This window comes from Talpa europaea (assembly GCF_964194135.1).
Source record: "Talpa europaea genome assembly, chromosome: 6".
Classification (NCBI taxonomy): Eukaryota; Metazoa; Chordata; class Mammalia; order Eulipotyphla; family Talpidae; genus Talpa; species Talpa europaea.
This window is the reverse complement of record NC_140072.1, coordinates 26277560-26349648: the sequence shown is the minus strand read 5'-3', so window position 1 is coordinate 26349648 and position 72089 is coordinate 26277560. Positions and strand designations below refer to the sequence as shown.

Here is a 72089-nt window from a genome sequence, read left to right as displayed (position 1 = left end):
AACATGTATCTATTTTAAGACTTACTTACTCATGTGTAGAAGAACCGGGGTACAGGCCAGATGTGTGGGAGGGTGAGAGGATTCACCAGAGACAGAGCAGGGAACAGAACAGGCAGATGGACCGAAGTACACTGCTGAGGGGAGCAATGGGTGAGACAGGAGAGGTCTGCCGTGCCATGTGGGTATCTCTACAGCCGCTAGGGATCGAATGGCAGTGGCACAGTTCACAGTGCTGTGCTCAAGCACCTGTGCCACCTGGGAGGCCTGGAATATTATTCAATCTTGAAAAGTAAAGAAATTCTGGTACATGCAAAAATGTGTATGAACCATGCAATCATTGCTAGGCGAAATAATTCAGACTCAAAAGGACAAATATTATATGATCGCAGTTACATGAGGTACCAAGACTAATTCATACAGAATGAGATGATGAAAAAGTTCTGGAGTGCATAGTGATGATGGTGCCCAACAATTTAAGTGTGTTTAATATTGCTGTATTGTATACTTAAAAATGGTTCGAGGCAAAATTTATATTATATATATATTAGCACAATTTTTAAATTTTTAAACATTTTTTTTCTTTTTACCTAGGTATGAGAAAAAGAAACAAATACTGAGTTTTGCAAGAGGGACAGGCTTTTTTTGTGTGTTTTGTTTTGAAGTTCTCTTCTCTTCCTACAAATTCAGGAGGAAAAGGATCTGGAGACTGAAACTCATTTTATTTTACTTCAGTTCAAGTCAACCCTATAAAGAGCCATTTGTATGCTCAGTTGCACCCCAGGTGACTTTAGTCATGTTTCCTAAATTGAGAAAAGGAAATGACTGCTCACTCTTGGAAGTATTTTCCAAAGAGGCCTTGGTGGGTGGGTAGGATCCTACTTATAGAAAAGTTCAAGCGCTTTACTAGATCTAAACTGTTTATAACATGAACACTAAAGTGTTGTTTAATCATTGGCTAATATAAACTACATTGCAACCCTGAAGAAACTGCATTTAAGTTAGGTGTGTTTTTCTAGAAGACTCTGCAAGCTTTAAAACAATATGGTGATTCATCATTTCCATTCAGTCACTGGCCCTTAAAGAGCCCTCTTAATCTTTTGATTAGATAATAAGATTTTTTCTTTTAAATAAGTGGTTATCTGAATTCCTAATATTACTCAATTCCTAATATTACTTACCAGCAGTATGTGGTACAGAAGAATGAATTTGGCATAGTTAATTCTTTAAATGAGTAAATCCCAATACCTGACTTGTTCAATGTATTTAATAAGTGTGTGGAGAAAAAGGAACCCTCCTATACTGTTGGTGGGAATGTAGATGGTCTAGTCCCTCTAGAAAAGAGGATGAAGTTTCCTCAAAATATTAAAAATAGATCTACCATATGATCCGGCAATTCCATTCCCAGGACTCTATGCGAAGGATGCAAAACATTAATTTAAAGTGCTAGAAGCACGTGTATGTATTGTAGCACTTTTTACAATAGCCAAGTTATAGACATAACCTAAGTATATAATGACTGAGGAGTGGATTAAGATGTGATATAGTTACACAATGGAGTATTACTCAGCTATAAAAGGAGATGCAATCGTACCATTTGCAACTATGTGTATGGAACTGAAGGGGATTTTGCTAAACAAAGTAAGTCAGAAGAAGAAAGACAAGTATCAGATGATTTCACTCATATGTAGAATGTAAAACAATGAAATGAACTGACAAAACTGCATCAAAATAAACTCCATATAAACTTTAGTGGACATTTGTTATTTTAAAAAGAAAACAAAGCTATATGGTTTACCTCATTCTTTATGCCAAATAAGTTCCAGGTGAATCAGATTTAAAAGTTTAAAAGTACAACTGTAAGAATTCTGGACAGAAATTTGTGTATTTAAAATAATAATCTTAGAGTTATCATATGAATTACCACACCTATTATATATTATATGAAATTATATGAAATACTATATGAAATATTATATGAAATACCACACCTAGTCCCATAAAGGAAAAAATTGGTAAATTTTATTCCAGAATTTAAAAACAAGCAGAAAAAGCCAAAAGGATAAATGACAAACTAAAGGAAAATATTTGTAACACATTTGACAAGATAATTTTCATACTATAAAAATCGATTTTGTAAATTCTCACCAAAAAATCAGTAAAGGAAGAATGGATATAGACAGTTGGCAGAAAAAACATACAAGTGGTTAATATACATAAAATGTAAATTTCGAGCCTCCCCTGGTGGCGCAGCGGTTGAGCGCCTCTGCAGCGCCAGCGAGGGGCCCACACACACACACAAAAAAAAAGTAAATTTCACTCAAAATGAAATGGGAGCAAAAATAAAAGGATATACTAATTTACATATTATAATTTTGGTAAAAATGAGAAAGTTTAATATCAATTTTATCAAAAACTATATAAGGAACAATCACAAATTTGTGGCAGGAACATAAATTAGTGCAATCTTTGTATAGAAAAACTTGGGTGTATTTATCAAAATTACAAGTTGCATAACAACTGTGTATCAGAAATTACATGCAAAATTTTATTTTGATTATGTAACCAACAAGTTATATATGTACAATGATGAAAACTCCAACAAAATTAGAAGCAATCTAAATATCCATCATACAGAAACATTTCAATAAATTATGACATATTCAGACAAAGGAATACCACATAGCTCCTACAAAGAATGAGTTTATCTGGACTGATAAATGTCCAGAATGTTAATGAAATAGAAAAATTTCAGAACAGTATATATAATATAATCAGAATTGTGCTTGGGAAAAAAATGGTATATGCACAGTAAATTTTCAGCTAGTGGTTGACCAGGAACTGAGAAACAGAGAATGACGGTGATAGCCTTGGACTCTTAGTTTTCATCTTATCCTGATTGAGTAATTTGCCCTCAGCTTACATGATTTTTGCAATAAATAGAGGGGAGAAAATGTTTATATCCTTGAACTCAGTACTTCCACCTCTAAAGGAAATTATCCAAGACAAGAACAAAAAGTAGTGTATAACAGATTTATTAATTACATTATTACTTATACTACCAAACATTGGGAATAACTTAAATGTTCAATGACATAAGACTAGCTAAATAATTATATGCATATGATAGAATATCCATCATTGAGCATATTTGCAAAGGTTTTAATAACAAGAAAAAAATCTCACATCATTTTGATTGTGAAAATATAGGATATAAATAAATTGTCCCAATGATGTGAAAAAGAATGCCATGCATATTAAGTCTCATTAGGAAAGGTTTAGTGTTTATTTCTGGGTTCTAAGGTTATGACTGACATTCATTTCATGCTCTAAACTTTTTTAAAGACTTGTTCTAATTTATCTACAGTTAATACGTATTACTCTTTCACTGGAAAAAATTCAGTTAAGGATCCCTAAGTTGGGAATCTATCTAAAACTTCCAGGCAGGTGGCAGAGTTCAGATTAAAGGGATTCTTTCTAGCAAATCCATCCCAAATTCATAAACACCCTCTATTGACATCTAAATGAAAGAGAAAAATGCAAACTTTCAAAGGCAAAAAGAAAACATGGGTTCAATGAACAAATACTGAACCACTGGAGAGATGAGTAAGTTGGTAGTAATCTGGAAAAGATATCCACAGAGCCAAGAATTTCAAACAAGTATTAACTTTCTTTAAAGAGATTTTAAAGGAAATATGAGTTGCAGAAAGTCGAACACACTGCTGTTAAAAGTTATAAGCATGAATAACAAAGAAGAACACTAAGGAAGCTTTAAGAACTATCCTGGAAAATCAGAACTAAGACTGAGAGATAATAAAGATAAACTAGTTCAGTAAATTCAAATCCAAAGTAAGTCACACAATCATAATAAAGCAAAGATGAACTATCTAGAAAACAGATGTCAGAACAATGGGGAATACCACAGAAACCAAAAACACCCTACAATTGAAGAAACAGACATATAGAAAGCAGTAATCAATGAATATATTAATATATGTGTATGTATACACACACATAAACATATATATGTATATATATATATGTATACTGCATTTCAAAGCCATAGTGTCAAGACTTCCACTCAGCAGCAAGCCCCTTGCAGTAACACAAGGTGTATAATCTGTCATATCTGTAAATATTCAAAAAAGAAGGATTATCTCTATCACATTTACCTGTTCACAGCCTCCGTGAGATAGGGTAGGATCTGCTACATAGTCATCTTTAAATTTCCAGCATCTACCTCAGTGCCTGGTATGTTATTCACATACCTCACTGCCTGGCATATGAATAAAATAGTAAATACAGCTAGAACGAACCCTAAGATGAAGGAAAGGGAAGGGGAGAAAGAAGGAAGTAGAAGGGAAAGAAAAGAGGAAAGAGAAATACAAAAGTGAAAAGCACATTTTGCACAGAAACATAGATTCCTATCACTTAGCCAGTGTTCTTGCCTTGGCACAGTTTAATGAGTGAAATTTTGAGTCAAAGGAAGGCAGATTCAAGCCCTGTCTCTACCATTTGCTGTGTTTGATTGTAAACAAATTTGCCAATTTCTCTAAGCCTCTACCTCAGCTGTAAAATTTAATTTTACTCCAGGATTAACATTATAAATATAGTTCAGACTAAGATGTTTTTGGAAATAGTTCTAATTAGAAGGAAACAGAAAAATAGATTTATCTCAGCTAGAAAGGGAAATTAAACTCATATAGCCATTGAAATCAAAGGAAATATTTCAAAATATTTTTGCTGGATGTTTAAGTAGTTTAAAATATTTTATAACCAAATATAACAAAAAAGTAGCAAAAGAAGTGTTAACAGAGCATGAAAATATAATAAACATCACAACAAAACTTTACTGTCCCTCAGATATAAACAACTAAGATGAACATATAAATCAACAGCTAAATTACCTCCCTGAGAATAAAGGAAATTAGAAAATTTATATAGGAAATTAACATGGCATAAAAGTCATTACATGCAGGGGCCTCCCTGGTGGCGCAGCGGTTGAGCGCTGGGTTGCGAAGCTGCCCGCGGCTTCTGCGGCGCTGGTTCAATCCCTGGCTGCTCCCCGGCCACCAGAGGAGGGTCCCACATGGCGCGCAGACCTCTCCTGCCGCCCGCTGCTCCCCTCAGCAGTGTCCTTCGGTCCTTCTGCCTGCTCTGCTCCCCGCTCTGGCTCTGGTGAATTCTCTCACCCTCCCGCGCTTCTGACTGTGCCCAGTGCATGTATAAACAAAAACAAACAAACAAATAAATAAACATGCCTCTATTAAAAAAAAATCATTAAAAAAAAGTCATTACATGTAAGTACCTTCTTGATAGTTAAGAAATCAAATCAAATAATTGTTAAGGTACTTGACAGATTAATTGCATTAAAAGTTGAATTAATGTTATCTATGCTTTTGCCCCATAACTTTTTAGAGCCTATATAGACTGAACCTGGGTGTGGCCATGTGATTTGCTTTGGCAAATGGAACATTATCAAACTTGGTACAGTAAGAGACTTTAAAAAATGTTTGTGCATTTCTGTTCCTCTCTTGGACTGGTGTCATCACAATGAGATTCTGCCCCAGGCAGCCTGCTACAGGATTTGGAATACATTTTATGTTTCCTGGATGAACCATTATAGATTCATTATTAACTAAATTCCACAGTTTACATTGTTTCACTCTTTGTGTTGTATAGTTCTGTGGGTTTTAACAAATGCAAAATGTCATGTATCCTGGATAACGTGTTTACATGTATCCACATACACAGCATCTTATGAAACAGTTTCACTTCCCCCCAAATTTCCTATACTTCCCCTATTTACATCTCCCTCCCTAAACTTTGCAACCCCTGTCCCTATAGTTTTACCTTTTCTAGAATATTATATAGTTGGAATAATACAGCATTACCCTTCTTTCACTTAGTAATATGCATTTAAGTTTCCTCCATGCTGTGGCTTCATGCTTTTTATTGTTAAATAATATTCCACTGTCTGGATGTACCACAGCTTGCCACATACTGAAGGATGTCTTAGTTGTTTGCTTCCAAGTTTTGGTGATTATGTATAAGGCTACTATAAATAATTGTGTGCAGGTTTTTGTGTGAACAGAACTCACTTTGGTATATACCAAAGTAGGCAGTTGTTGGATAATGTATTAAGAATATATATTTAGCTTTATAAGAAACTGTCAGACTGTATTCCAAAGGAGCTTTACTGTTTTTCATTCTTTTTAAATTTAATTTTGGTTTTTATTTAGTTATTTATTTGGTTTTTATTTAGTTCATCTGTTTGTTTTCTCTACAGGCCACATTTGAGAGAAACCAGCTTGTTTTCTCTGTATCCATTTTTCATTCTTACTAGCAGTGAATGAGAGTTCTTGTTGCTCTACATCTCGCTAGCATATAAAATTGTCAGTGTTTTGGACATTAACCATTCCATTAGGAGTATAGTAGTATCTCACTTAGTTCATTCCTTTTTATTGCTGAGTAATACTCAATTGTACAGCTATACCCCTGTTCACAACTTCACATTAGGGTCTCCCCCCCGCTCCAGTTATTTACTATTGTAAATAAAACTGCTATGAACAGTTAAGCACAAGTTTTTGTGAGGATATAGTTTTCTCTTGGGGTAAAATGGCTGTGTCATATGGTGGTGGACATGTTTAACATTTTAAGAAATTGCCAAAGTATTTTAGAAAGTGGTAGTACCATTTTAATTTCCTTCAGCAGATTGAGAGTTCTAGTTCTTCTGCATTCTTGTCAGCACTTTCTATAGTCAGTCTAATTTTGGTAATTCTAGTAAGTACTATGTAGTGGTATCTCTTTGTGGTTTTAGTTTGTATATCCATAATGACTAATGGTGTTGAGTATCTTTTCAGTACTTATTGGTCATCCGTATTTCTTCTTTGGTGAGGCTGATGCTAGGCAAGCTCACTCTCTCCCCACAGCCTCTCCACACTGGGTACTTCTGGCTTCTTCATAGCTTTTGGCCTAGCCCCAAATGTAAATGTTCCCATTGAGAAATAAAGCAGAAATTGTACCCTTGAGGGACCTAGCCTCAGAAGTGATATACAGCTTTGTGACTGCACTTTATGTACCAAGTTCATAGTCAAATTAAGTATATTCACACTGTTGTAAAGTCAACCTACAGAACTTTTTCTTCCTGCAAATCTAAAACCCTATACCTAATAAGCAACATTTCCCCCATTTTTCACTCCCACCAGACCTTGGTAACTACCATTCTGCTTTCATCCATGAGTTTGAACTACTTAGACACCTTATATATGTAGAATCACACAATATTTGTCTTTTTGTGGTTGACTTATTTCACTTAGCCTAATCTCTTTAAGATTTATCCATACCATAGAGGATGACCAAATTTCCTTCAAGTTTCCATCATATGTATATACCACATTTTATCCACCCACTCAACTGTCAGACACGTGGGTTGCTTCCATTGTGAATAATTCTGCTATGAACAAGGTTGTGCAAACATCTCTTCTAGACTCAGGTTTTGATGCTTGTGGATAACCAGAGTGGGATAGCAGATCATACGGCAGTGTTATTCTTAATTTTTTGAAAAAGGCCCATGGTTTTTTTCCTCAGTGGTTGCACAAAAGTTCCAATTTCTCCAGATGCTTTCTTCTGTGTTGTTCCTGGTGTATCTACCCAAATGTGTAGGAAGTGATATCTTATTGTGGTTTTGATTTGTATTTTTCTGTTGATTAGTAATATTGAGCAGCTTTCATATGTTGTGGCCATTTGCATATCAATTCTGGAGGAATGTCTGTTCAAGTCCTTAAAATTTTAATTGGGTTATTTGATTTTTTTGCTGTTGAGCTCTAACAATTTTTTGTTTGTTTATTTAACACTTAACTTACAGCACTAGGTGCAACCCTAAGTTGGGTTCTTCAGCCTGATAAGAGGCAAATGTTTCTATGTATCTCAGTACCAAGTTTGTGACAACCAGAGCTAGGGGATTTCTGTGGCTGTTGCCAATGCAAAGCAATTGCTATTAATAGTAACATTTCACCACTGTGCCTTCCATGAGATGGTTGATCTCCCAGACATTACACACACACACACACACACACACACATGCACATGCATGCATGCAGACACACACACAGACAAGAAAAAGCATAATTAGATCTTTATGTGACATCATTGGCAAACAATATAAATGAATCCAAAGTATAATGGACTTATTTATAAGGGGCTTTAACCTTAGGGTGTTTCAATTTAGTTAGTTTAGAAGACTTCATTTTTAAAAACTCCAGAATCACAAAAGAAATAGTGATACATAATATCTGACCTTCTACAAAGTCTATTGAAAAAGCTCATCCAGGGCCTCCCCGGTGGCGCAGCGGTTGAGCGCTGGGTTGCAAAGCTGCCCGCGGCCTCTGCGGCGCCGGTTCGATCCCTGGCTGCTCCCCGGCCACCAGAGGAGGGTCCCACATGGCGCGCAGACCTCTCCTGCCGCCCGCTGCTCCCCTCAGCAGTGTACTTCGGTCCTTCTGCCTGCTCTGCTCCCTGCTCTGGATCTGGTGAATTCTCTCACCCTCCCGCGCTTCTGAATGTACCCAGTGCATGTATGAACAAAACAAACAAACAAATAAATAAATAAATAAAACATGCCTCTATTAAAAAAAAAAAAATAAAAAAAAAAATAAAAAGAAAAAGCTCATCCAATAGCTAAATGCTAAGTTACCTCCCTTATGACAAGTATTTCAAATTCAGAGATACCGATCATTTGCCTTGTTTCTTTATATACCACATATTAGTGAAAGCATTTGGTATTTGTCTTTCTACTTCTGACTTAATTCATTTAGCATAAACCCCTCAACTTTCATCCATTTTGTCACAAATGGCAAGATTTTGTCTTTTTTTATAACTGAGTAGTACTCCATTGTGTATATACAGTAAACTAATGTTGCTGCAATAGAAAACCAAATGCAGACACAATGAATTGTTCAGAAAACTTGTAATTATTAGCAACAATAGACATTGGACACCATGAATAGTCTTGCTGCAAATTAAAAGAACATGAATTACATAGTCACATGCTATTGTCAAAATCTACAGTCATCTATGAACACTCATTGGGACACAAAAAACATCATTGTCTCCCATCTACAACTGAGGAAATCAGGTTCTTGGACGTTGAGTGAATTCTTCAGTTCCCGCGTCAGACTCAGTATTCTGGGGAGGCTGTGTGACTCTCCCAGGAGTTTAGCAGACATTCTCTTTAAGTCACTATCTTGGGGCCTCCCCGGTGGCGCAGAGGTTGAGTGCTGGGTTGCGAAGCTGCCTGCAGCCTCGCGGCGCAGGTTCGATCCCCGGCTGCTCCCTGGCCACCGGAGGAGGGTCCCACATGGCGCGCAGACCTCCCCTGCCGCCCGCTGCTCCCCTCAGCAGTGTACTTCTGTCCTTCTGCCTCTTCTGCTCCCCGCTCTGGCTCTGGTGAATTCTCTCACCCTCCTGTGCTTCTGACTGTACCCAGTGCATTGTATAAACAAAGCAAACAAACAAACAAATAAAAACATGCCTCTATTAAAAAAAAATTAAAAAAAAAAGTCACTATCTTGGCAAAGCCCAAATGAAAGCCAGGAAATATTCAGCATGGAATTTAGGTTAAGGCCTCTGAGGACATATATTAGAGGAATCGAAGCAACCATAAGTAGAAAAGACAAAAACATGTCCTACTTTAAGAAATTATTTTACTACATCTAGTCATGTACATAAAATGATTATGAAGGTTTTTTTACTTTTTCAAAATAAAGCCCACTTATCATGGGTCTTCTCAAAACATTCATATTACAACTATTGATATAAAGCTGTCAAGGACTTCTCATTATAAAGAGACCAAAGCCCAAACATTTTGCCTAGAAGACTATTATAATCTATGTCTATACTAGATCTTCAATCTTATTTCTCTCTTCATATCTCCAAATCAAGCCATTTGCTCCAGCAAAGCAGTGATGCTCGATGTTCCTTCATTGCAGAGGATAAACACCTTGTTCTGGACATTTACTCTTCAAGGCCCTGCTTCATCTGCCTCCCCACACTACCAATACCAATCTAATGGGCATTGATATAGCCCTCCCAGACCGATCTCCTGCCACTCACGCCTGTTATTCATTTGTCTAGTCATCCACTAATGGGGAATAGAAAAGAGAGGAAGGTAGGAGCAATCATAATAGCTGTAGTTAAATGTCTGGCACCAGGAGTTAATATAAATGAAAGGAAGAAACAGAGAACTAAGCAGAACAGGTGACTCTGCCCAAAGGCACAAGCAGAATCTGATCAGAGGAAAGTCAGATCAGAGGCTGCCAGAGGACCATTTGGCATTCAGGTTTTTTCCAATTTTGAGATTCTATAATATATATTTTAACATCTGCCCAGCTATAAAACATATTACTCTACCTTTAAAGAATACACAAATGACAATTCTTTAGAATTGTTGTCAAAACTTTTGAGGATGTCAAACTACAATAAATTCAGTTTGATCTATTCACCACTCTTATCTCTCAAATGGATAGATATTTGTGTGTGTGATAAAAAAAATCAATCTAGAAAATGTAGGTTGATTTTTTCTCCTGTAAAAGCAATCAGAAGTGACATGTACATTTTTGATAGTGAAAGACATTTCACTAGAGAAACACAAGCATACTGTTAAACTCTAAGTGAACATTCTGTCCTAGCTCCCAGATTCATGCTATCCCACCCTGAAAAAGCCTCATGCTAAAAAAAGTATATAAAGAAAATACAAATAAATAAATAAATACACACACACACAAATACAAATATGGGCAATTAGAAAGGAATTCCTTCATTTTCAAAGATAATTTTACAGGTACATTTTTATTTATATAATTTAGATATCCCTAACTTTGGAAATGTGTGGCATGAAACGGATTCTAACCAACTTCAATTGTGTTTTAAAAGAATGCTTTAGTATACCACAAGCAAGCTCTATATATAATTACTATGTAGCTAAATCCTGCTACATACATTTCAACATTCACCCTCAGAGATTAAACAGAACACAGAAAAAAAAAATCCATGCAACACCCTAGGCAAATACAGTATTTCATGTAACTACACCATAGCATTATAGAGACATCAAAACATGAAAGACAATTTTCCAGTTTTTCCTCTAAAAGGTATTACCTGCTGTCTGCCCAAAGTTTTACTATATAACCTCGTAGAATAGTTATACCATTTTTCTTTGGCAAAGCAAGCTTTAACCTTGACATTCTTGCTTTGTGCTCAAGGACCAAACATGTTTCCTTTATTACCATACTTTCTTGCACCTTTCTACCTCAGCGTGGAAATATTACATAATTTCTCAGAAAGGGTACATAGTTACTGTATAGTTGCAGTCATTCACTACCCCAAGAATATAAAAGTAAATTAACAAAAGGAATAAAAGGTACAAGAGAGGAGCTTATTTAGATAATGTATTGCCCAAAAGTACTATTTTCTTGGTCACTGGAAGAAATCCTGTGAAAAAATATTTGAGCCAATTCCTTGCCTAACCAAGAAATTTACTATCTATATTCCTAAACAGGTTTTTGAAGTCATTTGTATTCAACCAAAAAGCATCTAATTTAAAGGGGTATTAAGATTTTTATTCATGTGGAACAGGCAGTTACAAACCTACTCCCCTTATATTACCTAGATGTCAGAAGAGATATGGGCATCATAGAAATCAGAACCTAAGATTCTCTTACACAAACATTTAGAAATCCAGTAATTTCTGATTTAAATGGGGCTTTTGGGAGAAGGGAAACAATAATGACATATTAATAAAACATGCCTTCAGTCAGAGAGTCCCTGGGATACAACCAAAAAGTACGGACAGGAAGCCAAGGTGTTTATCACAAGTGTTCATAATAAGGACAGAAAAAAAATAGTTTGAAGAGCACAGTGACCGTTCTTGTGTCCACTAATGGGTTATATGATTACAGGTTAATAGCAGTATAAATACTATAGTGACAGAAATTTAGATTCACATTACTGTTAGATTGACACAAAAACCTTTTGTCCTTGTACTTTTAGGGCCTTGGAAGGTCTGCCAGCCACTGCCTTCTTTTCAACAGAGCGCTCTGCGGGTCTACAAATGGACGTGCCCAATACTGCCATCTGGTGGAAATGATAGAAATTGAAATTTTTTTTTTTTTTTTTTTTTTTTTTTTGGTAAGTGAATAAGCCTGTTGTCCACAAAATAGGTATGAAATATATTTGGGGAAGGGGGAATAGTTCATTCATAACAGGAATAATAAAGAGAAAATAACAAAAATTTAAGAAATGAGTACATCATATGGAAAAAATAACAAAAATACTACAAAACTTTACTGGGGAGGGCATTAAAAAAACACTTATAAACTGAGAGATGCAGTATTTTCCTGAAATGAAACTAAATCTCTGCTAAAAAAATCAGTGACCCCCAAATTAAACTACACACGTAACAACTCAACAGTAACAGGATTTTTATTTGGCAGGAAAATCTTTGCAGTATTATTCAAATTTCAACTGAAATAACCAGTATTTGCTGAAATAGAATAAGGGAACACATTCTTTATCAGATAATAAAATGTATAAAATTGACAATTAAGATGATAAACTTACACACAATACAAATGAAATAATGTTCATAATTATACAAAAATATACAAGAATATATACTACAAGGCATTTTCAAGTAAATGAGAAAAGATTGGCTTATGTATTTGCAGGTATGAGGAGTTAATGGAAAACCAAGGGAAAATATTTCATTAGACTTTTGCCCTGTAGCAATAGTTGAATTACGTTCCACTTGTATTAAGTATTTATAATAAAAAGGCTAAAGTTGTAGAAGAAAATATATGTACTTACTCATAATGTGAAAAGATTGTCTATATCTATAACTTGAGGTTGAAACTGTTAAAGAAAATGATAAAATTCTAAAACTTGAAAGTAAAAGTCTCAAAATGCATCAAATTGAACACTTAAGAGCATCTCAATTTGCTGTATATAAATTTTATTTCACTTTTTTTTAAACTAATACAAAAACCACCATCATGTTTAATTTAAAAGGGTATAAGGAATGAAAATATTGTGGTTTTAACCAAGGAGAGCTATGCAGTACTGTTCACATCAGAGGATCATAGCTTTCTCTAGTGACTCTTTCAAGCATAGTGAGCAAGAACCCTTAAGCTGCCTACAGGTAAGCTAGCATAGCAATAAAAAGCTGCTAAGTAAACAGTCTAAGTTTTTGGAGGAAAATATGATGCTGATTTTGTGGTTTTCCAAGAATTAGTTCATTTCAATAGGTTAGATGTACTTTGTTTTTAGCCCTATTCCACAATACCCTCATTTAAAATAAAACCTCATAAAGAGTATTAAAAAGAAAGAGGTAAACTTAGGAAAATAATTCATGATGTATGTAACAGAATGGTAAATTTCCTAAATATATAAATAGCTCTCACAGATCAGTAAGAAAAATTATAAATGTTACTAAAAACATAAACAGCATATGTGAACAGGTTTTAGTGAGACATACAATTAGCCAAACTGAGAAAAAATGTTTAATAACATTAATAATCAAATAATTTGGAAATAAAGAAAATATCATGTTAGAATATTTACACCAGATTGGTAATGTGTAATTCTGGTGAGAAAGTCAGGCATTTTGTATATAGGAATCATAAATTGGTATCCTCTTCCTGAAAGGCAATTCAGGATTACTGAAGTTTTTCTGTGCTTAATTTTTTAATTCACAACTTAATTCAAAAATTCAAACATACCAAAAAAAAAAAAAAAAAACCCAGAAAGGAATGAAAGACCCTCAACTATATTTGACATTTTGATACCCTTTTTTTAAAAAAGATTTTATTTATTTATTTATACAAGCACTGGGTACAGTCAGAAGTGTGGGAAGGTGAGAGAATTCACCAGAGCCAGAGCGGGGACCAGAACAGGCAGACTAACGAAGTATACTGCTGAGGGGAGCAGCAGGCGTGGCAGGAGAGGTCTGCATGCCATGTGGGACCCTTGCCCAGTGGCCGGGGATAGAACCGCTGCTGCGGAGGCTGCGGACAGCTTCGCAGCCCAGCGCTCAACCGTTGCGCCACCGGGGAGGCCCCATTTTGATATCTTTATCAAAATGTCTGGGAGAAATTAAAATCTCATACTACCCAGGGCTTCTGAAAAAGTAACTGCTGTCCTAATTAACATGCTTATTCTCATGCATTTTTTATACCTAGCTCTACACATTATATATATTTCAACTCGTTTGGTTGATATTTTTTAACATTTTGAAATTTATTTCAAAGATTCCACCACCTTACATACCTTTTTATGTATTTTAAGAAAAAACTCTGCCGAACTATGAAATGTTTTATTTTGTACTTACTATAGTAAGTTTTTAAAACTTAGACCTCTTAAAAAAATCTCATATATTGCTATTTCTATTGTTTGTACAATAACTTTGTTTCTATATTAAATCTTTATGTAATCATTTTGAAGACAATTTAAACAGCATTTAAAATTAACACAGACATTTCCAACAAGGTACAAACCTCAATCACAGAACTGAATATGAACAGCTATGGTCAGCTTGGGCATCTCTGCCTGGCCACTGCCTTGTCAATGGCAATGTTAAGAAGCAGTTGTCCTAAGGTGCTTCTCAATTTCAAAGATGATAAAAGCATATAAAAGAGGGCATTTTGAAGGCCTAAATTTTTAAATGAATACTATTGCTTTGGATGTGCCTTGTTTTAGTTGTTTTCAGAGTATTAAAAGATGGCTCATTGCCTAACGAAGCAAAGCTAATAGCAACTAGCAGCTGCAGGATTCCCTTCTTGGATCTAACTTTCCCTCCTTTTCACTAAGCGCCCCCATAAAAACTTTTATACTGAAGGGTGCTAGTATGTTGTGTTGTTCCTCCTTGGCAACATCTGTCTTAAATCAGGAAACTGGTCTAGTGACAGTCACTTCAACAGCCCTGAAAGTCACATATTTCTCAGCTGGGGGCTGGGGTGATAAAAGGTGAGGCACCAGCCTTGTGGACATTTGAATGATTAAAAAAATATTTCAGTCATCAAAATAAATATTTCAGTGCAACAGTTCAAAGAATTAAACTGAATGCAAAAACAAAACCATCCATATTTTAGATAAAGACAATTATTATTACTCATCTTTCCTTTTGCCTCAGACTCCAATGCCACTCGAATAGGATAATAGGGCTAGAGATCCACATGGCATCACGGTAGTAAGAAAATGTATTTTTGCAGGAACACACACATAATGATCAACACAGATAGGGTGAAGAATTATCAATACTCAATCCTAAACTGGATGTAGGTTGTCAGAATTCAAGAAAATGTGAATTACTATATTTTTATTAAAAGGAACAAAATTTATGTAAGATGAAAGACTACCTCCATTTTGAGATGTCAGCATTTACAAGGCTACAGTAATGATGTGATATTCATAGAATGAAACAGTGGCAATGGAACAGAACTTAGAAACTAAAAATGGATCACATGTATAAGGGAAACTGGTTTTTGGCAGGACTGCCATAGTGTTGGCACAATTAGCTAGCAGTATAGTAAAAAAATCATTTATACTGTATATAACAGTATGTTCAAGGTAGATTAAACCCAGATATCTGTGCTTGGGATGTGGGAAGACTTTAAAATCACTACAGGAAAACAGAATATATGAAAAAAGTGGGGGAAGGGATCCAATGTCCTAGGAAAAGGACCATGGGCACTTTCATGATGGGGGTAACATGGTAACATACACCTGAGGTGGTGTTTCTAGTCCCCTAAATCATATCCAGTGTTACAAGCCAATGTTACCCCAACAAAGAAAGAATTTTAAACCTCAAAAATAAGTATAGATGAACTGGACATGATTTCTTAAGAAATAGCATAAGTCACAAAAGATTGATACATAACAAGACCACCCAGAGATGAGATTTTGCAACACATATAACCAAGGATTAGCATCCAGACTATATAAAATACATCAAATAAATGAGGCAAACTCAAAAGAAATGGGCAAAAGATCAATTTAGGGAAGAGGAAACACAAAATCTAGAAAAAGATGCTCACCTCACATGGGATGAGAAATGTACATTAAATGATACTTCAGTCATTTGACTGGCAAATTTGTAAGTCTGACAGCAAAGGAACTTCATGAACATCTTTAGGATAATTTCAGTAACAAGCTGAATAAATACTCAGTTTATCTCAAAGACTATATTAATGCTCTGGTTCAGTTGTGCATTTTCAAAGGCTTTAAAAACATTTTCTAGATGACTAATGATGTTTGTAAACAAAACTTAGGTGTATAATGTCAAAGTATTTATGCTAGGTCTCATCCCATCAATCATTTTAGGTAGTTTAGTTTGAAATAGAAACCAGTGAGGCTCGAATTCCTGGCTGTAATGTTGTGTTGCTAGTATCATAGAAACATTTCTTCCCAACTGATATTATTTTTTATTGCTATTAAGTCATTTGAAGCCTGGCTAAAGGAAACTGCAGAGGGAAGACAGAACCATCATTTAAAATATAAAAGACAAATATATTTTTTTATCAATGATACTGCAGGTCTCAGTGTATATTGAAGAGTAAGAAATTACAACTCTGGGTCATAAACTGTACTGAGGTCAATAACCTAATGATGCAGAAGTCTAGAAGCATTTGTTCCTTAGACTATTTCTTCCCTGAGGGGTTTTTTTTTTTCCCTTAAAATATGCAACTGGCAGTTTAGTATCTGCTACATTAAATAATAAAGGAGCTTTCAGATAAATTAAGCTTTCTATGTCAGCATTTTGTTTCTAAACTGGTAATATTCATCTTAAATTCTTGTTTGGGTTTTGATGAGGACTAGATCTTCATTAGCTGGTTGGATAAAAGCCTCTGAGTTCTATAAAAAGACATTAAGACCCAACTATATACCACACATCTGAAAATAAAACTGACTCAAGAACTTAAGGAGAGGGCCTCCCTGGTTGCACAAAGGGTTAAGCACCGCACTATGAAGCAATCTGCAGCCTCTGCAGCACGAGTTCGATCCCCAGCCGGCCAAGGAGCAACACACATGGCAAGGAAGACCTCTTGTCTCGCCCGCTGCTCCCCTCAGCAGTGTATTTCAGTCGGTCTACCTGTTCTGTTCCCCACTCTGTCTCTGGTGAATCCTCTCACCCGCCACATCTCTGGCCTGTACCCCAGCTGTTGTATGCATAAATAAATCTTTAAAAAAAAGAAAAAAAACTTAAGGAGAAATCAAAGTTGCAGTCACTTTTGGCTATCCAAACACATTTAGAACTAGAAACTTGGAGTGAAATTACTGCTGTGAACTTTGGGGACAGATAACTAAGGCCTGCGGGGAACAGGACTTCTAGATATGGCTGGAAGGCTATGGTCCAAGGCCAATTTTACTGGCTACAAGAGCTATCTGGAAGCAAAGAGAGCAAACAGCTCTTAAAATTGAAAGTGTTTATGCTTTCAGCTCTTAAAATTGAAAGTTTCAAGATGAAACTGAATTCCGTCTAGGCAAGATAATGTGCTTATGTGTATAAAGCAAAAGAATAACACACGAGATCTACACCATACAACAAAACTCTTTTTAAGAGTTTTGGGAAAACCAAGTGGAAAACCATCATAAAAATTTACTGGGCAGGTGGAGGGGCAATTATTAAACATTCTACTTGTTTATCTTGCTTTCCAAATCTAATGACAGTGACCATATAGCCACCACCTCCCCCCCCCAAGATAGTATTTCACATCCGTACATCTTAATATTATACTATGATATTTGAAACAAACCAACAGACTATATAAAGCTGTCCCAAAGGAAGAGGTTGCAATTCTGTAAGTCTGAGTCCCAGAGAACCTGTCAAGGGGGTCTATGAAACCAAAACTATTTCCTTAATGATACTATTTTTCAATCTATTGACATTTGCACTGCTTATGAAAAAGAAATGGTCGGTAAAATCGCAGGCACCTTTGCACTAATCAAGACAGCAGCACCAAACTAATCTCTATTGAATCCTCACTGCCACACACAGAGAAAAGCCAACTGAAGCTAATGGTGTTTTAAGCAGTAAAAAAATTAATATTATATCTCTATCCTTGAGTATACATCTAATAGCTATGTAAGATGGAAAGTATTGGCTCTACAGCATGCTGAAATGTGATGGTTGTAAAACTATTTTTTTTAAAGATTTATTTATACAAGCACTGCGTACAGTCAGAAGCGTGGGAGGGTGAGAGAATTCACCAGAGCCAAAGCAGGTAATAGAATAGGCAGACTGACGAAATACACTGCTGAGGGGAGCAGCGGGAGACAGGAGAGGTCTGTTGTGCCATGTGGGACCCTCACTGGCGGCTGGGGATCGAACCAGCGCTGCAGAGGCTGCGGGCAGCTTCGCAGCCCAGTGCTCAACCGCTGCACCACCAGGGGGAGGCCCTGTTATACTATTTTTTTGAGAAGTGGGCTGAACTGGTCATGGAATGCCATTTTTACTTGAGTGACTAAGTCTACGGTTATCATCAAGGCATTTTCTTTGAAATGAAGTCACTTAAAAATAACTGAAAATATTTGTTGCCAAAGATAAAATTTCACGTTTCAAATGAAAAATGGATTTTGTTTGTGGCAGTGAGGATTCAACAGAAATTAATCTGGTGCTACAGGCTTGACTTGTGCAAAGGTGCCTGCAATTTTACCCACCATTTCTTTTGCATAAGTAGTGCGAATACCAATAGGTTGAAATAGTAAGCATCATTTGTCTTTATTCATCACAATGAGCTTGATAGTCTCCCAATACTTAAAATATTTTGTTGAGATCCAAATACACTGTATTAACAAAAAAGTAATTGCATAATCATGTTATCCTTATGTACTGTATGATTCAAGGAACCAGCAGTTTCCAAATGACCAGCGCATGTTACAAAATTAGCCAAAGTACATCTATTCAAAATGTAAGACAGAACAAATGGATTTTAATGCAAGTTATAAAGCTGATTAAGTTTCAGTCCTCACAATGCAACCTTGAAGAAACTATCAGTTGTAAAGTTAAAAAGTACAAGGTATCAAGAGGAATATCCACAATTATCTGAAGTTATTTAAAATGCACTTTTCCAGGGCCTCCCCGGTGGCACAGCGGTTGAGCGCTGGGTTGCGAAGCTGCCCGCAGCCTCTGCAGCGCCAGTTCCATCCCCGGCTGCTCCCCGGCCACCAGAGGAGGGTCCCACATGGCGTGCAGACCTCTCCTGCCGCCCGCTGCTCCCCTCAGCAGTGTGCTTCGGTCCTTCTGCCTGTTCTGCTCTGGTGAATTCTCTCACCCTCCCGCGCTTCTGACTGTACCCAGTGCTTGTATAAATAAATAAATAAATCGTAAAAAAAAAAAAATGAGAATCCTAAAAAAAATAAAATGCACTTTTCCAAATATATAACTTGCGCGAGGCCAGATTTCTTCACATACTTCCAAGTGTCACATTGCAACAGATTAAATGTAGAAGCAGGTAAGAGAACCCAGCCCAACATTAAAGAGCTTAGGAAAAAAAAGATCAGTGCTACCTGTCACACTATACTTTTTGGATTTGAAAAATAGTTTTCCATAAAATGTTACTCATGTTAACATGCAATGATTTTACTTTAATGAATTAAGTAGTATGTAAAGAATCTTGGTTTTAATTTCTAATACAGTAAACAGTTAAAACCCACACACGCGAAAGTTCTTCAGGCTCTTCAATTTATAAGAATATAAACTGACCCTGAAACAACAATTGAGAACAGTCCTATGACTATGGAATTCAGGTTAGTAAACACTGATTATAGGCTTTCTTTTGCTAACCCACACATTATTTGTATTCCAAGTGATGTAAAAATGTTTCCCAAGCGGAAGAGGCTAATTAGTATTGTTCTATAGTTTGGTTAATTCCGCCCTAGGAATCACAATTGTCCTACATGGTTTTGTGTGAAAATTTTCACAATAAGTATATGCTAACTATATAAAATTCTTCAAATAACATTCAAAAGTGAAATTTTATTTTTAAAATCATAGCAAATACTAGTATGTCACACTGTTTTTATCAATTCTTTATTTAGGTAACAAGTTGGTTATGTTCACTGCATTGTATGAAACATCACAATATCATACTGGAAAGGTACTATCAGTACAGGGTTGGATCAGAGTGGACAGTTTGAACAATAAACCATTTTTGCATTCTTTATTCCCTATCTTTTAACAACCCCCAAAACCCAGTAAAGGGACAAATAGCTTTTAACATTATCATGTAAAGTACTTTAACTTACAAGGCTAAAATCCAAAGAATAAATAAAATATATTGTGGCAATAATTTCTTTTAGACCAAAAATCAGGTGCACAATAAATCAAATGATCAGGAAAGCTGTATTCAAATGTGTGGCTCTCCAGAAACAGCTTCAGGAAAATGTTACAGAAAATACCATGAATTCCATTTCACACAGGACCAGATGATGATTCATTTTTACACACAAGGGCAATTACATCCTGCTGAAACACAATTTAAACATATAGGAAAATGTATACAACGCATCCACAACATGTAAACCATGTACAAATGGATACATTCATTGCTTCTCCTACCCAAATAGCTTCTTTTAGATAAATATTTTACTCTTCATGTTCAGCATTAACTGGATACATGCAAAACTCAAAAGAATTCAAGGTTATTGTAAAAATAGAATTAAACTAATAATCTTCAAGTACCTTATGTGACAGCCATTCTGTACCGTGCCCAATGTTATAAAATGAAAGGTTACTAAACCCATGAAAATATCTCTGTATTATTTCCTTAGATCTAAAATAGATAATTTTAAATGTATTTATAGTAAGTTCAATGTGATATTCTGAGCTTTTAAAATAACGTAAACAATTAAAAATTATACCAAATTACACAAAACTTGTATCTTAAAAGCTGAAAAATTAAAACTATAGAAACCCACATGAAAAACAAAAATCACAATGTACATCATAAAGGCAAATATCATTTAAAAAAATTTGCAGCAGTGAGATGTCAAAGCAAATTATAAATAGCCATAAATTAATCCATTTGGTTTCAAAAGGTTTTCTAGTGAGAGTTGAAGGATGTAGTAGCCACATGCATAAAATGTGTTAAGGGTTTATGTTATTGCCAAATACACTTTATCTTGAAGCAGGCAACAGCACAATTTGGACATTATTGGAGAACCCAGTTTGGTAATACAGGTAAAATTGGAAAAAATTAAATAACAATTAATAATAAATATATATCCTATAGTAAATTGCTTAAACGAAATTTCAAGCCACAGAACTGCAATAGGCTTCCAACGTGGTGAACTGAAAAAAGGATCATCTCATACAATTCTTTACTCTTACATGCTTATATGCTGTGTGTGTTTTGATAAAAATAAAAAACATAATGTATCTTCAGAGTACAGCTAACTATATTCCCATGCACCTCAGGCACATTTGTTATTTGTGGTGAAATAACTCCATTGGTTTCTAGGGCCAAAAGTTCAATACAGATGTAACCAGTATGCCCGAGGTTGGCAAAAAATACTGTAGTACAGGCAATGCTACAAGTGGCAATTATCAGAAAACACAAATATGAACAAATGATGGGAAATGCTAATGATTTTCTGCTCATATCACAAAACGTTGGGAATCCACAAGAATATTTTTCCCTTGTATTGAAGAAAATTGTGATTAAAAGTTTTTTTTCCCCCAATTTTCAGAATCAAAAGCATTTTAGAAGGTTTATAAGGCTACCATGGGTCTTCTAGATCTCCAGCACCCTACAGGAAGAAAAAAGGAAGAATATTATTATTATTTACCTACACCACTTCCAGGCTGGATTGAATTTCAAAAGAAAACAAAATTAGATGAACAAATTACCTTCCTCTCTTTGTTTGAAAAGGTACTTTTACAGAGAGATGTGTGTATTGTATATTGTGTGTATACACATGTTATCTAATAAAGAAAGAACACTGGTTGGTTTTTTCTCCCCTCTCCACCAAACGCCTTCCTCTTTTCTCAACCACTTAAAAATATTCTGGCATTGGAAAAAATAGATCAAATCATCAGCGGTATCTGAAGATGCCAAAGTTTCAACTTATGGTACCTTAAGCAATTTTAGACATGATAAATATAAACATGAAAAGTTAATGTTCTACATTCACAAACTTATTTTAAAAAATATTTTTTATGAGACTTGATCACTTGTATTTAAAAATCCATTTTAACAAAAACAAAACTCATATCTGCCACTATTGAAAATATCCCATAATTCTTGCGTTTATTAAGCTCTGATGAATAGTTCTAGCAATGTTGTCTATCTTCAATTTTTAAGGTGCTCATCATGGCATGACTATGTGGGTTCTTACTGTGCAAAGAGTAATATTTTGTACCACAAAAAGGGGACAAGAAACAGAATATATTTACTTTGAGTAAGCAAGACTTCTCAAAAAAAAAAAAAAAAAAATTCCCTTCTAGTTAATGGAAAAAGACAAGTCAAAAGTTTTCTAAATTCTATATAAATACAAATGAATTTCTATTAGATATTTTTCCAACATACCAAACCTGGTTGTTTCAAAAAAAGTAATTTAAAAATAAGTACAACATGCATAGATTATTCCACATCACATGCTTTATTTGGACTTAAACACTTAAATTTCATTCTAAACACTTGATTGACATACATTTTGATGTATGTAGTTAGGCTATACAGAATATACAAACCAAAACTGTATGAATACATAGGATTTTCAAAAATTATGTTTCATAAAGAATACAGAGAAAGGAAAAATAATCACACATCCAATACCTCAGGACTTCCAAAAATAAAACTACAGAGATGTAAAATATAAACAAGTCAAACAACACACAAAATATCATCCTTGAAAAAAAAAAATTACAGGCCAGCATCTACCATTCTTTCACAAACTAAAATTACTAAAGGAAACACAAATATATCATAAAGCTAACTATGAATGTACTAACATGTAAAATAGTGTGAAGCATCATTCTACATTAACAAGCTTTTCCACAATATAATGCAATCTCACTAATCAGCAATTTCTAATCTTATCTCGTACGAGCTTAACTACTGGCTTTAATCATTGGTAGCCTAATGTCTGGCATACATTATGAAATGACATGTAATTTTAATAAATTCAAAGTACTATAAATAGTCAATTTAAAACTATCTGATAAAAGTGTATGCAAAGGCCTTCTTAAAAAACAAGGCTATATGAATAGAATAAAACTAAATTTACCAAGAGTCAAATAACAAAATGGTTATATAAATGCATACATTGTACTTCCTAGGCAAAAACCATCAAATCAAAGATCACAAAAATATTACCACAAAGTAAAGTCATATTTTTCCACCACCACTCATCTTTGTCCCTGCATCTTCATTAGAGCTGTCTAATTCAGCAAGACCACTGTGTGATTCAGTATGGCTTTCCTGCATTGTCACTGGGTTGCCAGCGTCACTGTTCGAAGAAGGAGCTGTAGCAGCTGGGTCAGCAGGGCTTTCTTCTCCCTCTACTTTAGCTAGCCTGTAACTAGTCAGCATCTCCTCCAGAAGTTGTCGGTAGTTTCCCCTATGATTAATTCTCATTTGCCTGAGAGCTTCCACCAATTTTCCCTGTGATCCACTTTCCTCAGCTTCATCGGAGGCCTTTTTTTAAGATTCAAGACCCCAGTGTCAGTAGACAAACCAGGATATCACATGTATTTCAAACACATCACAGCAAAACACTCATTTCTCTACTATGAGCAAATAATACAGTGTAAACATGAGAACATTTCATTAAGTTAGTATAAAGTCTGACTTGTCAATTAATAAAATCTTTCAATTAAAATAGCTCATTTTTTTTTGGCAAATTACCATTAACTAGTTTGTCTTAGTTCACATTATCAAAGTTTACTGACATTTACTCTATTACAATTCAACAAACACAAGCATTTCCTAAAACTTACTTAAAAAAACAACAAAACAATTGGCTATGATTTAGCACAGAAGGAAATTAGTGTAAAGCAATAGGAAAGGACAGAAAAGGAAGCCATCAGAACATCAAGTTTTTCATTATTTGTGCTAAATGACATAGGTTAAGAGAGGGGATAGACAATGTAGAACTATATAAATTTAAACTGGGTATACTTAAAATTTTAAAACTTTATGGATGAAAATTTTATTTACTTATTTATCATTAAATATTTTAATAAAAACATATCTAGATAAAATAAATTATTTTGAACATTATTAAGATGAACAGTAAACTCAATCTTTTTATCTTTTATTAAATTTGGGGAAACTTACTGATTAATCTAGAGTAGCTAACTTAATCTTGTTATAAGAACATGCTCTAACATCCAAGCTGAATTAGCTGATAACTATTAGACAGACTAAAAAGATAACCTTATATTCTGTGCCTTCTGACTTGATAAAGAAGCACAGAGCCATGTCCTGTGTTCTTGCCAAAAATGTTTACTATAAATCTAAGAAAGTTAATTCCCGATTTACAGGAAAACGAAATAGAGACTTGAGATAAAGGACACAACAATGAAATAATCACCACCCAGAATTTAGGATAAGCCATGAAACATAGCTCAGGCTCTTCATACTCAGTGTCAAGAGGGGGGAAAGTACTTCATTAAAGACTTACTTAATATGCCTGACTGATAACAATTTGATTAGACCACAAAATAACAACAACAGCAGTCACTCCAGGAACAAATGGTAAAATTCAAGCTTGATATTAGATGATACTATTAAATTTATTTTAATTTTCTCAGTATGATTAGTATTTTGGTCATGTAAAGAAATGTCTTAATTCTTAAGAACTACATGACAAAATATTTACAGGTAAAATATTATGATGTCTAAAATTTGGGGTCAACCAAGAGAAAAAATAGTGTACACACATACACACACACACAGAGAGACATGGCAAAATGTGAACAGTTGTTGAATCTAGGCAGAAGACATGTAAATGTTAACTATTATTTCCATTTTTCTCTATGTTTGGAAGTTTTGATCATAAAATGTTTGGAAATAAGTACAAAAAAAGTTAAAATTTTATTAAAAGTTATGTTAGTGTTATTTCAGTTAATACTGGTGAATTCAAAAGATAAAGAACCTCTCATGCTCCTTCTGACACCTTTATTATTAGAGTAATCACTTTTTTTTTGGTGATTTTTTATAGTAGTTATAGTGGGGAGGAGTAGTTTCTTTTAACAAAAAAATACATTAAAACCAAACCTATAAATCAAGTATGAATGGATTTACAATGGCTGGAATTATAGAATTATTGAACTGAAAAGAATTTGAGCTAATGACCACATTTTAAAGTCATTTTATCTTATAGTAAATTACATTTTCCTATTGTGCTGGATAGAAGATGGATGGGCAAAGCCTCTTTCCCAGCCATTTCATTTGGTTCTTCAAAATACTGTTACACAACTCTCTTGTGAGTTTTCATTAATATCAGAAAAGGAACCTATTATTTAGCTGTACTTTTTTTTTACTTGAATTCTTACACCGTGTATACATGTACTATAGCAATTAATTTCCTCTTACAACTGTTTATGAGTCTCTCCAATTAGATTATAAACTCTTTGAGGTAAAAGTAATTTGATATTCCTTTATCCTCCTACCACCTCGGAAGGAAAATTAATGTTTGTGCTAAGACCTTGATAAAGATAATCTCATTTAATTCTTACAGTTATCTTGCATAATAGGCACTGCAAGCCTACTTTCTATAAGTAAAGAAACTATGGCTCAGATAGATTTACATGATTTGTCAGGACAACAATGCTAGTAAGTGGCAAAGCTCAGATTTGTGTGAAGGTGTAATAAAAATCCATGTCCCTCTGAACGTTCTTTTCAATACATTATTGTATGTAACAGGTTTTATAGTAAATGCCCCATAAAAACAGATACTTAAAAAATAATGGTTAAAATTACTATAGCAATAGACCTCAAATGATTTCATATTGAAGGCTACAATGTATTCCCCTTGATACAGGAAGATTAAATGAAATTATAGGACAATCATATTAGATGGACTGGTTAAGATTATTCTGCAAAATAAATTTAAGGCAATTACACAGAGACTTGTCCTCCAGTTTGTTTTTAACAATTTTACTGTCGTCTAGGTTAACAGAATTAAATCTCTCATTCAAAAGTAAGGCCTTATATCATCATATAATACTTAGAATACAGAAAAATCAAACAAGAACAAATAAGTTGGAAGAAGTCTAAGCACAGTTAAAATATAAAAGTTAACTACTATTTACAAACATTTTTTAAAATATAGTTGCCATAAGCAAAATTCTTCAAATGACTAGCCAAAACTGCAAAAATAGTAAAGAATGCTAGTATAAGTATTTTCTGTTGAGTCCTATTTTACTCCTATGCTTGTCAGCTATAAAGAATTTTTGGCAGTAAAAATTCTCAAATATTATTTCATAAGAAAAAATTTAAGTAACTAATGAAGAATCTAATAAATTAAATGTTACTGGCAAGATTCATGTAAAATTTAGTGAATTTGAAATAATTTTTAAAGAGTCATTGAAGTGGCCAAGATCACACAGCTACGAAGTGATATATTAAATCATACCTTAAAAAATAACTAATGTTATGAGCATTATGGTCTCTATAAAAATGCTTTGACAAGCAAAAACACAAATATGAAATAATTTACAAGAAACTAATATTAGCACAGTTCTAAAACTAACACAAAAAGGCAGCTATGTTTACTATAACTTTTATTTGAAATATCTATATAAAACTTAATAATGTAAAAACAAAACACAGATCCTCTGGCGTTCTGTCTTATCTTTTGCTCCCCTTCTCAAAAATCAAAATGCCTTAAAGTTTTTGTATCGGGATTCTAAAAATGTGTATGCAAATGAAAAATAGTGGATAAAAAATAAGGGTTAACTATTTTATTTCAACAACTTTATAAAATATTCCTATTCAAAACCAGAATAATTTAAGACTATAAAGCACAAGATTCACAAAAGAATGAGAAATGATTTTTCTTAGAATGTAGACACAAATGTAATCTCTAAATAGCTTAGAGATGAAGATTGGAATGGTATAAAGAAAATAATTTTTGGAATCGCTCAGATTCAAATTCTTACTACACAATTTACTTAGTTTTATAATCTGAGCAAACTACTTAATGTTATCTACAAGAAGGGTGTTGAGATTACCTATCACATATGCAGGAGTTGGGTAAATGCAAATTCTCTTTTTTACCCTTGGAAAATATCAAATTATAGAGCAACTTGGTCAGAGGGAAAAGCTTAATATTTTTGCATAGAAAATATAAAGCTCTAAAAACAATTTCATACCAATCAGCAACTTTAAATTATTTTTAAAAAATGTATGACTTAAACAACATCTTAGCAAACAACTAGAAGAATAAATAGAATTAATTATTTATTGAGCTCTCACCATATGCCATTGGTTGCAGCTGGGAGTACAGCCATAAATCAGGTGAAATCCCAGATCTCACAGAATTTATATTCTAGTTACAAAACACAAACCAGAATATCTCTCTTTTTTTTTTTTTAGCGGATTGACCATATGTATTTTCTGATAACTAATATCAAATAATTGTTTTTATTTTTTTTAATAATTGTCTTTTGGATTCAGGTATTTTTTTTTCATATCCAGCTATTTTTTTTTTAATTTTATATAATTATTGTATCATTTTTCATTTTTGCAAAATGTACGCATTGTCATTTTGGTACAAACTGGAATCTTAAAAGGGGATGATCTCAGAGTTTTGCCTAGTATGAGAACAACCTATAGCAAAATGCTGCCTTTTTTTTTTTTCATTTCCTAGGTGATTATTCTTTTGGGATCACAGATTCTTTTGAGGAACTGATTAAAACCCCCAGATATATCACTAAAGAATGTGTATGTAACAAATGAAGATATGTTCAAAAACTTTCTGAAGACTCATGAATTCAATTCCTTGATTACGAATTCCTGTTAAGACTGATATTCCCCTAAATAGTCAATTATCTGACTATATTTTAAAATGACTTAATTTCCTGACATAATTCATCTTTTACCAATAAATTATCCAAAAAAATTTTTTAATGTAAGATAAACGAGTGACTCTCTAATTCTAATGGTACTACTTACAGGAATTTACAGAACAATTCTTTTATAAAAATATCTTAGTAATCTAAATAAATCTCTGATTAGCATTCTCTTAATGTCTAAACAAATTACTTTTCATATTTAAAATTCATTTTTATAATATCTCCAATTGTCTCCTCTTCTCCAGTTCTATCACATTTTTGTCTTTCCCATTCCACAAGTTAACTATCAGCTCCTGCCACCATACTTCTGGCAGTATCTTCCATATGACATAGATCTAACTAAGTTGGGAAGCTTTTTTGGAGCACATCCGTGTTTAGCTCACCTCAAAATGAGGTCAAATGAAAAACTAAGAATTTAACTAAGCATTGGTAATTTCTTCTGCTTTTTTCACGTTTTAGTACTTTCTTACTACTTGTAATTATGGTTCAAATTTTGTAAGGTCATGTTTATTCTGAAAGGGTAATGTTTCCCCAGAATAGGATTCTGAATTGCAAAGTAGTTTTTATAGTAAATAGGTTAGGCTCTCTAATCCATATATTTATCTACTAATAGTGAGCTTACACTTATACTTAGTTTACAACTGTTCACCTACTGACTTTCAGCATTTCTTAAATGTACATATTTCCAACAGATTAAAGAAACAAAGAATACTCCTTTGAGTCTATCATTCTTATGCTCTTGAAATATCAAATTCAAAAGGTCACTCCAGTATCTTAAAATTAAAAAAAAAAAAAAAACAAAACCTCTGGCATCCAAATTTTTTTCCCCCACCACAGCATTTCTCTTGTCTAGTCAAAATGATGTCCTTTTTTTCAAAGATAGCTTTACAACTTTGTCCTTGCTTCTCTTATCCACTTAAACCTATCATCCTTCTCATTGAATTTCTGCCATTCAAATCATCCTTTAAATCCATTTTTTTCTCTGAAAAATCTGATTTTCCCAGTAAGCCACTATACAATTCAAAAGGCAATTAATCATATTCTATATCTGGTCATTTCTTTTTAGTCTTTACTAAGTTATGTGTAACAATTTTACTATTTAACTTGCGTGTTTATACACTGCAAATTGCACTGCAAGAAGGGAAGAGACTGTGACTTATGGTTTATAGTGTCTTCCATACATCAAACCATCACATAGTAGACTATAAGTGGTTGATCTGTTGTATTAATAGAAATCATACAGATAAAGATAGTTAAGTATTATCTCCTTAATTTATACAGTCATATAATAATCATATTTAAGCCAAGTTTTATATTCTCAGCATCTCCCCTCAGTTTGATGGTTGTGTTGCCTATTTATTCACTGCTTATATATCTACTATTTGTTAAATATTTTCTATTTTTAAAGAAATTTAAGTCATCCCTGATACATGTTAAACAGAAATATAGAGTTATAAAACATTTCTTAAAATCTTGTTTAGAGTAAAAAATAGTCAATTTTTGAGGGACCAAGAAATTCAGGAGGGTATGGCGAAATAATTTTGAGATTACACACTGGGGTTGCATTTTCAAACACAAGAGGAGACAGGAGTATTTACATAACTAATGAAGACTCAATAACTATCTGTGGAGGGTTTATTTCCTCTACCCATAGTGGTAGATGCTGTGTGGAACTTTTAATCTAGATAAAGAAGTCAGACTGTCTTCACTCTACCTCCCAGTTACCACCATCATTTTAGCTGTGTCCATATCCTATGCTCTTGATGTAGGGCTCTCTGACTACATCACATGACAAATCTTTATTTTAAATTAATTTATACAGTCTTAGATATAATTCTTAATACTTAAAGGTCTTTCCACAACAAATTCAGAAACACTGCTCTAGGTGAAGATATAAATTCTGCATTAGGAATATAGAGTACCACTTTTATTCAGCTCACTAAAATATAGTAACTCTAAAAATTTCCTTCTTGTTAGGATACTTTCATTGTTAAGAAAAAAAAAGTTATATGTAATTGCTATGCAGTAATGAATCCTGAAAAACAATGTAATTGAGATGAGATATAATTTTTAGCAGTGACTGCTCTCTCTCTCTCAATGCCTGCCAAGAGTATTTGGAGACATGCAAGATGAGTCTTTTCTTCTCAACAAGTTTCATTACTAAGTTTGGTTCCCTTAAATTTCTTAAAAATGTTAAAAATTATTTTTAAATGTACAAAAACTAGAAAACCCTATGAGAAAATACTTGTTTGAATTACTTTGAAATTTAGGGTAATTAAAACAAACAAACAAAAAAGAGACTGTTTTGTCTCCTGGAACTATACTAAGACAAAAGAAAAAATATTACAGCTGACAGCGTTATTAGTATTTCTAAGGATGGGAAAAGGATGAAGAGTTTTGCTCTGATGCAGCACAGCAGGGTACAACAAAAATGGTTATTTCAGTTCAGCACTCACAGACCCACACTACAACAGTAAGATTAGAAATTATCCTCAGGTATTCAACTGGGCACACAGTGGCACTGAAAGGTCTGGTCTATCACTATCACTAATTTCCAGTGATGGAGCAGCCTGCTGGAGGAGAAATTAAGATATTTAAAAGCACATTCTTTGTCTCAAAATTAAGATTTAAGGGAGAAGGAGAAGAAAGGCAGACATACAGGGAGGAAATAAGTGCAGTCCAAACAAAGAGATATTAAATGGCCAGGGTAAGTGAAACAAAACTATCTACAAAACATCTCTATTTCAGTTCATCTCCTTAAATTTTAACTGACTCCTTAAGATGAAAAGCAATAATAATTTATTATAAATGTCAGTATGTGAATCTAGTATTTATATTACAAAATTTTACTTAAAATGCTTAAGAAATAAAACAAAACTTACCCCATCACTTTCTCTATGTGGATTCAGCCTACTATAAACAGCTTCAATAACATTGCGCCTAAAAAAAATTATGCTTCAGCTTTATTAAATTACATACAATTATTAAGTTTTGAGTATTTCATAAAATAACTCACCTAACTACACTTAAAAATTGCCACGTGGCTTCTATAGCTCTCAGAATTTGATCTTGCACAATGCATTTGTTTCAATTTAACAAGGGAAGAATCTTCATCCTTACAGAGTACGATAAATAATTCCTTTAAAAAAACTCGGGGGCCTCCTCGGTGGCACAGTGGGTTGAGCATAATGCTGTGAAGCTGTCCACAGCCTCTGCAGCACCAGTTTGATTCCTGACTGGCCAGGGAGATTCCCACATGGCGAGGCAGACCTCTCCTGTCTCGCCTGCTGTTTCCTTCAGCAGTGCACTTGGGTCCGTCTGCCTGTTCTACTCCTTGCTGTGTCTCTGGTGAATTCTCTCACCCTCCCACACCTCTGGCCTGTACCCCAGCTCTTGTATAAATAAATAAATCTTAAAAAACAAACAAACAAACAAACAAAAAAAACCACACCTCTTTGGAATGAAATTTTTAGAGTTCTTCTCTGGCACAAGAATCATCAACCCATTTCATCTTTAGATAATTGATGTACTTCTTACCCAAATTATTTAATTGCTAATTATAAATGCACTCAAAATTAGTTCTTTTTGTTCTACTTACTTGGCAGCAAGACCTCCCCCAGGAGGCAAATTTGGGATATTTTCTGCAGACAAGATGCGCATGACATGGGCAAGATCAGGCATTCCTTCCTCCCCAGACTTCTCCATAATTTCTGTTTTTTAAAAAGAGTGTTTATATTAATATGATAAACTCAGTAATCACAATAGAACCTATTTTAAAACATAAAAAACAAACATTATCTTACCATCACACAAGAAACAAAAAAGTAATTTTAAAACATTATCTGCATACATATGTTCATTTCAGCATTATTCACAAAAGCAAAATCTGGAATTAAATGTTGAAAAATAAAGGACCTGTTAAGAAAATTTTGGTGAAATGAAGTGGTTTACAATCACCAAAAATTCCTGTGAAAATAGCACAGATGAATGGAAAAACATTTCTGATCTATTTTTTTTTTTTTTTTTTTTTTGTGGGACCCTCGCCTGCGGCCGGGGAACGAACCAGAGCTGCAGAGGCTGTGGACAGCCTCCCAGCCCAGCGCTCAACCACTGTGCCACTAGGGGAGGTCCTATAGGTTTTTTTGATACCTAGTTTTGTTGCACAATTTAAAATAAAAAAGGAAGATAAAGCACATAACTTGATAATGCTTAGAACAGAATGTTTACACATTCCATTTCTATTTACACTTTTTGGAATCAAAATATTAACTCTTCAAATATCAGATAATAGCAGCATACTCTTAAGACAACAAAAAAGTAGTGTACTAAAGAACCCTCAATATGCAAAATCCAAACTCAATTTGAACTTAACTTTCATTGCTCCCATTCAACAGTGCCCTTAACTCTCACATCTCCAAAAGCTCTATTCAAAGAAGTCTTCTCTAGCTTGTACGTCATCACATATACTTTTGTTTGAAACACTATGTCAATACAACCAACACATTGTATAGTTAGCTTCTATTCATCCTTCAGGTTTCAATTTTATATGTCACTTTCTTAAATTTTTCTCTGACTTAAGTTTGCAATACAAACTGTATTTCATTGTACAAGAACTTTACTATATTATACATTGCAAGCTTCATGAGGACAGGACGGTAATTTTTCTCTTACACTTACTTCCCTATAGTACACTTTCTCAACAATATTGACATCTGGGGCCAACTTTTTGTTGTGGAGGTTATCTTTGCAGTGCAGAATGTTAGGCAATATCCCTGGCCTCTAGGTACTAGAGCTGCCCCCCTCAGTCATTAACACCAAAAATATTTCCAGACATTGCCACATGTCCAACAGGGGACAAAATCTCCACCAATTGAGAACCACTGAAGTCTAATACATTAACAGTCAATTTCCATACCCCTTCACTAAAGCAACTGTAGTCCAATGGAAACTATGGTGGTTATGGTGGTTTCTCCTGTTTCTGCTTATCTTGCAAGAACAGCAGGGCAGGTTTGTGACAGTGAAATAAAGGGACAAAAATGCCCCGCCCACTTGAAATGAGGATAAAACAGATTTCTCATGATTAACAAGTTGTGTTTCTGAGCACAGGCCCAGAAAGCATTCACTACTTTGAAGTACCCTCTTACTACCCAGAAAAAAATAGACATGAAAAGCAAATCTAAGATGCTAGTTCATAGTTAAAGAGACACCACTGAGAAGGGATGAGCTCAGTTTTACTGTAGTTCTAGATCCATGATTTAGCAGAAAGCAAACAATCAGACTATATCAACTGACTTTTTTTTTCATACTCTATTCTTCGGCCCCATAGCTTCTGCCCAAAATGCCATCCTCCATTAGCTTTGCTCCAGTTTTCTAACAAGTGACCTAGAATTAAAGTGTTTTCTCAAAAACTGGGGGGATGGTTATTGGCTTCTGTGCAGTGGGTCCATGTTAGCCAACACAATGCACCACCATCAGCTGCCATCTGCGATTGTGCATTTTTTCTTAAAGATTTATTTATTTATTTATTTATACATACATACATACATACATACATACATACAAGCACTGGGTACAGTCAGAAGAGCGGGAGGGTGAGAGAATTCACCAGAGCCAGAGTGGGGAGCAGAGCAGGCAGAAGGACCAAAGTACACTGCTGAAGGGAGCAGCAGGCAGCAGGAGAGGTCTGCGCGCCATGTGGGACCCTCCTCCGGTGGCCGGGGAGCAGCCGGGAATCGAACTGGCGCTGCAGAGGCTGCGGGCAGCTTCGCAACCCAGCGCTCAACTGCTGCGCCACCAGGGAGGCCCAATAATGCATTTTTTCTAATTGGTTTCTTGGCTTCCTTTTTACAATCCCCTTGTAAAGGGGTTTGCCCCCATCTTTACAATCTTTCTCCATATGGCAACTGAGAGAGATTCTTTTAAAAAGTCAGATCAGGTCACTCTAAATCTTTTAATGAACTCTCATCACCATCTGAATAAACTATAAAGTTCTTGTTTTGGGGACCTACAAAATTTACTTCTTAGCAAGCTCTCTTAGTCATTTACTTTTCTACTAACTCATTGAAATCTGGGCACTCTGTATACTCCTCCCCACCCCCATCTTGGCTGCTGCCTTTGTCTTGAAGGCTCTTCCTCTGATAGTCTCCCATTCACAGGTCTCTGCTCAACTGCCTTTTCTGAGCGACCTTTCTATTCCTTGCTATTCTCTTCTTTTAAAAATATTTTTAAAATATTAGAATATAAACTCCATGTGATCTAAAATTTATGTTTTCTGCTATAACTCCAGGGACACAATATACCAGAATGCTTTTACTTCAAAATTTGATTTCAGATTGCATGAATTAAAACCCAATAGAAATACAACCCTTATGAAAAAGAACATCTTAAGTAACAATGTAAAATGATTTTGCAGTGGTTGTTCTGGATTTTAAAGTCTTTTGATTGCATGATTATGATTGAGTATTTTCCAAAGGTCCCACAGATGATAATAATACATATTTGCCAACTCTGCCATATATATGTTGCAAAGTTAAAGACTATTCAACAGAATATTAATTATTAAGGTTCTGTTTTTTGGTGTGTGGGTTTTTGCTCTACATTTTTTCAGCTCTAAATTGTCAATATTAATTATTAATTATTAAGCATAATCCACATTGAACCGAACCTCTAAGAAGTTAAAATTTAGCTGTTATGGAGGACTTAATAAGAGCTGCAGTTTGCTAAGGACTTACATGCTGGACACCATACTAGGTACTTAACATTTCATTTCTGCAAACAACCTGTATGGTTGGTGTTTTTCTATTTAGGTCACTATAAAGAAACCAGAATCTTCAGCAGTCGGGTAAGTAGGCTGAGATCACATAAGAAGTAACTGACATAAAGTTCATCCTCAAATGAAAACTATCCAGTTTGTTTTTTATGAATGAGGAAATAGGACAGTAAAAAAAAATCTTGCCTTCTGATAAACTTTAAGTCAGAGATCCCCCATCCAAATGTAGCTTATCAGAAATGTGTATCAACAAGTTCCATCAACAGTTCCTCTTACTAACTATATTATAGTTGACTATATATATATATATAAAAGCAATGAGTGTCTCTGACATGGTCTTGAAAGTATTCTCACATTTCCTTTCTTTCCACCTCACTTTAAAAGCAGAACTCATTGACAATTTAGAGCTGAAAAAATGTAGAGCAAAAACCCACACACCAAAAATTAGAACCTTTATGCACCTTGCTTAGGGTGTGCAGCTGGATAGTTATAAAGCCAGAAAAGATGTTTCTCTTTCCTCCACTCTTCCCATCTGCAAAATGGAGTTTTCCTATGGTAGTTATAGATTTGACATTGGAACATTTCACATTTCAAAATTCTCAATAATTAACATTATTACTGAATGCATCCCCATGAGAGGGGGAGGAGACTCACCATGCAATGGCCCCAGGAACTGGTACCATATTCCCTCCACCACTTACACACAAGCTGCTTTGGACTACAACTCCTAGCATGCCATAAACCTGGCAACTCGGAAGGAAGATGACTGAGGTGGATACATAAAACAAGGTATAATGAAGAAGGGAAAAAAGGTGGGGAGGCTGCTCCTGGCTGTTGGCCCTGGCAACGGCAATGGCAGCCATTACCTTGACCTCAGGGTGGATAATATGGCATATTTTGAATTTCAGATCTCTCATTCTGTCCCAGATCTCTGAGACTTGCCTAACTCCTTTCTTGTAGTTCCTGCCAGTATGTCCCTTGAACTTGTTTTGGTGCATTGGGGCCTCAGCTGATCAGTTTTGGGATAGGCCTATTTTGCGGTGTGTTTGGACAGGCGATTTTCAGAGTATGAGTGGGCATCTGTTATCTGAAATCCTTTCTTCCTGTTATCATTCTTTCTCCCCCCTACTCCATACCAATTAAAGATCTTTGAGCACACCAGAAGTATGCTTACTTTGCCCTTGTGTTCATGATGACTGATCAGTTTTGGGATAGGCCTATTTTGCGGAGTGTTTGGACAGGCGATTTTCAGAGTATGAGTGGGCATGTGTTATTTGAAATCCTTTCTTCCTGTTATCATTCTCTTTCTCTCCCCTACTCCATACCAATTAAAGATCTTTGAGCACACCAGGAGTATGCTTACTTTGCCCTGTGTTCATGATGACTGAACCCTTAAAATGGGTTTCCCTATAACAATTTTGGGCCCACGGGTACCCCTTGGTCACAAGATTTAAATATGGCTATTATATTCAAAATATGATTCATGATAAGCCAAATTTAACAAGCTAACCACATGATCATTAATTGCATCATTCAAATGTACTTACTATATATATAAAAAAAATCAAGCCTTGAACTGCAAAAAAATTAATGCTATCCAGAAGACTGACAATGCAGATTTGCATTATCCGAAAGAAGAAAAAAGAATCCTTAAAACTACTTAGAGCTGTTTAGTTAAAGGGTCAGGTATTCATGCTGGCCCAAACTGGTTAAACCCTACCTTTGCTTCATTAATACCATTTGCATAATAAAACCTCCATTCAAGAGGGCAATTCGTACAATCTGAGCATAAAATTACACAGTGCCTGAACAACCCAGATTCTGGACATTCCAATCTGTTCCTGCCTGTCCAAATATCAACAGTACTATAAAAGCCCAAACTGCTTTAGAAAACCATGGCAGTGCTTTGAGAGCGTTAATCCATGTCCCCTTGCTTGATCCAAGTAATGAAACTATATCAAGAATCTTTGACTTTAGTCTGGTTAACTGGCTGACTCAATCAGGCAATCTTACAGTCACATCAAAGCAAATAAATATGACAGACATAACTTCACAAAACATTCTCTGCCTAGAATAAACACATAGGGAAATAAAAACGCAATATTAAGTTTGGGATCCTGTCATAATCTGCAGGGCTTTAGACTGCAATACGCATTCTGAATTTATCAGGGTAACCACTGAGTTTTTAAAAGGGTGCATAACTAACATGTTAATTTTTAATAATGCATACTTGAAACTTATGTTATAATGCAATGTTACTTCAATGAAAACAAAAATTCATGAGATGAAAGTAAAAAAATGTATAATAAGCAAAGAAGAAGCTGGATTAAAAATACTATTAATTCAATAGAAGGCAAGAAAGAAGGAAAAACAAATGACACAAATGAAAAGAAATAAGCTAACAAATTTAAACTCAAACATATCAGAATTTAAAGATAGTGTTTCTCTTCTCATTCATTTCTGAATTGGTTTCACTCTAAAAACCTTTAGATTTTTAAATCAAGAAAGGTTAAGTCTTTCTGGAAGTAGAGAGGGCAATGATGATGGCATCAGAGCCTTAACAGGGTATACAAGTCAGAACACAGTAAGCAAAGCTTAAGCACTGCTGGGGGTGTGGAGGGGATAATGCTTACAACCTGCAATGGGGCATTTAAGTGAGGAAAGCATCTACACAAGTATTCATAGTTCCCAACTTGTTTTAACACAGGAGCCAGATTTTTCATTGTAGAAGAGAAGTACAAGTAAGAAAAGGGAAGAATGAACTCTGTAGTACTGGATACAACTTACAATTATTGGTAGGACAGATGGAGAGAGAGAGAGTGAGCTAAAGAAGAAAGGAACAAGGAAGAGACATAATATATGTGTGTGTGTACTGTTCTCTCCTTTGAGGAGGTATAGGAACAGAAGCATCCCAATAGCATACGTAATGCCCAAATCTCAATTCTTAATAACCACTCTCCTCTACATCCTTTATAAGTCAACCTTTCAATGGAGGAACCTGAAAGACAATATCTCAAGCAAATGATAGAAGATTATCAACTGTTGGGGAAAAATTAATGCCATTTATCCCTGATAACAGATATAGTGGGACGAACCTAGTATCACTTCTATGGTATTTCTGCCAATATGGGCCTAGCAAGAAGAAACATCAATTAACCCAAACTGAGGAGGCATACTAAAAAGTAACATATACTATTGAAAAATGCCCATGTCGGGCCTCCCCGGTGGCGCAGCAGTTGAGCCCTGGATTGCGAACCTGCCCGCAGCCTCTGCAGTGCAGGTTCGATCCCCAGCTGCTCCCCGGCCACCGGGCGAGAGTCCCACATGGCGCGCAGACCTCTCCTGCCGCCCGCTGCTCCCCTCCGCAGTGTACTTCGGTCCTTCTGACTGCTCTGCTCCCCGCTCTGGCTCTGGTGAATTCTCTCACCCTCCCACACTTCTGACTGTACCCAATGCTTGTATAAATAAATAAATAAATAAATAACTTAAAAAAAAAAAAAAAAGAAAAATGCCCATGTCAATAAAAATTAAAAAATGACTATGAAACTTTTTCTTACTAAGGGAGACTAATGAGGCATGACAGCTAAATGCAGTAAATGCTCTGCACTAGATCCTGGATGAATAAAGGCAGAAACTGGAATGGGATCTGTGGTCTACAGATCCCATTAGATCAATGTTAGTTCCCGAATTTTGATGGATATCCTATAGTTATGTAAATCCTGCCCTTTGTCCCTCTGTATTAAGGCACACTACAATTATGTACAACTTGCTTGCAATTGATTCTGAAAAAAATCAGTAATATATAGAGGAGTGTCAGCAGAGGGAAGGAGGTAGTGCAAGAGGCAGGCAGGGGAGAGAGAAGGAGAATCTATGTCATAGAAAGTAATTATACAGGCAAGTTAAATGAGGTATAATGTAACAAATGGGGCAAGCTTTAACAGACTGTTTTTAAATTGTTTCTCTTTGGTGGTATAACAGACCTATCTGTCATCTTCTCCTTTCAATAAATCTAAAGGCATTGGTCCAGAATGTGACTATAAGTCTGAGGCAGATAGATAGATGTCTGCCTTTTAAAATCTGATTTTGAAATAGTTGTTTTCCCTTAAGGACATTCTGAAAGAATGATTGGATAAACAAGATAGAATACTCTTCCTTTCCTTCTAAATTAAAAAAGGCATCTTTCTTACCTTCAACTCGTGATTCCAAGTACTTATCCAACTCTGAATCTTTTCTCACTGCTTCTTCTGAGACCTTGGGGGCATTTGAAAGGCAAACTAGTACAACACTCATGTTATCTCGACTTCCCTGTATATTAAAGAAAAAGAAAAATTGTATTTCAACAGCTTACCAACACTGTATTTACTTCATAACAAAGTTACTTACATTAAGCAATTATAGTTTATTTAATCACCCAGAAAGCAGACATTCATTTTCACTCCAAGAACAATCTGATAAAACACCCTGAAGAAATAGTTTCTAGTTTCTTATTTTTAGACTTTTGAGTCTACCTATTCTTACCACCATTCTAAAGCTTGAGGAATGTGAAGATATCTTCACATGTATTAAATCTTCCAAATGGTTTCCCACTCAAGAGCACATATTCTCAGAGAATTAAGTCAAAAATGCATTCTCCCAAACAAATGTGCAATTTTTCCCCCAGCTAATTTACCTGGGTCAGAGAAATTCTACAAAAACTATTGAGTTTGATATTGTTGAGAATCACTGATTCAGCAGAATATTCAAGTCACTAAACTGAACAACTCTAAGTAGAAAAAAACAGCAAAATTGGAAACTTTTCTGAGTACAGCCTTAAACAACATAACATTAACTGGATGGCTAAGATAACACTATAATCATATTGAATAACTTTTGAAGAAAAGACATCAAATAGTTACACAGAATCATAAATAATGTCAAGGTCTGTAGAAAGCAGCTAAAACTGCTAATGAAAGACAAATTTTACTGCAGCCTTTTAAAATCACACCCTCAAAGAAATGATCTACATTAAAAAGGAGCACAGAATACATACTACTCTATTACCATGAGATTATGAGCAATAAATTAAAAACACTTTCTCATTACTTTTCCTAAAGGCATAGTACTATTTGAGATTCTTAGAAGAGAGTGAAACTGTTCTTAGAACAGTGATGTTTTTCAATCCCTTCCCTCTTCTGTTCACCACTCTAAAAAATTAAGTCAATGGAGGTGGTAGACTATTTCATGTTGATAATGGGGAATGCCAACCCAGGTGACAAGTCATACCAGTTCTAGTCTTTTTGGTTATTAGGGGCAGAATCTATGCAGACATTGTGTAGTTTGTATTTGCCACTATTTCAGAACACAAGTGACACAGAGCCAAAAAGACAGGCAAGGTGGCCTTAAACTTCTGCTACCACCTTCTAAAACGCAAAGCAGCAAAACTAGAAGGCAGGGGCAGTCCTGTCATAAGATGGCTTCCTCAAAATAGTAACTCTTCATAGACTCAAGCCTTGAAAGAAAGAGCCGTAAGGTATATAACCAGATTCTCAATATTTGGCAAAAATCAGGATTTTCAAATTGACCCAACTAATTGCATTCCTTAATGAAATTCACCAAAACCTTCATGATGACTTACTAGAAATACCGCACTGTATGTGTGTATCTCTCTTTCTGCACTGGCTCTCTGTCTCTCTTACACACACACACACACACACACACACACACACACACACACACACACACTCATTCTCTTTCTCTCTCTCTCTCTCTTCCAAATAGGAAACAAACCCACAAAACAAGATTCGGGCATTTACCACATAACTTCATGTCAGGGAAAAATCTTATACTATAAATATTTAAGAAACACATTACTTGAATACTAATTTTTAAAAGCAATTTCATGAATAAACAGAACATCTTACATTTTCAAAAGTCCCGTTTCTTCTAATCATTTTCTAATAATATGTAACATTTTCTTCTAATATGTAACATTTAATATGTAACATTTACATTTAATATGTAACATTTTCTTCTAATATGTAACAACAGCATAAGTGTTGTTTAACAATTCCTAATTTATCTATATATAAAATTTTAATTAGGTTTTTGTAAGTCATAAGACATGTCTTAACAATTCAAAAATTAACTGAAAGAATTATCAAGGATACCTAAAGAAAATAATTTACATTTCTACCTCAGCATTTTAAGATCAATGATACTTTTAAAAAACCTATTTTACATGAAAATGACTTTCTTACAAAAGAGTATGTGCGCTTTCAGTAATTTACAGGCAGCAACTGCCCCTGTTTTCTTGAACTAAATCATCCTTACATAAAAGAAATGATTAAAAAAAGAAAAAACAAGCAAAAACCCATTTTGGACAATTAAAACAACTAGCCTGATCTTTCACATTAATTATTTCAATATCTTTTTTTACTTTTTAATTTGGTAATAGTAGAACAGTAATACTTTAAGAAAATAAAGCATTATAGATAGTAATAGGTCAAAGTAACCAATGCTTTTGCCATAAGTAAGGGTATCTAAATTTAACTGAAAATAATTTTATACTGTTAGTTTTAAAGTTGAACACTGCATGGTTACAAAGAATTGTCCCAACTCAGGTGTTAACACAACCTATAATACAGGTTGTGAAGAGACCCTCTATTAATGCCAGTATAAATGAACACCTGACAAATGTCATCAATACTGCTCATTTTTTTTTAATAGAGGCATGTTTTATTTATTTATTTATTTTTGTTAGTTTGTTTGTTTATACATGCACTGGGTACAGTCAGAAGCGCAGGAGGGTGAGAGAATTCACCAGAGCCAGAGCGGGGAGCAGAGCAGGCAGAAGGACCGAAGTACACTGCTGAGGGGAGCAGCGGGCGGCAGGAGAGGTCTGCGCGCCATGTGGGACCCTCCTCCGGTGGCCGGGGAGCAGCCGGGGATCGAACCGGCGCCGCAGAGTCCACAGGCAGCTTTGCAACCCAGCGCTCAACCACTGCGCTACCGGGGAGGCCCAATACTGCTCATTTTTTAAAAACCTGGCATTCACTATAATTATCTCACTTACATATAGTAAAAACAAAAAACAAGCTGAAGAAACAGTCCAAATTTCCACTATCTGTGTAAAGATGAAGTCTATTATTATTTCTTTTCAATAGCATTCACCTCTTATCACCATTACTTTATTACTTGAATATTCCCTCCATACAAATTTATCTTTGTTTCAAAACTATCATCAACAGAATAAAAATTTATTGAGTTCTGTAAACCAATAATGTTCAGGGATCTGCCAAAAGTTTTACTCTCAACAAGTCCATGAGGAAAATATTATCACCCACGTTATAGATGATGAAACTGAGGCTCTTCCCAAATTCATAAGTGGTACAGCATAACTTAAAACCCAGCTATATCGTTATGAAGTCTGTGTTTTAACAAGAGAACCCATGGTTCTCAAACAGAGCACCAAAAAGTCCCAGGTACCAGAGTATGCTTACAGAAACATTTTAAATGAGGGAGAACACAGCAATATTTAGTATCTGCAGACACCCTCAAACTACCGTGAGCTAAGTTCATGGTTTCCACATTAGAGAACATTAGATAACACCCTCTTTGCAAAGCTGAGATTAAAAAAAAAACAAATCCCCATAAAAATCAACTAACAGAGGAACTGAGAGTGGCAGTGCCCCCAAACTTCCAAGTTTTAAGATTTTGTACAGTGTCCAGTAGGAACACACCTCTCATTAGTATGTGATAGTGTTTTTTAAAAAAATAAAACACTTCAATGTGTATGTATAACATGAATATGTGTTAAAACATGTATACTAATTAAGTGTGGATCTAACTAATATCTGTAACTGTTAAATAATAATGTGGTTAAGTAGTATTGTGAAAAAAATACTTAAGACACTCAGACATCATCAACCAAGAAAGTCTGAGAATCTCTATACTATATACTGTACTTTTACTATCAGTTCTTCTCTGTAACTCAAAATATGTAATGACACCCCACACTAATACTATGTTTATTATATTTTCTGAAAACTATATGGAAAGGAATTCTCTAAGTTTAGAGGTAAACAATTATTTGGGGGAATACACAAATGTATCAATAATCTGGACTGATAGTATCTTTGCAAAATAAGTCACTAACTTTCCTAAATTTAAATTATTTATCCAGCTCATGTTTTAAAAAATAAGCAAGCTTCTGATAGGTGGTCTACAAACTTTAAAGAAATCAAACAGTACAATTTTGCTTCAAACATCTTTGTATTTGTTAAAATTTTTATATTATTATTTGAAAATTTATTTATTTCTGCTTAGATGAACTATGGGTGTAGGCCAGAGGTGGGGGAGGTGAGTGGATTCACCAGAGATAGAATGAGGAGCAGAACAGGAGGATCTACTGAAATTCACTGCTAAGAGGAGAGGCGAGTGAGATAGGAGGTCTGCTCGTCCTATGTGGTCAGCTTCCTGGCTAGGAAACTCATGTCATAGTGGTGATAGCGTGATAGCGCTGAGACTTAACCCCTACATCACCAGGAAGGCCCCCCAATTTTTTTATTATTCTTACAATTATTTTTTTTTAAAAAAAGATTTATTTATGCATACAAGAACTGGGGAAAAGGGCAGAGGTGTGGACGGTGAAAGGATTCACCCAGAGACAGAGTGGGGAAAAGAACAGGCAGACTGACTGAAATACACGGCCGATGTGAGCAGCAGGCAAGTCAGGAGCTACGCCATGTGGGTTGCTCCCTGGCTGGCTGGGGAATCGAACTCATACTGCAGTGGCTGTGGACTGCTTCACAGGTTGCGTCTTAACCTCTTGCGCCACCAGGGAGGGCCCTCTTAGAATTATTGATAAGAATAAAGTCTAGTATTTCCCTTGGGGAAGTTTTCCCATCAAATCCTCTGGGGACACCTTGGTAACATGCATACGAAACTTGGGTCAGAAAACACAATTCCAGTCTCAATAGTCTACCATCAACAGTTATCAAATATATGGCTTACCACTCACTATCTTTTACAGTCCATACCCATTTCTGTACTTGAAAACTAGAAACAAATTTTTTCAGTTTGTTCATGTCAGAAGTTTTCTATGAGCATGAACTAAAATGAGTTTGATTTATAGGTTATGAAAGGTCATGCAATATCAGCTACATATTCCATGCAACCAGAAATTAGTTGTCAATAAACATCATAAATGCTAGCAATGGCAATAAAATGTGAAGGCACTCTCTCAGAGACCATTCTCCCCCAGAGTTAAATACCTAAATAGGTTATGTGACCATTCATCAAACACAACTTCATACTATTAAATGGCAACCCCCCCCAATGATTACCATTAGCAATAATTGTTCTAACTACCTTTTAGAGTTGTGAAAATTCAATGAGTTAAAACATGAAGTGCTTAGAACAGTATTCGACTCATAGAAAGCAATAATTTGCTGATACTATTGTGATTATGATCATCACAATCTCCTAAGATTTCATGAGTTAACATATGAAACGTATATATTACATGTAATATATGTACAAGTGGATGCAAACCAGTAAGGAATGAGTGTTAGACATATTGGAAAATAGTAAGACTTCATTTAAATCTATTATCAGGAAAGTATTACTTAACTGGATGTATTCTATTTATCTCTCCTCCTAAAGCCTCTAACATTTAATAATTGCTAAGTACTTGCTTTACATAGATTTAAAATATATAACCAATCTTTCAGACTACATTTAAAATAATTAATTTTTTAAACTACATTATTCTATAATATTGTAACCCTTCGCTGTTATATTACAAACAAGTAAATTTTACGGAGTTAGAAAAGCAGGAATGAAGATGTTTCTCAAATTCCTTAAGTATCATTCAGGGGTTCAAAAAACTCTGAAGTCTATTAGGTTTCAGAGGCTATTAAGCTCTTCAAAGCTGATTTCAAATTTGAATGCAGCTTCGTTCAAAATAGCTAAGACAGCCAACTTCCACTACAATTGAGTAAATTATGTGTAATAACCCCTTGTCTGGTTACTATTATTTAGCATTTCGGAGATTTTAATTTGCCTCGACTCTTTTGGTAGCATCACCAGGTACATGAACCACTAGCGAGTGAAGATATGCCACCAGAATCATTTAAAACCCATTGAGGAGGGTGGGGCCAAAATTCCAGAAAACTAATTTCCTTTTAATGGGCGGGAAAATACTGTATATTCACTATACAAATTTATTCTCTTTACTCCAAATTACAGGCTTAATAGATTTTTTTTACTATTCCCTCAGTTAGACGTCATTAGACAGAATGCAATGCAACCACGAATAATGTCTTAAATTTAAAAAATTATCGATATGGAGAGCTCTGTAATATTGCTGATTGCAAAGGCAGAATGGAAAGTAACAAAGGTAATGATTTTATTTGTGTAAAAACACACATACTCATAGCCAGGCAAAAAAATATTGGAGATATGCAACAATGAAAATAGCTTAGTTGGGTGGCAAAATTTTTAAGTGCTTGTATATTCCATATTATCTGGACTTAACCAGTAACAAACATTTTTTTGTAATGGGGAAAATGCTATTTCCATTTGCTAATCAAGCAAAAAACATGCTATAGGTCAGAATCACTCATTTAGAGTTCAAGGAAAAGCACATTTTAGAGTCACCTACAATTAAATCACTGACAAGCATTGATACTTCTATATGTGACTTAGGTAGAGAAGTAAAAAGCATACAGTGTTTAAAGAGAAAAAAAAAATAAATCAAAAGGACTAGCAGTACTAGCATCAAGAAACTTTCAGGAAAAAAAGGCTTCCAACTGGAAAATCCCAGCCCTTAAATTTTTTTCCTTTTGCAGTTGTCTCTTCCCATTCTATAAAAAAGAAGTAGAGACTTCACCAAAACCTGGACATTTCCACAGATGTAGATCCTTTCTAAGAAAGGTTCTGGCTATGCTTGTACCTTCCACAGCAAGACAGAATGGTTCTAATCTAAACAGTCAAAATCTTTATTTCATATAACCAAATGTTAGTTTTGTCTTGGTATCTTTTCAATCACAGAATACTTGCATATTCCTAACTCAAAATTTAACTGATTACTATAGAAACATCATAAAAAAGTTTAAAAAAGAAAAAAAACCCACTTGAAACTGTGTTTAGTAGCTCGGTAAAGACACCCAAGGAAATGGTTGCTTCTTCTCTATTTCTCTGGATTTTCCCCTTATTACTGAATCAAGTTAAGATTCATAGAATATTGCAGATCTAAGTTAAACTTCAGTGTTCCACAGGAACTCTTCAGAGAACACATACTAACCTTTGGTTTCTAATCAGTGATGATAAAATATGAATTCTATATGAAAAGAATGCTGATATCTTTTACTAAGGTGACTATCCATCATGTTATACATCGCTTAGTTACGTGCAAATTCCTTTTAAATTTTATTGCTAGGGAAGAGCTTCCTTTTACTAGATAGAAAGAACTATACAACTCATACTTTTACTTCAGTTTTTGTCTTAGTGGCTCAGAAACTAAATTACAAAACTTTACTTGGCATAGATTACTCTTTTGTATATCTAATACCAAATTAAACTATATGCATATTTAATAAAATTGTTTCAAAATAAGATTGATAGTTTTTGCCAATATATATAGGAAATTTGAACCAAAATTCACAATTCTGTATAGATGCCTCTGCCACAGCAACAAGCTATAAAGTACTTATTAAATGACAGCAAATGTCTTAAAATTATTAAACTTAATTTTCAAACTAGAAGGTTGAGAAAAACATGAATGGCAAAAGAGAAGTTTCCTTTCTGGAAAACTTTAGAATATCAGAAATATCAATGAAAACATTAAAAATTTAATGTTACTTACCAATCCTTTCAAAATTAATAGGGTACTTTAATTATAACAAAAAGACTTACACATACCTTATGTAAACAAGTGTCCACTACCCAATTGCACACATTTTCCAGGTCATCAGATACCTCAAGCCTAGATTTAACAAATTCACAGAGCTCCTCATTACTCATAACATCCCAGATCCCATCACAAGCCAAGATGATAAATTCATCCTCTTCTGCTCTTAAAATTTCATAAACCTCAGGCTCTGGAGAAACAAGTTGTTCTGTTGGGCCCTTGCCATCAACACACTTGTAATCATAGTCCCCCAGAGCACGAGACACTGCTAATGAACCATTAACACGTTGTATCATTACGCTGCCGCCTGCATTTTGGATTCGCTCCTTTTCCCTTGGATTGCAAGGTTTGTGATCTTGGGTAGAAAAGCAGACTTGTCCATTCCTATACAGAACAGCACGTGAATCACCACAGTTGATAAAGTAGACATGCTTAGGTGAAATCATAACTCCCACTGCAGTTGAACCGCTCCTGTCCATTCCATTTCTGAGGTCTGAAAAGTTACGCATGTATTCATCAATTTTCAAAAAGCCAGTTCTGATACCATTCTTGACATTTTCCACTGAAGGCTCAAGAGTAGATCCTGATTTTCCAGCTGCCCTAAAGTCTTCATTATTAGTGATGTGTTCTAATAAATGTGTTGAGCAGTAATTTGCTACACGGGATCCAGCATGCCCATCATAAACTGCAAAAAACGACCAGTCTTCCAAGCCTTGAGGAATACCTACAACAGCCGTGTGAGCATCTTCCATTTCCACTCTCCATCCCTGCATGCTGCTTAAGCCATAACGTAAACCATTCCCAGCACCATGAGCATTATGTTTCTCAGTTTTGGGTTTATCCAAAAATGCACCCATGTTTAGTAATGAATCTGAAAGAAAAAAAAAGTGTAGGTATTAATATTAAAATTTGATAATTAATCCACAATATTTTATCAATTCTCTATTAACTTCAATCTCAAGTGTATTTTTAGTATTATCCAAATATACTAGAACAAAAAAAGAAACCAAAAAATTTCCTACAGTATTCTAAAACAATGCTTTCTCAATCCTAGCATACGAGAATAAACAGATTAAATCAGAATCTCTGGGGGGTGGGATCCAGATTTTCTCAGTAATTTTTTTAAAAAGCTTCTTTAGTGATTCATGCAGGAAGTTGAGACCCACTATTTTAGGAGAAAGGAAAATCAAGAAATAAAACCTATTAGATTCAAATGCAATTTGTAAGTTTAAGGGCCAATGTATATATAAAACTGGACAATATTTAGAATGATAGAACATTGAACTCAATATTTTTAAAAAAAGGTAGAAAAGTATAGTAATAATTTTTTAAAAGGCTTCCAAAAGTATGGTAATCAGGAGTCATCCCCAATGATCATGAAGGCAGTCCCAAAATCCAAAAAAAAAAAAACATAAAATCTCTATTCCACATTTGATCTTATCAAGGTTTTATTGAATAGCAAATTGAAATCTTTACTTGGATTTGCTGAAATCTACTATTTGGATTCTGTTAAAGACAAGCATAGCTCTAACAATGTGCTAAAGAATAAAGAACATTAATTATACTGTTGATTTCTATGCCCCATGAAGTAGCATTTGGGTAACTTTTACTATACACTACGGTATAGTATAATAAACTGTAAAGTACTATGCTCTCTGCAAACCAACCAAAGGAATAACTTACACTAACACTATGAGTGAACCATTCAAGACCCAGCAGATACATCCTGTCCATTTTAATATATCACTATTTCCTTGAAGAAGTAAATCTACCTAAAAAATAGTAAAATGCATAAATGTACTCAGTGCAAGACTGAAAACTCGGATAAAATGGTATCTATAAGTCAGTATCAAACTATGGCAAAGCACATCATAAATTCATGAAAAGATGATGCATGCATCTGGAGGGGAAAATTTCTTTCTGGGAAGAATTTAGAGAAAGACAAAATATTTAGTGCTGCTTTGTTGTAACACAAGTATCAAATTCTGCCTAAATGATTTCTATTTCTGTAAGAAGCCAGGTGAAAACATAATTCTGATGTTGCACTTTTGTAATTTTATAGAACATGGTTAACTGATACTTTCCTAGACATGAATATTAAAGTTATACTATGAGGCATGTTAGCAAAAACCTACATTTCCAGTCATTCTTGCAATACATTTCTTCAGTCTAAGACACTGCAGTGTAAGCATACTCTCAAAGAGACCTGATAATAATGCAACATTAATGCAAATTTCAGCTAGCAACATAAGAGCTGCTGGAAAACACAAACCATATTTCACAACAGCAGAAAATAAGGCTCTTCGGATACCCCTGAGGAAAAATAAAAGTTGTAAAGAGTAGAATTACATCTTATATAGTGCTTAGTGTGTAAAGTCAGCATATGGCTAACATGATGGAAGACTCAAAATTACTCTTAAAAACCTGAAAAACAACCAAAGCTATCAATTATATGACCAGGCACTTGGGCCTATAACTTCACCTGTTACCAATCAACTCATTTAATCTTTGCAACAACCTTAAGAGGTAGACACTACCATCATTTTATAGATGAGGGTACTACCTCACAGAATGGCTGAGTAATAATCACTTCAGGTAGGCAGGAAGTTGTTCTAACCAGGCTACCTGGCTCCAAAGTTCATTCTCTCAACTACCAGCAACAAATAATACATTAAATATTAAAAGCACGCCATTTTTCCCCTCCAGAGTTGAAACAAATCTTCATTTCCTTGCATGAACAAATATATCTGTATGTCAGAATCTTCACAGATTTCTCTCACAGTACTTCATTACTAAATTCTTTCAAGTCTACCTCCAAATATATCCAAACGAAGTCTACTTCTCTCCATCTGTAGTTGCACCATCCAGTTCCAGTCATCATCATCCCTTGCCTAGGCTACTACAATAACCTAGTGACCTGCTTCCACTTTCGTCTCCCAGTATTTCACTCCCCAGAGTGATCTGTCTTAAAAATAATGGAATCATGTCACCCAACTTCCCAAATCATTTAGAAGAAAATCCAAACTTTTTATTAGTGCCCTATATAACCTGGCCTCTGCTAGTTCAACTTAATTCTTTAAAAAAAAAAAAAAAAAAAAAGATTTATTTATTTATTTATTTATTTATTTATACAAGCACTGGGTACAGTCAGAAGCGCGGGAGGGCGAGAGAATTCACCAGAGCCAGAGCGGGGAGCAGAGCAGGCAGAAGGACCGAAGTACACTGCTGAGGGGAGCAGCGGGCGGCAGGAGAGGTCTGCGCGCCATGTGGGACCCTCGCCCAGCGGCCAGGGATTGAACCGGCACTACAGAGGCTGTGGGCAGCTTCCCAACCCAGCACTCAACCGCTGCGCCCCCGGGGTAGGCCCCTAGTTCAACTTAATTCTTGTAACTTCCATCATTACTTACTGCTCTCTAGCGAGTGGTCTTTTCAACTGCCAATACTCCAAGCTTGTTCTTCATCCATGGACTTTTATTTTTACTGTTTTCTCTTTTTACCTATCCACTCCTATTCTTTCTTGACTACCCAATTTAAAGTGTTCGCAAAAGACCATCACAGCTCATTTTCTGTTTTTATTTTACTCAAGAGTATGCTGAAATTGTTTTTGATTTTTTTTTAACCCTAGCCAGAAAGTTCCATAGAAAAACTTGTCTTTTTTTTTTTTTTAAAGATTTTATCTATTTATAAAAGAACTGGGGTGCAGGCCAGAGGTCTGGGAGCTGAGAGGATTCACCAGAGACAGAGTGGGGAGCAGAACAGGCAGAGGGACAGAAGACACTGCTGAGGGGAGCAGTGGGCGAGGCAGGCGAGGTCTGCTGTGCCATGTGGGATTCTCCCTGGCCGGCTGGGAATTGAACCCACGCTGTAGAGGCTGTGGACAGCTTCACAGCACAGTGCTCAACCCACTGCACCACAAGGGAAGCCCAAAAAACTTCTGTCTTATTGGCTGCTAAAATCACTAAACTACACATGGCACATTTGTAAGCATCTCATAAGTATTTATTTGTCAAATAAATTAATGAATGAGCAAGTGAACACTAAATGAAGTAGCTGGCTTGCTCTAAATAATATTCAATAATGCTTACATTATGGCAGGTCTACTTCAATTCAAGCTCATTAAAGCTAGAAAACAGAAATACAACTGTCAGCTATAGTATAAGTTTTTGAGTGCATTGAAGCTTAAATATATAAAGCAATGTGTTTAGTTCTAAGAAATCCATTTTAAGAGGGACATAAACAAAACTAAAATATATACTGAGTAGAAGAATGAGAATAGCACACAGCCCAGAAAACAGATCAAATAAAGAACATCTGAGGAAGGTGGCACTGTGTAGACTAGAGGATACCGTGACTACGGATTAATCTTAATACACAAGTATTAACTCCTAACTGACGGAGAATACAGAATCCTTATAAAAGAAGAAAGATCATATTCATTTGTTCCAGAGGGCAGATATAGAATTAATGGATGGTCTGGCTTTCATTTCATTAAGACATTTTTAAAAATTATGTTATTTATTAGGGATGCTAAATGAAAGGGGTTCAATATATACTATTATTTCTAGTTTTACACATACTGGAAATTTTCCCTAACAAGAATTCTTTTAAAAACTAATTTAATGCTATTTTCCTAAGAACTATTATAAAAAGGACTACTTCTTCATGAGCAGTCACACATGGATACTTTTTTTTAATAAAGATTTTTATTTATTTATTTATACAATCACTGGATACAGTTAGAAGCGCAGGAGCGTGAGAGAATTCACCAGATCCAGAGCGGGGAGCAGAGCAGGCAGAAGGACCCAAGTACACTGCTGAGGGGAGCAGCGGGCAGCGGGAGAGGTCTGTGCACCATGTGGGACCCTCCTACGGTGGCCGGGGAGTAGCCGAGGATTGAACTGGCGCTGCAGAGGCTGCGGGCAGCTTCGCAGCCCAACGCTCAACCACGGAGCCACCAGGGGAGGCCCACACTTGGATACTTTTTTTTTTTTTTTAAGATTTATTTATTTATTTATACAAGCACTGGGTAGGGTCAGAAGCGCGGGAGGGTGAGAGAATTCACCAGAGCCAGAGCAGGGAGCAGAGCAGGCAGAAGGACCGAAGTACACTGCTAAGGGGAGCAGCGCTCCTCCGGTGGCCGGGGAGCAGCCAAAGATCGAACTGGCTCCGCGGAGGCTGTGGGCAGCTACGCAGCCTAGCGCTCAACCGCTGCGCCCCCCGAGGAGGCCCATGCACATGGATATTTTTGATCTTAATAAAATTTAAACTGGAGAACATGCAGAGGAAAGAACTAACCTAAACAACTTTATTCCTTCATAATTACAAATGTCAGATATCTGCACTTTTACCAGCCCTACAGCCAAAAATAAGATGCAGTCATCTCAAAAGCATGATGGGACAGAATAGACTGAGACCTGATCAGAAAGCAAGCCTTTTCAGGACAACCAGGATGACTAATCTGAGAGGGTTAACGTTCTTCTCAACCCTTATTATTTCAATTAACTTTCGCTCCAGAGGCTTACTATAACAAGTAACTATAATAGGCTTTCATCTAATTTGAGGCACTGAGGAATAAGCAAATACTTCCATAGTGCTTACTCTGTGGCAGACACTGCTTCAAATGCTTCACAACATTAACTCATTTAAATTCTACCCTTCAGAAAATAAATATCAAAGAAACCTTAACCAAAAATTTTAGACAAAGCAAATCATAAAATTTCAACAAAGGACAATCAGATACTGCAAAATTCCCCTTCTCCTTCCCACAGCTGGCACACTATTTCTTGGAGGGGCACATGGACACTGGCAAGCCTTGCTACTAGGGCAATCTGTCAATCCCATCTGTTTCTTATCAAAAGGATGAGGTGGTAGCAGGGATGTCTCAGATAGAGCAAAAAGACATTTCTCAAGGATTTCTGAAGACTAGTGTGTTGCTCTTTTGACTAAAACAATCTTAGTGTTAAAAGTAGCAATAATAGTAATAATGCTTACTTTTATGTATGTGATCTCTATATGACCAGGCTTTGTATTCAGACTGATATGCACTGTATCATTTAAATCTAATAACAATTTAGTAAAGTTAGTATTATTAGTATTCCTACTTTACAACTGAGATGATTGAGATACCTAGTGTGTCCAAACAACACAACTAAAGTGGCAGCCAGGATTCAAACCAAAGCTGAATGACCTAGTGTTTGCATTCTTAAATTCTAAACTTAGTTAAATTCTAAACTTAGATGATTAACATTATAAAAACGTTTTTAAAAGAAAAAATAGCTATATAAACGCTTGGGGCTGAAAAATCAAACTCTGTGTGTGTTTAATATATATAACATGGTATAGTACCCAGATAGGATCCTAGCATAGAAAAGGCACTAGAAAAACTGGTGAAATCCACATAAAGTCTGGACTTTAGTTAACAAAACAGTACCAGTGCTGGTTTTTCAGAATAGAGAAATGCACCACAGTAATGTAAGAAGTTAACTAGAGGAAACTAGGTAAGGGGCATACAAGAACTCTCTGTACTATGTTTGCAAGATTTCTGTAAATCCAAAAATTATTTCAAGGTTAAGAACTTATTTAAAAAATTAAAGTAACAAGCCTCAGTTAACACTTCATGCCAACCAAAGAGTCAGATAACCCAAGGATTATAGACAGCCATGGAAAATCTCTCCATTTGTGATTTTGCCAATCATGCTAAGTTAGCTTGGAAACATATACCAAAAATACCAAGATTATACAATAATTAGAAATTCAACCCGGGACCTCCCCTGGTGGCGCAGGCAGTTGAGCGCCACACTGTGAAGCTGTCTGCAGCCTCTGAAGCGTCGGTTTGATCCTGGCTGGCCAGTGAGGGTCCCACATGGCGCAGCAGACCTCTCCTGTCGCACCCGCTGCTCCCCTCAGTGGTGTATTTCGTCGTTCTGTCTGTTCTGTTCCCTGCTCTGTCTCTGGTGAATCCTCTTACTCTACCGCGCATTTGGCCTGTATCCGGGTTATTGTATAAATAAATAAATAAATAAAATCTTAAAAAAAAAAAAAAAAGGAAATTCAACCCTGTAATTATTACTGAGAAGTTAGCTTAAATAACCCAAATTACACACAAATGTATTATTTAAAAATATTAATAAAATTACCAGTATATTCCAAACAAATTCCTATAATAGGATAATATATTTGGTTATCAGTTATATATATTTCACCATAACAACAGATAAAAAGAGAAAAACCTTTGTGTATATATGATATTCATTACAATGTTTATAATGAAAATAAATATAACTTGTATTTCTAATGGAGGGATGGAGTAAATCCATAGCAGTGGTTCTCAATGAGGAAAGATTCTGGGCCCCAGAAGACTTCTGACAATGCCCAGAGAGACTTTTTTGATTGTCACAGCTAGAATGGGATGGCAGTATTACTGGCATAAAGTCAGTAACAGAGGCCAGAAAGACTCTAAAACATTCTGCAATGCACAAAACCAAACAGCACAGCACAAAATACATGGGCAAAAGAAGGACAGTGGAATTCACTCACTACTCTTGGCCTACTTTTTTAAATTGACAAATCTGAAACAATCTAAGAAACAAATCAGTAATAACATTGGATTATAACCCTATTGGATTACAAGTATAAAATAAGTATCCATGGTGCCATACTGATAATAAAAATAAAGACTGAATGGGAGACAACAAACATTTCTAGCACAGGAAATTAAAAAAAAATCTGTATAAATGCTCTGCCCTCAAATAGGCGGACCATGTAACGTCCACCTATTAAGTGACATCCTTTGCAAGAAGCAAAAATGACAAGGAAGAAAAACAATAGAGGAGAAACCTGACAAATACTACCTCAGGCAGTGAAGGTCAACATTAACAGTCATAAATCATGTTCACAGTTCGTACTTTTGATATTATGTGATGAAAATAGTATATAGCTCTTCGGTCTTCTTTCCAAAGACCCATAACCCCACTCTAATCATGAATAAAACATTAGACAAATCCCAACAGACACAAGACAGTCAAAATAGGAAATAAAGCTAAGAAAGTTTTAGGATGAGTCCAGGGAACAATATCCTGCTAAAAGATATTCCTAAATGAATAAGAAAAGCAAAGAGAAGAAATTTATCAAATGATTCAGAAGTTTCCAGAACTAAATATGCATGTCAAGATGGAAAGTAGCTAGCAAAACTGATGAAAGCAGAACCACATTAAAAAAAAAAAACAAAAAAAACTGAAATTTCAAAAATAGTGATAAGATAAAAACCCTAAAAATTCCCAGAGGGGAAAAAACAATTTTGCAGCTTGTTTGATCTAATGGATAGAGAATCAGGGACCAAAAGAGCATCTGAAATCTCATAGTAACATCTGGTAAAGATGCACATAACTTGTGCAATTGTTGGATTACAGAGTATCTACTCTAGAGAAATTCTCCTTTCTACAAATGGAGAAACACACAATCATACTGATGCAATGTAATAATCTCAGAAGTGACAAATACGGGTTATATCTGCATATATCATTATGAATATCTTTAAAAAACAAAGCTAGCTGAAATAGGATACACAGTGATGTGTTTTATATAAAGCAATATTAGGCACATGAGCATATAGCAAAGTTATTAAAAACAGACTTGGGTATATAAAAATTATATACTATCAAGACCAATTTGACCATAGTTATTACTTATAGAGAAAAGGAAAGAGAGATGTAGTGATGATATTTAGGTAAAGTCAGTAACATTTTCTTTCTTTCTGAAAGCAGTTTGAAGCAAATATAGCTAAATGTTAATAATGTCCACTAAATCTTGATGGTAGGCACATGGCTCCTTATGTCAAAAATCAACTTAAATTTTCATGCAGCAAGATGGTTCAAAAAGCTGCACATATTGATATACAAATCCAAGTTTCAGCAAATTTCATTTCCACACATTAATTTTGCATCATTTTCTCTTGCTACTAAATGGTCATTAATGCCAATTTCCTTTACAAATATTACAGCAAAATTTAGTCAACCAAAAAATATGGGTACTTGCTCTGTTCAATTTATGGAGTGTGAAAATACTATGTAAACACATATGTAGAACAGAAACTGTTTAGCCAAAATAAATGTCACTTCTGTTTTAACAGATGCCCGGTCTAACACTTAAAATAAAAGATCAGCTCATTAAAATTTATCTGCCTACTAAATTTTGAGAGTTCTTTAAAATTACTTTCAAGAGAAATGGGAAAAAGCTTTTTAAAAAACGGAAGAAAGGCTTCAAAAGGCTTCAAAAGCTTTTTAAAAAATGGAAAAAGGCTACAGGAAACAAGTTATGAGACTGTTTCCTTATTTTCTCAAATTCAAAATATTTAAATTTCTGTATAGTATTATCAAATAACAATCTGTATGAAAACAAATACCTCATGATACTTTAACCTTTAGTGACCTATCTTTTGTAATGAAAATAATTCATATTGATATATTAACCTATGTGATAAAGGGGCTTTCCAGTTCAAGACATATGGAACTAACGCTATGAAAATGGAAAAAGGGACTGCAGATTTAAACATATGCCTCTATACTCAGCATTCCCCCAAGCAAAAAAAAAAAAAAAACCACAAAAAAGTTCACTGATTTTTTTTGAAAGTTTATAAAGTCATAAACATGAGCCATAAATAAGTCAAAGAAATCTTCCAGACTGTATGACAGATACATAAAAGGGGGAGATAAATATCACAGAGATTCAATATAAGAAGAGCAACAACAGGCCAAATATTCCAGAAACAGGGACTAAGAGGATTAATTATCAAACAAAAACAAGAAAAAATTTCTCTGATTTGAGGGAAAATTCACTCAGACTCAAAGTCCCCTCTTTGGAGAAGTGGAGGAGAGAGACCCAATGTTCAGACATCATGAACTTTCAGATCACCAACAATTAAAAGGATCCCTTAAAAGCTTTTGGGGATGATGTGGTAGCTCCTGAAATAACAAAAAAATACACTACCATATGATCCAGCCATCCCACTTCTGGGTACATATCCAAAGTATGTATTTTTTTGAAAGCAGATCCTCAGAAAAAAAATGTGCACACCCATGTTCACTGCAGTACTATTCACAACAGTCAAGAGACAGAAGCAACCCAAGTAAATGGCTAAACAAAATGTAGTTTATAACACATAATAAATTATTTTTCAGCCTCAGAAAGAAAGGAAATTCTGTGACAGACTATAACACAGATGAATCTAGAAGATGGTATGTTAAGGAAAATGTCATAAAAATAGAAAATAGTGTATGAATTCATGTATATGAGGTAACTAGAATAGTCATATTCACATAGATGGAAAGTGGAATGATGGCTGCAGGGGGAGACTGATACAGGGGAGTTTAATGAGTACATTTCTGTTTTACCAGATGAAAATTCTGGAGCTCTGTTGCACAAAGGCATAAATATACTTAACACTAGTTACTGTACATTCAGAAATGGTTTAGATGGTAAATTTTATGTTATTTTTAACCACAATTTAAAAAAAATATTTAAACCTTCTAGTAAAATAGGTGTAAGATTGAGACTGAAAATTCATCTACATAAAAACAAGCATCCAAATGGCATGGGACTTACTAGCAGAGCTAGAGTTGTATAAACATTTTAAAGACAATGGAGGTAACTATCAGAAGAACTCACAAATTAAAAATTGTTTCTGGAGGGCATTTTTTATTTTCCTTATTATAAGACTTTTGTAAAACTTGAATTTTAGTTTAAACTGTGCACATATTACTATGATTTTTTAAAAACTGTTAAAAAGTACATTTACTGAGCTGCATAGACTACTCAACAGATCACTAAAATAAAGTTAAATTAAGCTTTTCTTATTACAGTTCACTATAAAATATGAAGCATGTTTCTCTGTATTTAAAAAAAAATCCATTGTATAGGGCCTCCCCAGTGGTGCAGCGGTTGAGCGCTGGGTTGCGAAGCTGCCCGCGGCCTCTGCAGCGCCGGTTCGATCCCCGGCTGCTCCACGGCCCCCGGCAGAGGGTCCCACATGGTGCACAGACCTCTCCTGCCGCCCGCTGCTCCCCTCAGCAGTGTACTTCAGTCCTTCTGCCTGCTCTGCTCCCCGCTCTGGCTCTGGTGAATTCTCTCACCCTCCCACGCTTCTGACTGTACCCAGTGCTTGTACAGATAAATAAATAAATAAATCTTAAAAGAAAAATCATTGCATAGACAATATTTATTGAATAGAAATCGAAGACAAAACAAGTGTAAAGGAAATGTACTTGTTGATAATAAACAGTATTAAAGCATTCATAATAGAAATACTGGAATATTATGTTCAAATTGGCCAGAATACTAAAAATCTATAATTCAACAGCAGGGGAAAACAGCAGAAACAGCATAAGTTGATTTATTTTATGCTGTTGTATCCAGTTCTAGGTCCTTGACTAAGCACCCTAAACTTTAAAAAAAAAAAAAAAGCTTTGAAGTCAACAATCACACATATAAATCAGATGATCAGATTTCACCAATTCTGCATAATCTCAGCTATTATTTCTTAATATATTTCCTCAATGCAACTGCTTGCAGCCAAAAGCAAGGACTCTTGAGCCAAACTATCTAGATTTGAATTGATCTCTTACAAGTTATGTGACCTTTGTCAAGTTACCTAACCTTTACAGTGCTTCAGTTTCTATAAAAATGGGAAGAACACCACCTAGCCCCTCAGAAAGTTATTGTGAGAGTTTAAAAAGCTAACACACATGAAATGCTTAGAATAATGCCTCTATTTTCAAATTTTAATTGAGAGCATTAAAGGTCATAAGGGTTATTAAAAAACATTTCTAAGATCTATCCAGCACTTCAATGTCAGTCTGTTGCTACAATACCTAGACTAGTGGATCTTACTAGTACATGTCACTAAAATTAATGATGGTAGTAATAAAATCCATTATCAGCTCATGCTCAAAATGCTTGAAAATCACATACTACTGATACCAATCCAGAGATTTAAGTAGCATATTTACTCACACATATCTGAACCAAATCCTAAATACTAGTCTCGACCACCTGGCTGAGAATATCTTCCCACTTCAGAAATAAGTTCTCACTCTTCCTTCCAATTCTTTTTTTAATAATTATTTTTTAAATCTTTTTAAAGATTTTTTATGCATACAAGACCTGGGGTACAGGCCAGAGATGCAGATGTGGGGGGGGGGGGTGAAAGGATTCACCAGAGACAGAGTGAGGAAGAGAACGGGCAGATTGACCAAAATACACTGCTGAGGAGAGCAGCGGGCGAGTCAGGAGAGGTCTGCTGCGCCATGTGGGTTGCTCCCTGGCCAGCCGGGATCATGCTGCAGAGGTTGTGGATTGCTTCATAGTGCAGTGCTTAACCCCTTGTGCCACCAGGGAGGCCCTTCCTTCCAATTCTTAATGCTTTCAGAATTAAATCAAAAGTTCTCTTCTTCCAAATCAATTCTGGTGAATATTATTATTAGTGGCATCTGCTTAAGATCTTTGAAGTAATAGGTATTTGAAGCTCAAAAAGGTTTGAATGATTGTTAAATTATTCAATATATTAATATACTTTTAACAGTCGAGATGCATCAACTCAAAAATGGGAATAAAAGCACATGCAAGAGTTGCAGTAATTGAGTGAGATAGTGCAGGTTAACTGCACAGGTCAGTGACTGTCATAAACTAAGTGTTTTAACAATATTAGCTATCATTACCACTATAATCCATAAATCACACCAATCATATGTAACCAACATACTATGTAAAATCATAATATTCAAATACCAAAAAAAAACTTATGTCCCAAAACAATTATCCATACATAAACTGACAGACAAGAAAATATCTAATGTTTAGAAAATGATGGCCCTGTGAATAAAAACTTGAACACTCACGTTTTTCCAACTAAGTTCAACTCTCCTTAAATATTCTTTAAAAGCTTCTTCATTCCTGAAATCCTTTCAATGACTTTGGAAACCAGCAAACTAGTACCTTCTTAGGTAAAATCACTAAGTTCTGACAAATGGTACATTTTTGTAATCACTACTAATAACAAAGATACAGAATACTGGATCATCTAATGATGACTCCTTTGTGTCTGGCTTCTCTATCTAGCATGCTTCTGAGATCTATCCATTTTGTATTTATCATTAATTTGTTCCATTTTATTGCTCCCATAGCTTTTAAACGTTGAGTCCTATCAGATTTGGCAAATAGAGGCAAAACCTAAGGGAATTAGCTGAGGCTTATGTAAAGAATGGAACACAAGCTACTGCATGTGCCTCTTAAAAGCTTAACAAAGTAGAAGAATTTTTTCCTTTGACCATAACACTAAAATTTTCAGCTAATATTGCTGAAGTCAGAGGAAGTTCATGTTCTGTATGTATCTGACTATCTGAATGATAAAACAAGGGCTGAAGCCACCTTGGATTTTGTCATGATGTTACGTTTGATCACTTTACTACAAGATTTGATTTCAAACTTATTGACAGAGATCACCTTTGTAACTTTAGCCAAAGCAGCCCAGGAATAAAATAATTGCTCTTCCTAATCCTAACAGCTTCTCATTTATCAATGACAACAAAATAAGTTCAGGTTTTTACTTCTAGTTGTTCTCTACCCTCACAAATAAAGTCTCCAAATCACAAACTACAAATCAAGAAAAAAGTCAGAGAGTAAAGGTTTTATGAAGTATTCAGAGTAAGTTTTATTTAGAGTTGCCATTTATTTAGAGTTTTCATTGTCTAATCATTTTAATGCTGTGTTTGAGTTGTTGCTAAAGTGGGGGAGCACATAACTTTACTGGATAGTAGTCCTAATACCCATAAAAGTGGGAATTACTTTACCCAGGAGCACATAATATGACCACTATATTTAGACTATTTAATATAGATGTTTCTCAAGCTATAATATTTAGCCATACCAACACAAAAGCACCAATATTCCTGGCAAAATAACTCAAAACACTGATGGTAGTATTTATGCTTGGCAGAATTAACTACTGCTTGACAGAATTAGTTCCTTTATCAGGCTGGTTGTAAAAAGAAGGCTTCTCAAGATAAGGTATTTTGTGGAACTTCACACAACTGATAATTCCTCCCTTCTTGAAACTCCTTATTTTTCTGCTTTAAAAACATTTACGATCATTTCAGATGCCTCTGAAATAACACCTCCATCTATATGCCATTTCCAACTCTTCATGCCACCCTCAATCCTATTTTAACATTCGTGCCTCCTTTATATCCCCTACTAGCCTAATTTATGACCCTGGCACCTAGCACAATACTTCTCTTTCTTGAAGAGAAAGATAGCCTCAAGAAAGGATATCCAAATCAGCTATTCCAACAAAATATTTAAAATATTAATATTTTTATATTAAATTGACAGAGACCTAAAAATCTATTGGGGTATTCATTAACCTCTATCATTATTGTGACATTTATTAAGAACAAGCAGTTCTTGATTTCCAGCAATTTTACTTTTTGGTGATTCACATTTAAAGTACCCAACCAATTACACTCACTTACTGCAGAGGGCATACTAATGAATTTATCACTTGGTTTGTTTCCAAATACTCTGCAAAAAAGCAACCCCAACTCCCTACCCTTAGTCCAGCCCTACTGCCCTTTTTGAGAACATCTCTGACTCTAAGCCAGAATCCAAAGATGTTCTCATAAAGGACCCAGGGGTTCATGGACCTAACAGTTAAGGAAAGAAGGGACAAGCCTAACCTGCGCAAAGGAGAAATGGAGGAAAAGAAATACAAAGGATGTTTACCTTGAGTAAAAGCAATCAATCACCAACATACTCACTTTCAAATAATGTCCTTCCACACATTCACTTTAATGTAAATATTTTTGCAACTATTTTAAAACTGCCTTTAAATTAAAATATTTCTAGTTTCATCTTAAAGACACACCATCCAATTAATCCCTAAAAACTCAAACATAATTAACAAAAACACCAGCCTAATGGCAAAATAAATTTGTATTTACTAAGACGATGTCATTAAGGGAAAAATACATGAAAACAGGGCAAATGATAATAGTAAATACACTAAAGGAGAAATTCAAGTGGCCAGTAAACATGTAAGAATGTTCGCCCTCACCAGTATGAAACACAGTATGAAAATGCAAATTTCCTAGTAGGGAAACTCACAGGAAAAGGCAAAATTCAAGTTACAATGAAACACCACTTCTCTTCATTAGATGGAAGGAAAAACAGGTTCTCAATAGCAAATGCAGATAAGAACATAGAGCTGTGCAGTCAGATATAGAAACCAGTCACGTGGCTACTAAGAATCTGAAATGTGGCTAATATAAATTGAGATTTGGTGTTTAGTATAAAATACATACTACATCTCAAAGATGAAATAGAAAACCTGTATATGTAAACAAATAAGCATTGCTGTGTTCCAATAAAACTATCCACAAAAACACAGAGCCAGCCAAATGTGGCCAATGAGCCATATACCCTGATACTTAAAAAAGAAGTGCATCTGAAGAATAATGAAATATGCTTTGGATTACCTGATAATCACAAAAGAGAAAATGATCCTTGTCCATGGAGACATTTAGCAATCACCACTTAACCCAGCAAACTTATCACTATTAACAGACTGACAGGAGGCATTTTGTGCCTCCCAATATGATATAATTTGAAAAGCATCACCTATGAAGTATCCTGGTCAATGTTTAACCTAAATTTAATAGTCTTCAGTTCTGAGGAGTTTACAGAGGACAAGGGAATACGTTTTAAACAAAAACTTCTAAAAGACAAATTCCAAATACAGGACATTATATCAGATACAATTTACAAGTCTTTCAGAAAGAGTCATGTAAGTGGGTACACTTAAATATAAAAAAGAACTGAGACATAACAGCAAATGCAACATAATCCTTCACTGGACCTTGGTTTGGAAGGGGAGAGCTACATAAGACATTTTGACCCAATTGGGGAAATCTGCATAAGGACTGTGGATTAGATGACTTCTGGGGATTATGTTATGTATAATAATAAAATTGTAGGTGTAGAGGAAACTAACAGTTTTTGCAGATCCATACTTAAAACATTTAGGGCAAAATGACATGATGTCTTTATTTTTAAATGGTCTAACAAAGAGTGTACTGATGAAGCAAATATGACAAGACTATAAAATACTGTTGCATTTAGGTGGTGGGTATATAGGCACTCAATATAATGTTTAATTCTTTTTTTTTTAAAAGATTTATTTTTATTTATTTATACAAGCACTGGGCACAGTCAGAATCGCGGGAGGGTGAGAGAATTCACCAGAGCCAGAGCAGGGAGCAGAGCAGGCAGAAGGACCGAAGCACACTGCTGAGGGGAGCAGTGGGCGGCAGGAGAGGTCTGCCGCAGGTGGGACCCTCCTCTGGTGGCCGGGGAGCAGCCGAGGATTGAACCGGCGTTGCAGAGGCTGCGGGCAGCTTCGCAACCCAGCGCTCAATTGCTGCGCCACTGGGGAGGCCCTATAATGTTTAATTCTTATGGTTAAAAATTTTCACAATAGGGCCTCCCCGGTGGCGCAGCGGTTGAGCGCTGGGTTGCGAAGCTGCCCGCAGCCTCTGCAGCGCAGGTTCAATCCCCGGCTGCTCCCCGGCCACCAGAGGAGGGTCCCACATGGCGCGCAGACCTCTCCTGCCGCCCGCTGCTCCCCTCAGCAGTGTACTTCGGTCCTTCTGCCTGCTCTGTTCCCAGCTCTGGCTCTGGTGAATTCTCTCACCCTCCCGCGCTTCTGACTGTACCCAGTGCTTGTATAAATAATAAATAAATAAATATTTAAAAAAAAATTTTTTTTCACAATAAAAAGGCAAATATATGCGTTTTTTATTTAATTGTATTCATCACTCTCCTCCACAAACATTAAATTAGGCCTAAGTTTCCATAAAAGTTCTTGAGGTTATATACCAAAATCTACCCAAAAGAAACTTTCCTTAAGTTCATGACACTAATGTATTTTCCTTTTAAGCATCCAATTTCTAAAAGTGAGAACAGGACAAAAATTTTAAGAGTCTGATTAATTATACTGCCATTTAGTTTTTATACATTTTAGAAAGATTCTTCATAACATATACCAGTAATGCCTTTATAGCATTTTTACTTATTAATTATTCATATATTTTTAGTCCCTTTCTCATGCCTCAGATGGCAGACTCAAATAATCTTTGTTCCCCCAAGTGCCTAAGGCTAGCCAACGATCTTTATTTACCAAATAAAACTGAATAGCAGGAAATTTGTGTTCATACGTTCAAAAAGTTAAGCATCAAGTCTTGGAGTGGAATATATACCTCCCCCTCTTTCTAACCCCCATTCCTCCCCTCTCCCTAAAACAGACTGTTTCTAAGGGACAATCAGCAAATATTTAAAAAATATATGTATATTGGACAGGCCAATATAAGTAACTAACAAGCTGTGGACCTTCTGTAGCTTACACTCTGGTAGAAAATGAGAATCTTAGAACAGAACTCGATTTTATAGTCAAAAGGACCTCAAGATACATGGTGCCTTAACTCAGTTAAAAACATTACACTACAGATTAAGGCTACTAACTCCTAGAAAGAGTAAGCACTCTTAAGTCAGACATTCACTCAAAGGTTCAGTGGGAACCTCAGACACAGTTTGCTGCCACCTAAATTAGGTACTCTTTCAACTTGCCATGTATCACTTAATAGTGGTGGAGGGGCAGCGGTGGTGTGGTGGTAGTATTAGTGACAGTGGTCAAGAGAGCACTCCAATGTTAGTGATTATAATGTGCCAGATTCTATGGTAACAGTTTTACATGGACTATCTCAATCCAATAATTCTATGAACTATATTATCATTCTGATTTTACAATGAGAAAACAAGTTTAGGAATATTAATGAACCTGCCTGAGGTTCTCCATCTAAGGAACAGGGATTCAAATCCAAGTGGTCTTACTTTCAAGTCAATGCTCCCATCCACAATCCTCCTCTTGGAGATTTTTCCAGAAATACAACCCACTGTAAGTAAGTATAAAGATTTCTTACACTCAATATACACTTATAAACATACACAAGTTAATAGTGCTAAGCTTTCTACAGCATTATCTATAAGCATGGGGCAACAAAAACTTAGAAAATTTAATCTAAATCTCTTGAGAGGATACACCAAGCACATGTGTGAAATAGTAAATCTTATCTAAATCTGTGATATGAAAGTTTTTAATCATATGTAACTAAGAATTTTATCATCAAGCATTACTTTCAAATAGTAGAATTAAGGTCTAAAAACATAGTTTTTTAATGCCATCACCATTTGGCCAGTCCTCTGACCTTTTTCAAGAACACCCCGAACCTGCTAATGTCTAGCACCTCCTAAACTTTTTCAGCTGAAATATCTGACAATCAATTATATACCACTCTTACATTGTCTTTAGTCCTCTTAAAAATGCAGAGCCAATGTTATTCCAGTCAGCTCACTATAATTAACCATCTCTACTTCTTTATATTCAAAATATGCCTTATATTTGACTCCATGATGGGCCATGCAATATATACACCCAAGCAATCTATCTCAATTCACTGAAGTAAGCAAGATTACATGAGACTGACTCAATGACTCACAAATGAAAGCAAAAAGCCATTATGCATTAAAATAAAAACTAATATTAAAGACCGCTCAGGCTTATTTTAAGTGTGCAATGTTCGTATAAACTCAAGAAGATGTATCTTTACCAAAATGGATCATTACTAGGAAATCTACAGAACAGAAAGCAGAAAATTAAATTCTACTTCACAGCAATAGGACAATCTCATGCAAAAATTTACAATGCAGGACAAACAAAGCACAACTTTAACACACAACAGCTATGGAATAAAGGGAAGCAGTGACAAATACACAGACCAATTTGATCGCAATAAACGAAGAGAAAGATTGGCTGCCATCAGCCATCTTCACCAGATTTGTCAAATAACCATAACTGAAGTAGCAGTCACAAATCAGAGACAGTCTTTCCAGACATAATTTGCCAAACGCATTTTTCAGCTATATTCATGTAAAAACAAAAAATAGCGAGTCTTTTCCAAATACAAATGACAACACATTTTATTTAAACAGACTTGTTTGAAATCCTGTTATTCTCCACCCATTATCCAACCTACTCTCCCATTCTCTTGTCCAGAAAGTCACCTGTCCAAGACAAGCCCCCGTTTTCCTCATGCCTAATGTAGGAATCTCTTTTCTCTCATTAGCTCACCTTTTTGATCATCAGTAGGACAAAATTCCCTCTTCACACTGTCTTTTCATATTCCAGTTTTTGTCCAGTTACAGAAAAAAAGTGTCCCCCCTTGATAAAAATAGTAAAGCTCTAATCACTTCTATGCATAACACAGAAAACACCATACATTCCAAATTTTCCACTTTAAGCACAGCTGTAATGTAAATTGAGAATTGTTTGTTATGAGAATGTAAGATCTATGAGGTCATGAATTTTGTCTGCTTCATTCAGTCTCCGGTTTGGTATAGTGCCTTGCATATGAGAAGGCACACAGAGAAAGGGAGAACAAAGTGGGATGAGGGGAGTGCTGGGGTTATACTATCGATAAATACTTTTAAACGACAATGAATTTTTTACTTCTCTGTAGGTTAGTAGCCTACAGTAGGTAAAAATAACAGGCAGGCTTCTATATCTGAACCTAATCTCCCACATATTCTATCATTTAAAGTTGCTTTGAGTTATTTCCTCTGTGTAAGAGCCACCTGTGTTCAATAGATAACACCAGTTCGTTAACTCAGAGTTGACTGCTTTAATGGGGGGGGGAACCTCTCTGCCAAGATAGGTTAAGCACCTAAGAAAATAAAATGCATTTAGATTTAAGAATCAGTCACCATAACTCTTAAGCTTAAAGTGCTTTGAAATTTACAACTTCACGAATACTCTTTCGCAAACCTGTTCCTTCTCAGATATGTACTGCCTACCAAACAAAATCTATTCACTTGATTTTTTTCTCATATTACATATATGATTATACTTGGTAACACAGCCACATTTAAAAACTCTTTCAAAAAGGAAAAGGTTTTTCATCTTCTAACATACAAAAACACCTTTCACTCTATCTATTTTTAAGTGAGGACATTCTGTTAGCCAAAAAGCACAGCAATACTAGGGACCGGTCTTATTCTCCCTGAATCACCGCATTTATTAAACCTGTATCTCAGAGTAAATCAAATTCCTTTTTTTAAAAAAGATTTTTATTTATTTATTTAATTTATTTATACAAGCACTGGGTACAGTCAGAAGCACGGGAGGGTGAGCGAATTCACAAGAGCTGGGAGCAGAGCAGGCAGAAGGACCAAAGCACACTGCTGAGGGAAGCAGCGGGCGGCAGGAGAGGTCTGTGCGCCATGTGGGACCCTCCTGCGGTGGCCGGGGAGCAGCCGGGGATAGAACCGGCGCCGCAGAGGCAGCTTCGCAACCCAGCGCTCAACCGCTGCGCCACCGGGAAGGCCCAAATCAAATTCCTTAATCAATCGAAGTCGACCCATGTTTGCTTCTCTCTTAAGTATCAAACTATATTTCAGTAAGATTTTCTTTTGTTCAGAAGGATGGAAAACAAGTTTCCCAACTAGTAGTACGCTTAAAATTTTTTTTTTTGTGGGACACTCACCAGCGGCCAGGGAACAGCCCAGCACTCAACCGCTGCGCCACCAAGGAAGGCCCTTAAATTTTAAGTTCTTTGCTTTTCAAGAAATAAATTGATTTAAAGTCAATCAATATTGATATTTCAACATATCCTAAAAGAAAACTGCATCATATTTATTTCTACTTAGCAAATTAATATTAATCTATTAAGTCAAGTACTTTCAATTGTTACACTGTGCTTTAAATGTTATAAACCATGTTAAATGTTTAAATAGGTAAGTTAAAACATAATTGATTCAGTTATTGGTTCTTTCAATTAAGTAAGTTATACAAAGAGTATCATTATAAAAAGAAAATGTAATACCAAGAAATAATAAGATATTGTAGATGTGGTCACACATAAGCTGTAGTAAAATTAAAATTAAAAGAAAAAAATTTACTTTAGAACACTTCTGTGTCCAATTTACCATAATTCAGAAGCAAAATATATGTTATTAACATTACATTGAAGGGGAGGGGAAAAAAAACAATGAAATTTGAGTGAAAACTAAAAAAAAAAAAGCCATGCTCTACCAAATGTTTGTTTCGTAGGTCGCTCTGTAATACTAAAAACTGTATCCCCAAATCTCTATAGTCTGAGAAATTAAATAGTATAAATACAACCACTGTGAAGATTTCATAAAACTATCAAGATTTAGTAAAAACTTTTTCTCACAGCACTCATTTTCAGTTACCTGATCAAATCATTCAAGTTAGGCTAAACAGTGTTCATCTTTCGGGGGAAGAATGCTGGAAATGAAATCAAATCTACACAATGAAGTTAAATTGAAATGTTTCCTTTGAGAAAAGATTCCACAATGACTAATCAGAGATATTTAGTCTAAATGACCAAAAGTTCTTTTCTTTTAAATCAATGTTTTGATGTAAATAAGAATCACCACCAAAACAAGGATAACATGAAGACAGATCAGGGCCTACATTTGTTACAACAGTTGCTAGAAGTTGATGACAAACTGTCATTTTGTAAGTTTCATTAAAGTCAAGCAAAAGCTACAAAACACAGTATTCCTACAATCTACCCTATTTTACTGGTTAGTCTGACTACAGGACAGTAAGAGAGGAAGTAATCTACATTACATTTCCAGGGTTTACCCAGTACCTGGAAATTTTACCTATTTCAAATTAATCAGTCCTCTTAATCCACAGTCTACTGATAATGATATATAAGAGATTCTACAATAAAACCTTAAAGCTGTTAATATAAATAGAAACACAGCTTCAACCCAAATTCCTAAACTAGTACATTAAGGAAAAAATTTTTAAAAATCAAGTATCCAATGAAAAAAATCACTGTAAATCCAAAAATAACCGTATTTCCCCCAAATTCTCTTGTCATTAATCATAATTTCCTATTTTAAGAATTACCTGAGTATGTTTTGCTATTTTGGAACTTTAAAAAACTTTGTTATAGGGCCTCCCCGGTGGCACAGCGGGTTGAACACAGCGCTGTGAAGCTGTCCACAGCCTCTGCAGCGTGGGTTCAATTCCTGGTCGGCAGGGGAGAAAACCACTTGGCGCGGCAGACCTCTCCTGCCTCGCCCGCTGCTCCTCTCAGCAGTGTTTCTGGTCATCTGCCTGTTCTGCTCCCCACTCTGTCTCTGGTGACACCTCTTGCCCTCCCGCGCCTCTGGCCTGTACCCCAGCTGTTGTATAAATTAAAAAAAAAAAAAAAAAAAAAAACCCTTTAAAAAAAAAAAACTTTGTTATAACTGATACTATCAATTATTGCCCAACAAATTTTTGATTAAAACCAGTGAATTGTGAAAGGCTTTACTTCACAGGAAAAAATAAAATAATTGTGTTATATTTTAATAAATTAATGTTATTCACTTTATTAAAATTTTAAAGGGCCACTGTAGAGTTAGAATCACACTATTCTACTACTTCCTATATTAGGTATTATCATAAATTATAGTCATATATATACATATTGATACAATGTAGATGATAATATATGTAACTGGCACCAATGAGGGTAGGGGAAAAAAACACTCAGCATAACATTCAAGAAAAGAATGGCTGACCAACCCATTCTCAGGGGCATGTCTGCAATCCTTGCACTACTGGCTTCTTCTGTTTTTAATGAATCTCCATAATCAACAAGCTATACTATAAGCTATGCTATGGAGAATAGTACTCTTCCAAGAATGCCAAGAGATAATCAGCATCACATTTTAATTCAAAACACCCTGTAAAAAAAAGCATGTTACAGGAAAATAAACTTGCAGCAAGTCACTTTCTAACCATATCAGGTGTTCTTAGAAGTACAGTTATTTAGACAGGTCACCATTACTTCAGGTGAGATCATTTTTAAAGGATTTGGTAATTATGTGAATTACTAACATAATATTTACTGATATGACTATCAGACAAACTTAAAAGGCTTTCACCTATTCCTGGCGACTTCACAGAAATCAGACACCCAGTGTGAGAAAACAGGTGTTGAAAGCTCTGCTGGTCACTTCTGAAAGAATAATCACGTTAACAAATCCAAAGGATAACGTACAAAAAACTGGGGAAATTTTAACAGCTATGAAAAAGAATAAAACTGTCTCCATATTGATAACACAACATAAAGAACCACTGGAGAAACTAAGACAACCTGATGAAAGCAAAATAAAAAAGATGGAGAAAATACAAACCACCACCATCCAAAAAACAAAAACAAAAACAAAAACAAAAAAACCCAAACCTGAAAGGTTTAAAAAAAAAAAAAAAACAGTAAAAATCAGGATTATCCCTGAAAGAAAAAGAATCTATTCTAAATACTAAATTTAAAAAGTTCTGCTGAAACAACCCAATGCCCATTGAGGAGACCTACAAACATATTTGTTTTAAAAATCACTATTTTAATAATACTACTTCAGCTATATTTAAAAGTCTATACACTCAGAAAAGACCATTATACTAATTAGAATGACTTGCTTATTTTCTTTCAGAAATGTTCTATTTAAAAGTAAGGGAACAACAGGAATTTTACTAGTGCAGAACAGAGAAAGTAAATGTAATGTTTATTAACGCTCAGTGCCGTGGCATGTTTCTCCATCTCCTAAAACGTACTGACTTACAGTGTCTCCTCGGAACAATTTACTACGTCTACATCCATGCAGTAGCTCAAATAAAATGAGTTCCTGTGTTAATCCCCAATAAACCTCAGTAATTCTCACATCACAGGCGCTGTAAACGTCTGCTAACAGAAAAAGAATGTTTTTCCCAACATAGCTACACAACACTAAGACGACTCAAATTCCTCAGTAAGCCTTTACAAGACTCCTGCCAACTTTATTTTGATACATTAAACATGTGGAGCCTATTTTAATAGGTCTTTAACTGGGGTTTCATCAAAAACAACTTCCCAGCCGTACTTACTCTCCAAAGTTCTCAAGCTGCTTTAGGCCAACCTGAACGCGGCGACTCCGGGGCGCGGGCAAACGCCCGAGAAGCGCCTTTGCCCCGGAAGGTGGGGCCGGCCCCGACCTGACCCGCTAACCCGACACGAGCGGCCCCGCGGCGGGCAGTCACCCCGGCTCGCCGCGCCCCTCGCGCACGGGCCGCGCCGGCTCCCCGACCTGACGCCCGGAGACGGGTCCGTCTCCTCTGCGGGCTGCGGGCTCCGCCGCGGCCCCGAGCCCCGCGCACGGCGGCGGGCGCACCCCGGAGCGCGGCGGGTCTGCGGCCCCGGCTGCCCCCAGGGGCGCCCCCCAGGGCCGGGAGGCCGGGGCAGCGCGAGGAGAGACCTCGGGGCGCGGGGGCGCCGCGGCGGGGGACCCGGCGAGGGGGGCGGGGGCCGGGGGGGCGCCGGGCAGCGCGGGGGCGAGCGGGGCCGCGCCGGGCGAGGTGCTCGCGGCCGGGGCGCGGGGCGGCGAGGCACTCCCGGCGCGGGGCGCGCTCCCTCGGCCCGACCCCTCCAGCCTCGCCGGCGGCGGCCGGGCAGGGGCCTACAGGGGCCGGGCCGGGCTCCGCGGCCCGAGGCGGCGGCGCGGCGGGGCGGGCAGAGGCCCCGGCCGCCGCTCCCGGCCCCCCGAAGCGGCCGGGGGGTCCCGGCGGGGCCAGCCAGCCGTTCCCCCGCGGCGGGGCGCCGAGCGGCCTTACCTGGGGCGAGGGAGGGAGGCGAGGTCTGGGGTGTCCGCGCGAGCCCGCCGCAGAGCCCCCCCGCGGCGCGGCCCGGGCTTCCCAGGGAGGCGCGACCCGCCGCAGCGCCGCTCTCCCCTCGGGGTCTCGGCCGCCGCCGCCGCCGCTGTTTACACCGTCGGGCCCCGCACGCCGCCGCCGCCGCCGCTGCCGCCTTCTCTCCACCCTAGCGCCGTCGCCGACTCGGCCGCCGCCACCTCCGCCGCCGCAGCCCCGTCTCTCTGGAGCATCTTCCAGCCACCGAACCCTGAGAAACAGAGACTCCAGCCGCGCCGGCAGGAAACTCCCCCGCAACTGCTAGGGGGCCGGGGCGGTCAGAGAACCGGCGGCTTTTCCGCCATTGAGCAGCAGCCGCTCGGCTCCTTCTGCAACCCCCTCCCCGCACCCCGTTCTTCCCCGCCCCTCGCGGAGCCCCGCCTCCAGCTCCCGCCCATTGGGGGGGCGCCGCGCGACCCGTCGCTGTACGGGGTTTGCTGGGCCGCCCGTCAATCACGGCCCTCCGGCCCAGTCCGGCGGCCCTCGCGGCTCCGGCCTTCGTTTTCCCCGCCCA

General features: G+C 36.0%; 1 protein-coding gene across 3 annotated transcripts; it reads right to left on the bottom strand.

Annotated features, from left to right (window-relative positions):
* Window positions 1-21768: 21768 nt before the first annotated feature.
* On the bottom strand, window positions 21769-47588 carry PPM1B (protein phosphatase, Mg2+/Mn2+ dependent 1B; the record flags this gene model as incomplete). 3 transcript variants are annotated; one of them, XM_084234945.1, is made up of 5 exons in its annotated part: window positions 21769-21798; window positions 30955-31012; window positions 31671-31782; window positions 39029-39146; window positions 46743-47588. In XM_084234945.1, 5 exons carry the CDS (start codon window positions 47586-47588, stop codon window positions 21769-21771), a joined length of 1164 nt encoding a protein of 387 aa, XP_084091071.1. The 3 variants fall into 3 exon arrangements, with proteins under 3 accessions (XP_084091071.1, XP_084091069.1, XP_084091070.1); XM_084234943.1 differs by lacking the exon at window positions 21769-21798 and adding an exon at window positions 23371-23687; XM_084234944.1 differs by lacking the exon at window positions 21769-21798 and adding an exon at window positions 23371-23687 and having other exon boundaries at window positions 39029-39092.
* Window positions 47589-72089: the final 24501 nt, after the last annotated feature.